The sequence below is a fragment of the Parasteatoda tepidariorum genome, chromosome 4 (genome assembly GCF_982258835.1).
Source record: "Parasteatoda tepidariorum strain Cologne lab strain chromosome 4, Ptep-v5.0, whole genome shotgun sequence".
In the NCBI taxonomy this organism is placed as follows: domain Eukaryota; kingdom Metazoa; phylum Arthropoda; class Arachnida; order Araneae; family Theridiidae; genus Parasteatoda; species Parasteatoda tepidariorum.
Window position 1 is genome coordinate 117,431,102 of NC_141758.1, and position 72,089 is coordinate 117,503,190.

Here is a 72,089-nt window from a genome sequence, read left to right on the forward strand (position 1 = left end):
CTCGGACTCATGATAATATTTTCATAAACTTTTATACTACTTGTAAACAAACATTTGGTTCAGTTCTTGAATATAAAAAAAGTAAAATTTATAAGGTATAAAAAAATTAGAGTTCTCGGTCAGGTTCGGAATCCCTTACGAAAAAAAAAGAAAATATTCTAGAGTGGGCTCGGACCTTCAAAAGCAAGATTGAACCCATCTGTAATGAGAGACCTTTTTCCTCGATTTCTTCTTTAAATGCCGCTCATCCCCCCCCCCGATCTGACATTTGGAACCGGGAATTTTCCAATCGGTCAGCAATTGAATTACACAGGTTTTGATTGAAATCTAAGAAGGAGTTGTTTCCCTTCTTTTTTAAAGCGTGAGGAACGGAGATCCCCCCTCCAACTCCACGATCCCCGAAGAAGATCAAAAAATTATTAATCTAAGGTTTCTAATTCATTGGCCCGTGCGTGTATGTAGAAGGTTGGCCTGACTCCCAGGAATGGTTCCTGAAATTTATCTTACTCTGATATCAGAATTTTTATAAGAATCGGTTTACTGAGAGCATTTCACATGAGAATTAACCTTATTCTAAAAATAATTTATAAATATTCAGATGTTTACTATTAAAAAGCCCGACTAATTAAAATCTTTTTCACCCCCAATTGTTAAATGAATTAACCTCACTGATTTATATTTGTATGCCTTGGTGGCTATGAGCTGTGAAGAATTACTGATTTTTCAAGAAAACATAACTCTAATTTATTTTAATTTGATGGTATGTGACAACAATCAGAAAATTATTCTGTCTGCTTTGTAATCTTATTTTATCATATCTGGCATTCTTATCAGTTTTGAAGTTTCGTTTGTTTATCAATATATTGATTTTCAATAAATGTCTAACAAGAAGGAAAGTCCTGGTTCTAAATATTGTCTGTTAATATTCTCAATTCTATTAAATTTTATGCATATGAAAACAAATTTAAAGTATATTACAATTGTCATTTTTTTTAGATATATTGGAGAAATAAAGTGAATGGAATGTTAACTGAACAATCATGCAGGAATGTATGAAAAGGCTCATTTCTCAAGGAGATGAAGAATCACTTGAATGCTTGCGTAAATTGCTGAAAACTAAGGGTAAAGAATTAGATGATCCAAATGTTGAAGGTTCAAAAGAAAGGGTAAGTGTTCTTTGTTTTCATTTTGATCTGTGCTTGTAGTGTATCTACCGTAATTCCAATTCACTAGTATATAAGACATGTTAACTTGATTTTATTGAGGGGTACCTTTTCATAGATGAAGGTTGACATTGTCGATAGCTACTATCCCCGTAGTTCTTTTACTTGTAATAAAATTGAGAGGAAAAGTTTTCGCGTAAATAATACAAGTTTTAAAAGACAGCTTATCTTCAATTCAAGTATTTTTTGTTTCTGTAAAAGCTTATTTAAACGCATACTTTCAGAATCATGGAACAATAAATCTTTATACAGATTAAAATCTTTAAGATTTTCTGATCCAATTTAGAGGGTTTTTTAATAATTAGTAGTGATTTTTAGATTTTAACAACATTTTTGTTATGGTTTGCATAAGTATTAATTTGCTATGCGCCTTAGTTTTTTTTTATTTCATTATTTGTGACGATTTTATAAATATAGATTCTGTTTAGTTGCAAGTATGGAAAATTATTATAATACTAGGAGGCTTCGCCCCCTGCTCGCTGGCGCTCTCCAACCCCCGGAACTGCTTTCGCCGCAGTTCATTTCGGATTGCTTCGCAATCCAATGCTCGCTTTGCTCGCTCATTGGATACATTCTTAACATCTAGCTTTTGTATACTTTTTTTAATACTGAAGTTCCGAAAACTTTTCACTGTAGAAAATTCTAAACCTGTACATTTCAATATTAATTTGAAATTGCAAACAGTTCACATATTTTTCTTAATCACACTATTTTAAATTTCAGTTGTTGAGAAAAGTAACTGCTGTAAGTTTTGTTTTAAAGTCGTTCCCACCAGAGGGCTAAAGCCATGTGTTGTAAAACAATATGAAATAGTAGTCTGCCACTAAACGCCGGATGTAAAGCATCGGCTTTGATGAAGATATTTTTGTATTTTTAATTCTCAGAAGGGCGCCACCCTAATAATATGGAATTTGTAAAATAAATGTATATATTTTTGATTGTTGATGAAGCCCATCATTTTGTGTTTTCATCTGTGTTCAGAAGCAGAACAACTATAAGTTTGTTATTTTATCACAAAAATATAAAATGTATAAGAAACAAAGAAAAGAGTAAGAAAATGAGTTTAGTCATAGAAAAAATTAAAATCATAATATAGTATTTGTCAGTTAAAATAAAACTTTTTGTTTAAGTCATTGCTAACAATTCAAATTTCTCCGAGGCAATTCTAAAGTATAAATTAAGGTAGTATTGTTAAGTTGAAACACAATATTTTTAGTTTTGATGTCAACAATACAATTCAATTTTTCACAAAAACGATTGTTTCCATTGTTAAATTCAATGTCAACAATTCAAATTTTTCTGAGGCAACTCTTAAACTCTAAAAATTAATTTTTTTATATACACATTTTTAAATGTCAGTATTCAACCACAAAACAACTTAAAGTCCTCAAATTTAGCATGAAGTTGTAAAATGTAATGAAAGAGGATCATAGCAATAATGAAAGTAGAAGTAAAGTTAGTACTGTAAAATTAAAACAATATTTTTAATCAATGAGCCAAGTTCTTCAAGAAGCAGTTGTAGAAGTAGGTTGTTTATTTTAAACTGTTTATAGAATTTCTTTAAAAACTCAACTGTTAATTTGGGCATTTGGCGATACAACACTTATAGAATTGAAGGATTTGTTACGTCAAGCGCTCAGGTATCATAATTTTGATCTAGTTGCGCTTCTATGTCATTTTGATTTATGTTGATAAGTTAACTTTCAAAAAATTCTATGGCTGGCAACAGCATTTTTATTTGTTAAATTGTTTATTTTTATTTCTTTTAGAATTCGTTATTTTTTTAGCGAAATGCTTTTTAACCTGACAGAATTCTTTGCCGACTGATATATTAAGAAAATAAAGTAAATATTTAAGTGTTGTGAAAATAATCTTATTTAGTTGTACAAAGTACTTCAGCCAAAATTTGGGAGCCACGTAAGAGAACTATATATATTAGATCAGAAACACATCATTAAAAGGCAGAATGCCTTGGTGTTTTCAAAACGTAAGCAAAACAAAGCAAATGTTGCCACCGGCGGAAAAGAAATACAGCCAAAATTTGGGAGCCACGTAAGAGAATTATATATAATAGATTACCACTATACACACAACATGTACATTCAACTCGGCTTCTAATAAATTTTAAAGAATTACTGCAGTACTTTTCTTCTGTAATCAATATAATTGTGACACGCCTTGTTAATAGTACTGAATTTCTATTTTATGTTTTTTTTAAAGTTTTTATAGTAAAATTCCGTTTCTTTTTATTGATAATGCAAATTTTACGTCACTATATTGTGACCTTGAACTAAATTACCTTATTTGAAAATCCAGATTGTTGAAAGGCATATATGTATGCAGTTGAATAACTTAACCATTATTATTAACCTTTCTGATGATCTTCTTAAAATAGTAATTATTTGTATTTTGGATGTTGCTATCTTATATTACTATATTTAATATGATGCTAAAAATATTACATATTACAATTCAAAAATTTATCCTATTAAGTTAAATTACCAACAATGAGTTGAAATTGTTTGCTTAAATTTTTACCAAAATGAATTTTAAAAAATGGTGTGTTTGATTTTCATAATCTGTTATTGATGTAATATTTATTGTAATTAACCATATTTTAGCTAACCATGTTTTCTCAAAATACTTTATTTTCTCTTATTTTGAACCCATATTTTGGCAATCTCTTTTTTTCAGATGGAAAGTTATTTTACACAAATGCAAAAGATAGTAGACAAACGTTTAATTAGCTCCGGGGTCCGGTTCATGTTGCAAGAAGTTATAGATTTAAAAGGGGTAAGTCATTAAATTCTTTATCAAATTATTACTATAAGTTTTGTTTTAGTTTAAAATTGAGTATTTAAATTTATTTTTGTCTTTTAGAATGATTGGGTTCCTAGAAGAGATGTCAATAATCCTAAAACCATTGATCAAATTCACAAGGAAACTGAATGTAAAGCACATGGACAACAACAGAATCTACAGAACATGTCCTTCCCAGAAAAAGTAAAAAGTTTATTGAACTTGAATTTCCCTTTTTTTAGGTATTCAAATAAATGCTGCAAAATTTTAGTCAATGTCTTAAGTTCAGAAGTATACAATTATGAATTTTAATTAAAAAAGAAGTGTTACACTTGTAAAGGAGTGTTTAAGGTAAGTCATTTCGTTAAAATGAATAATGCGAGTAGTTCTCAAAAAAGACAGTAGCAGTGTGAATTGATCGAACAAAAACATCAACTCTTCTTCTTTAAGACATAAAACAAGATGTAAAATTTAAAATATGCAAAGATACAATTCTAGTAATGTAGAGTAAAATATATGATTTTGGATCATTCTTTATTAAATCTATTCACATCCCCCCCTTTAAAAAAAAAGCAGTCTAAAATTATTTTTCCGAATAATACTTTGCTGAACATTAGGCCAACCGAATATTGAGCAAAAAGGCCGAATGCTGTATATCCTGAGGAAGAATCGAAGCTACACGGCGACATAGTAGCAGAACGTTACACAGTTCTTGCAGAATGATTTTTCTTTTGAAAAGAGAAAATAATTACTTTTCTTCAGAAGTTTACCCGTAATATTTGAATCATGCTTTCATGTTCCGATTTTATTTTATTTTATAACCGTCGTTGAACAGCCGACCCAATTTCATGGGTTTACGACTACTTACGTTCAACTCCGTAGCCTTGTAATTTTGAACCAATCCAGAAGACAAGGAAACTCCTGGATCAGTACCCCCAGAGGTATTGATTTGTTGTGGGAACATGGAGGACTTTGAGACTCGACAGATTTAACGTGCATCAGTCACCATTTACTACACGGGGAGTCTTCGGCCGGCGAGGATCGAACCCACGACCTCTTGGATATGGGCCCAGCGCCCTACCGACCAGGCTATCCCGGCCCTTCATGTTCCGATTGTATTTTTTGGTAGTTATTGATATTGATTTTCACATGGATTTAAAAAATCCCGATATATTTCAAACAATATGGAAAATTCGAATCGCGCATTTGAGTATATACTTTTTTAAGGCAATGATTCTATCGAATTTTGTGACCAATGATTGCTCTTTAATTTTTACCATGGTTTTTAAATCCGATAGTTTTTATACACTATTATTTATTACAACAACCTAATCTCGAAACGAAACGCATATTTGTGGAATCCGATTAGCGTGATTTCGTTGTCAATCTTTTTTTTCGGCAATTACCATTATGAATTTCATGATTTTTAATTATTTTGTCTTACTGTGATGATTCCTTACAAAATGCAAGTAGAGAAATAATTTGCGCACCCCCCCCCTCCCCAACAAAATGCGAGAACATGACCCATAATATTAGAATAAAAAATTTTTACATGCTCAATTAAAAAAAATTATACAGTTTTTCTTATTTTAAATATTCCTTTTATATATTCCTTTTAAATATTCAAGCGCTTTTATTATTTTAAATTTGTAACGTATGTGTTTGTTATTATTGAAAGTATCTTGTAGAAAGATGTTAGTGCTTGAGAGTTTTGTCGCAGATAGCTCGAAAATATTCTACCGCAGGGACTGTATAGTGACTAAATGTTCGTAACATCCTCTGAGACAACCATTTCCTTATAATAAAAAATATTTTGAATAAATTGCTAAATATTAACATTCTGAATAAAATTTCATTGTATGACGACATTTTGTGTATGAAAACTATTTTTTGTAGATTGACTTCACTTATTTAGTTAGTTAATAGTTTTTGAAGTAAACTATATACTATTGCAATCACACTATTTCCAACAATACCTCTGCATTGTACTAAAAAAAATATTTTTTCAAAGATTTTTTTATATTGTAAAACACTGTTTATTGTAGATTTTGCTGGGTTTTCAGGTGGTTTACTATACCTCGGTCAGACGTAAGTTTTCCGTTGTTGTTATTTATGCCACTTGCCAATACCAAGAATGGAAAACCAAACGAATTACAGTCTTGTTTTTCAGCGGTGCCATCTATGGCCAAGAGTAAGATTTCAGCTGTCACAGCCGTTTTTTTTTCAGGGAAGACCCATTCATACTCCATTCATTCATCCAAAGAGATACTGATTTGTTTTGGGGCATTCGAGGACATTGTGACCCTGGAAGATTTAAGGTGCACCAGCCACACAAGATTCTTCAGCCAACAGGATTCGATCTTACGGACAAAAGCCATACATCCTTCCAACCAGGCTATCTTGCTTTGTTTCCTTTTATATTTTATTTTTTGCGCTTAAGTTAAATCAAATATTTAGAATGAATGCAGTCCATTAAGCTCAATAATTATAATTAAACAATGTAATTTATGCAGCTGAAATAGCATTTAATTGCTTTCCTGTTATCACACATTAGATATCAGGAATTAGTATAAAGGTCAGATCATACTTATTAAGGTTGTATTTTTATGATTAGCGAATTACAAGTAAATCACAATATTTTAAAACAGCTGTAAATCCTACTGTATTTTACAATATTGTCAGTTCTTCCTGTATAGATTAATGTTTTAATGACTCCAGAAATGCTTTGGGAAAAATTAAGTGGTTTGATTATAAGATAGGATCTAAGCAGGCAAATTATCTAATTTAGTTACCTGAGTCTACTCGTAATTATGCTCTTACTTTTCTACTAAATTCATACTGTGGATTTCATCTGTTTTATTTTTTTTAACTTATTAAATACTAGCCGCCTAAGGCAGCCAGCTGTCCGCCACGCTAAAGGTTTCCACAAATAAAGTTTTTTAAAACATAGCAGGAAATCTGAAGATTAGTGGACAATTAAAGTGTTTCTGTCCTGCAATTTTGTCTTCATATCCAGTTCTGCTGCAGATGTGTTATAGCTCTTGAGGATGTTTGAAGATGTAACTTTGCTATGGTAACCTAACCTATAATATAACTATCAGGTGGAGACTTGTTTTTTTTTCTTAAAAAAAGACCTCAGAAATTGTAAAAGCATACAAAAGTTGCTTTAAATACATGAAAAGAACACGAAAACGAATTAATTTTTGGTAGACTATATTTGAGGGTGCCCCTTGATTCTCGCCAAGTTGTGATTGCGGTTGATCGCCAAGATGGGCGATGTTGAAACCCAATCGTGATTCTCAACGGTTTAAATTTTAGCTTTATTAATGTTCAACGGTATACGTAATTTCAGAGGTCCATTAGTTCTTCGTTAGATACCGGCTGGTAAGGTTACTTTTACTTCTGGTCAATAAGATCGAAGGTATGTAGGCAGTCATAAAAAGGGACTTTATAAAAAAATGTCATCACCAGTTTGGTACGGGAAAAATATACTTGAGGGTGCCCCTTGGCGAAATTGGCGACTTATGTTTGGCGCCATACTTTTTTGCCCGGAACGCCGTGGTAACCAACAAACAGGACATTTATATCAATTACTAATTAAACCTTCATTCATACACCAGTCAGTCACTGTTTTTTTTTTCATTGTTATTAAAATCGTACAGAAACTTAAGATTTATTTTATTGACAGTATTCATTTTCAGTACCAGAAGCAAAAATAACCTTACCAGCCAGTATCCAAAGTAGAACTAACGGATCTCTGAAATTACATTTAAAAATTCATTTAAAAACAACGCTAACTTCTAAACTAATCAGAATCACGATTAAAATCTAAACCTATCAGAATCACGATTGGTTTTCAACATCGGCCAGCTTGGCGATCAATCCCAATCACAACTTGGCGGGGGCACCCTCAAGTATAGTCTACCCGTTCGGTACCACAAACGCCATTTTCGATTCATATTTCGCCGAATTTATGTGACGATGGAGGTACACAGATTCTATTCACGATAAATTTAGACAGTATCTAACTGTTATTAGATAATTCTGTGCACCTAAATCAGAGTATATTCAAGCTTAATGAAGGAGTTGTTTTTTTTTTCCTTTTCTTTCTGCACCTACTCCATTAATTTTTGCTTCGATTCAAAATCCTTTTTATTGGATTTATTAATTTTGCTTATATTGGGTTCATTGCAAGCTTTATCCGATGTTTTGTTGAAATTTTCCAATGTTTTTTGAAATATCATTATGTTTTGGCCGTTATTTCTGTTACCACGGTGTTCCGCGCAAACAGGAATAGCGCCAAACATAAGTCACCAATTTCGCCAAGGGGCATCCTCAAGTATAATTTTCCCTTATCGTCTTCGCTTAAGAAAAAAAAAAGAGCGTGGAAAGAAGAAGAAAAACTTATTATAACAATTATGAACAGCAATAAATATATCAAAGCGTAGCGTTCTATTTACGTATCTAATATGTTGCCACATTTTTAGTACAAAAGTTAAAGTTTTATCCACTTTGATAAATGTAAACTAATGCGAACCTTACGATTAAATTATTAATTCCTTCGTATATTATTGGTTTAAGTTGTCGAAAATTAATATTTCAATTGTAAGGTTCGCATTAGCATACATTTATAAGAGTGTAGAAAAGTATATGCATTTTTTAATAGTTTCTTGAATATGGCTCTTTGAAGACGAAGAAGCATAGATTTTCTTACAAAATGACTGATAACTAAAAAACTAATCCAAATTTTTGAAAAAGAAAAAAAATACTTCTTCATTATGTCAAAACACAATTATGTGCCGAGTTTCGTGCCTGGCCGAGGCTTCTGGGGCGATATATTGTGATTACAGACACACACACAGCCGCGTTTATTATTATGTATAGATGTATAGATTTCTGTAGGTTTCAGTTTATTCTATCAAAGCTTTGATTAAGATTAATAATTTTGTTATACTGAGATTAAATTAGAATTATTGCATTTGATGAATCAAAAACTCACCTTACTAATGAAAATATGCGCTGCTGTTCTGTTTGTATGTTCTAATATTCAATTAGCAGATTCTGTTATAAATTTCTCTCCTTCCTTATCATTCATGTTGATTATAACTTCTCTGTGTTCGATCACATTTTTAAAAATTAATACACAAGTTAAGTCATACTTATAAGTTCGTTAAACCTTCATCCTAGAAGAATATATAACAGCTTTTTGTAATACAAATAATGGTAATAATTTTTTTACATTATTAATAGGAAAAAGAGGAACTTAGAAGAAGTGTCCAAGGAATCCTTAATAAACTCACACCACGGAAGTTTGAAACTCTATTGACTCAAATCTTAACATCGACACTAAAGAAAAACTGTGCGAAGTCATTGATTTAATATTTGAGGCAGCTGTGGCCGAGCCAAACTCCATCAGTGTCCCCTATGCAAACATGTGCAAGCATTTGGCATTGGTAAGTCAACTAATTTTAAATAAAATGATTGTAAAATGTGTTGAGGTGTATATTAATTTATCTGTTTTTTAAATAGATTAAAGTGCCCACTAAGAATAAGGACTATGTGAATTTCCGTAAAGTTCTCTTAACAAAGTGCCAGAAAGAATTCGAAGAGGATAGGAGTGATAAATTGAAGTACGAAAGGGTTAAAGCTCTGGAAGAAGCTGCTCCAGTGAGTTAAATTATTGTAATAAGCTAGAAAAACTGTCTTACCCAAGCAGTGGCGGATATTTTTAAGTAGTTTGCAATTAATATTTATGCTCATTTAAAATTTGTTCTGTTGTAGGAAGAAAAGAAAGAATTAGAGCAGGAAATGTATGATGAAGATAAAATGAGATATAGGCAGCTTGGCAATACAAGGTGATTATTTTATGCACTGAAAAAGTTATAACTTACGTATTTAGTGTATATTAAAATAGCCTTAAAAAATAACATATAAATCTGTAATAACTAAAACTATATATAACATTATTTTACATCTTACTAATTGCTGAAAATAAGAACAAATATTTGTGTTATTTTGTTTAAAAGATTCTATTCTTTTTTTTAATATTTGAATTACCATGACTGAAATGTTAAATTTAAATTGACTCATAGTGCTAAGAGAGTAACAAGAGGTTTCAATAATGTAGTTTTTTTTCTTATTGCAAATTTGATGATAACATAGTAAAATATTAAGATAATTTAAATTATTATCTAGTCTTCAGGTATAAATTTTAAGTAGCTATTAAGTAAAATATAGATCGAAGGCTGATACTGTGCTGTAAAGTCTCGATAATTCAGGGTGGGCGTCACCGAGCTTACCTCGCACTTTCGAAAACTTAAAATTTAGGAAATATTTAAATAAATGGAAATAAAGCAACTTTTGAATTTCAGTACTCAAGTGAACGATATATTTCAAAAAAATTTACTTTAGATGATCAGAGTACTTTTACTACATCACACCAAATTACAATATTCATTATATTACTGCATCAGGTTCATTGTGTTTAAAAATAACTGTCTAATGTTTTGTTTAAAAACATCGTTCATATGTTTCAGTGTTTATTAAACAAATTTGTTTTTCAAGATTCAGTTATTAGTCATCATTCCAAGTGCTGTTTGTGCGTTGGTCATTGTTTGGGAGCAAGACTTATTTAGCTCAGATTTATTTGCAACTCGAACAATCGAGACTTCTGTAATTGTAAATTTGTCTTGTTTTTTAAAGAAAATCATATTTTTTATGCTTTTTGAACACCTGAAAAATTGACAAATTTTAAATTATTTTGCAGTTTATTGAAAACAGTATAATTATTTATTATTTATAGTTTTGTGACTAAAATAAAACTCTATTTCCTACTTTTACTTTTGCAGAAATTTATTTCCTAAAGCAATTTGTCATAAAAATTTTTGAAAGAGAAATACTTCATATAAAAATGGATATAAAGGAAACATTCAGATGTTAAATATTAAGAAAAATTTATATAGTTCTTTTTCATCTTATGATTTTTTTAATCTGAAACCTAGCTGATTTTTAGTTATGTATATCGGTGTATCTAAATGATATTAAGCAAACACAGATTTCACATAAGAATTAACCATATGCTAAAAGTAATTTATGTTTCTTATAAGTATTCAGATTTTTGTATATTAAAAAGCCCTCACCCGCCATTGTTTAGTGAATCACCTCACTAATTATTATTTGTATGCATTGGTGGCTATGAGCTATGAAGAATTTTTAATTTTACTAGAAAACATAATGATAATTTATTTTAATTAAAAGATATTTAAGGACAAACAAAAAAATTTATCGGTCTGTTTTTATTTTTATTATGATAGTTTATCATAATGGCATTCTCATCAGTTTTGAAGTTTTGTTTGTTAATCAGTATATCTATTTTCAATAAAAGACAAGCAAGATCAAAAGTTCTGGTTTTAAATACTGACTGTTAATTTTCTCAATTCTATATAAATTTTATGTATATAAAAACAAACTTAAAGTACATTACAATTGTCTTTCTTTTTTTTTAGATTTATTGGTGAACTCTTTCGCCTTGGAATGATAACCGAACCTATCATGCATGAATTGTATAAAGAGGCTCATCTCCCAAGGAGATGAAGTATCACTTAAATGTTTGTGTCAATTGCTGAAAACGATAGGTAAAGAATTACATGATCGAAAAGTTAAAGGCTCAAAAAAAAGTGTAAATGTTCTTTGTTTTAATTTTGATCTGTGCTTTTACTTGTAATAAAATGTGAGAAAAAGTATAATATAAGTAAATGCAAATAATATAATTATAATAAAGTAATTGTAAATAATATAAGTTTAAAAAGACAACTTATCTTCAAGTTAAAAAAGCTTTTTTTGCTGAAAAAGCTTATTAAACACATTACTTTCTGATTCATAGAACAATAGACCTTTATACAGATTAGTTCTTGTCGATTCTGTATTCTTTGTCGAAAAAGTGCATGCATTGGTGTTATCTGATTTAAATGTGGAAAATATTAAAAAAAACTTAGATATGAGGAAGTAACTAGTAAGTCAGAATGAGATCTATCAAAACCACTTGAGATTGCCTAATCCTATTTGGAGGGTTTCCAATAATTAGTAGGGATTTATTGGATTTTAACTTTTTCGTTATCATCTACTTAAGTATTAATTTGCAATATGTATAATGTTTTTTTATTATTCATTATTTGTGAGGATTTCATAAATATAAGTTCTATATCGTTGTAAGTATGAAAAATTATTATAATATGAATTGCAACACAATATGCACATTCAAGTTTGCTTAAAATAAATTTTAAAGAATAATCGCCATGCTTTTCTACTGTAATCAATGCTATTGTGACATACCTTTCTAATAGTACCGAATTTCATATTGTATGTTTTTTAAGTTTTATGGTAATTTTCAGTTACTTTTTATTGATAATAAAAAATTTTGCTTCATAATATTGTTGCCTTGAATCTGCTGGCAGAGTTCAGTGCGTTGGGGAAAATGCTTAGTAAGCATACTGAAAAAGTCATCTTTTAACTAATCAGAAATTTTATTAAGTAAGAAAAATCATAACTTAACTTAAACATCCTAAAAGAAAAACTATCCTCTCCATAACATGAGGTAACGAATTCAATACATACAGTCATGAAAATCAAAAGAAACAAAACTCCAAATCCAATCTCGATTTGTTATATATATACAAAATAACAGTTGCATAATGAGGGTACTTACACACTCAAAATTAATATTATGCAAATTCTGTCTTTAAATTATTTTTAAATGTTCGAACTCCCTCTTTTAGAGGTTTTTCGAACTCGTGATCTCTGACTCTTACTCGAACCTTGTTCATTGAAATTCACAATCTAACAGAATCAAAGTATAGTATTTAAAAACTGAGATAAATGAAAGGTGATATTACTAGAGATAGCTGAGTGCTGCATTTTTAAAAGAAAACTTATTTTTTGTTTTTTAAAACGCTCGTGATTTTTTCATAAGGTGTTTGCAAAGTGCGATTTTTGTTATAAATCTCGCAAAAAGTGTGGTTTTTTCAATGTTTTATGCAGAATTTTCTTAAATCATTTGACCTTAATCCATTTCACCATATTGTCATCTGCATTGCACGAAAGCTCTACTCATTTTACATGTTGACTGAATTACTCGCAGGTCCACGCCGCATACTCATGATGCTGGATTAGGAAGTACTTTTCGCAATCACATAAAACCTACTGCATTTTGTAAGAAACTTTTGATTGCAGGCTTTTTCTGCGCTCTCGAATGGAATCAAAAATCGTTGAAATTTTTGTCTATCATGTGAGCCAACTAAACATTATGAATTTTTAACCTTAGTTCCTTGCCAAGAACTAGTTAATATACGTAGATAATGTTAACTCTTGGAAATTATTTTTTCATTTTGTTTATTTTTTGCATGCCTAAGAACTTTCGGCAAAAGAAATTTTTTTTTCTAATTCAGATTTTTTTAAGTACTAAAAATATTTTTTGGTTGTTAAAAGGTGAAAATTACAGCTTAATTTTAAAATATTTCAGTTTGAATTTTTTCTTACCTTATTCAACTTAATGTGGGTTTGAATAACTTTACAATTAATAAATATCTTTCTGATGATCTTCTTAAAATAGTAATTATTTATATTTTGTATTTTGCTACTATATATTACTATATTTAATATGATGCAAAAAATTTTACTCATTAGAATTCAAAAATTTATCCTGTTGATTTAAATTACCAACAATGAGTTGAAATTGCTTGCTTCAATTTTTACTAAAAGGAATTATATAAACTGGTGTGTTTGATTTTCATAATCTGTTATTGATGTAATATATATTGTAATTAAACATATTTCAGCGTATGTTCTCTTATTTTAAACCCATATTTTGGCAATCTCTCTTTTTCATATGGAAAATTATTTCTTACAAATGCAAAAGATAGTAGACAAACGTGTCATTAGCTCTAGGGTCAGGTTCATGTTGCAAGATGTTATAGATTTAAAAAGGGTAAGTCTTCAAATACTATACCCTATCAAATAACTATATACTTTAAGTTTTGTTTGAGGTTTAAAATTGAGCATTTTAATTTGTTTTTGTCTTTTAGAATGATTGGGTTCTACGGAACATGTACTTCCAAAACATTGTTCCTGATTACCGAGAGAGAAGAAAAAATTCTGGTGTGTATATGTGACCATTCCTTAATACATCAGATGTGGGGCCAAGCACAGTCTCGTTCTGTTTTATTTTAGTGTTATTATTTTTCAAATTTTGTGTGTTTTTTTAAGCAATTTATTTTAGCTAAATTATAGGCATTGTGACTGAAAAGCAATTTTCCTGTGCCTTATTTTCCGTCTTTTTTGTTTAGCTCGAAACATGGGAGCAACATGGGGGTGGATGTCTTCTACAAAAAGTAGTAAAGACAGCTATAGTCTTGTTGATCCTACTGAATTAAGACTGACTAAGGTATGTTTGCTTTCTTAATAGTACATCAGTTAATTGACAAATCAAGTGATAATGTTTTTACTTCCACTACCTATTCATGATGTCCTTGCTAAACTGGTAGTTTTCATATTTAGTTAATTCATGTTTTGTTACTTATTCTAAGAATCTAATGAATGTTTTTTTTCCTTCCATATTGTATCTGATTTGTAGTTGTGTGACAGCAGAAATAATTTTGTGATGTGCTGCTTTTAAGATGACGTTTATGTTTAATCTGCGAATAACTACATGGTTTTATATATATCTGTGAATTTCTATAATTTTTTTAAAATTTCTTTTTTCTGTAACGGCAAGTACTGAACTTTCATTCTTCACCTTGAAAGATGCCGGAAGTGTTGCTCATTTAATGTTACCCCAGTGGGCACCTGTGAACCTAAGTCAGGGAGGCGAGCAACATTATTATATATATATATATATATATATATATATATATATATATATATATATATATATATATATATATATATATATATATATATATATATATATATATATATATATATGTGTGTGTGTGTGTGTGTGTGTGTGTTTGTATGATACCGTTAAAGTATGAAATCCGTTATTTTATAGAATACCTAGTTATTCCATGAAATAACTGATCGTGTCCGTTAAAGTGTAAAACTCTCTTGTATTTCATGGTTTAACTAGTTATTTCATAGAATAACGATCTGCAGCCCGTTAAAGTGTAAAATAATCTAAATCATATGTCTCGCACGACAAATACCTTCCACCCCTAATTCTAGTTAAAAAATGTTCGTGTAAAACCCAGTGTGTCAACAAAAAATGTTTTTGTTTTAGAAATAATGTTCTTTGTAATTTCAAAAGTCATTTTAGTAATCCTTGTTGTAACAAATGTTTTCATGGTACGTTTCCATAAATACCATTTATACACTGCGTAAATTAGATATATTGCTTCTCTTTCATTTTAATTGTCTATCATTAGTTTATTTATAGAATACCTAGTTGTTTCGTTTTAGATAAATTGTTTATTTTACACTTTAATTGTCTATCATTAGTTAATTTATAGAATGCCTAGTTATTTCATAGAATAACTAGTTAAAGTATCAAATTAATAACATATTACACACTTTAACGGACATGATCAGTTACTTCATGGAATAACTAGGTATTCTATGAAATAACTGCATTATATACTTTAACGGTAACACACACACACACACACACACACACACACACACACACACACACACACACACACACACACACACACACGCACACACACACACACACACACACGCACACACACGCACACGCACACATATATTTCTTAGACCAGATATTTTTTTGTTATTTTTTATGGCATTGTGTATTTTTGAGAATCTTAATTTTCAGCTCAAAATGTCTCAATGAACATCATTTTCACAAAGTCTGTTAAATAGCTTGATTACAGGGTTGCCACTCCACAGGGAGAACAGGAAAAACCAGGAAAATACAGGGAATTTAAAAATCCCCTAAAATAACAGGGAATTTTGATTTTTTTCTTCACGAACTGGGAAAACACAGGGAATTTTATTTCTTATTCTTCTTTAAAAAAAAGGTGACAACTCAAAGCGTAATCAGTATATTCAGCAGTTTTTTCAGCAATTAAAACTAATAAATATAGTTAGTATTAATACAGCTCACACAAGAGCACATTGATAGTGAGTTTCCTCTTAATATATTGTGTATAATATGTACAGTCCGCAAAAAAAAAAACGAATCACCCTGAATAACTTTCGTTCTAATGATAGGATTTTCACGAACTAAGTGCCAATCTTAATGGTTCCTGGGGGTGACCTCAAATATGTTAATTAATTAGTGCTAACTATTAATTAAGTTACGAAATCAGACACAAAAACGTACTTTCTCTGAATAAACATATATTTTTTTTTACATATTTGAAATCTAGACCCTTGAATTAGTGGGGGTAGACAAAATTTTAAAAAAATTGGGTGGTAAATTGGGCCGCAATAAAGGTTTATATATTTGGCGATAGTCCAGAAAATCGCCAAAAAAAGTCGCCTGCGCAAATAAATATTTTAAGATAACCCATTGACTAATTCAAAAGAGGAGTGCTTAATTTTACTAGGTTGCTACGCAACCAAACTCTGATAGTAAAAAAATTGAAATAATGTTCAGTGATTGCTCGGAGGGGCTTAATTTATTGTTAATAGGAAATATCTCGAAGTTTCCAGGCTATAAACAATTTTTTTAGGGGATTTCTGTCCAAAAAGCAAAAAAAAGTATTATTTTAATCTCCTTTGAAAAGTAAATTTGAATCGATTTATAAATTATTTATGATAGTTTTTAGAATTTAAATACATGAACTTTTTATCTGATATTATTTAGATTACACTGTTTTTACTATATTTATTCGAGGATTTTATACTAAAATATAATGAGCATAACTTATTATAGCTATATACAAAATTTTAGGGATAATCATTTTTACAGTTTTAATCGAGTCTTCTAGGCAAGAAAGTTTGAAGAAAAAAAAAGTGCTTGAAAAATAAAATGTAGATTGTATAATAATTCTAATGCACAAGGCTTTCTATAATTTACGATATTTCTTTTTTCTATAACTCAAGGAATTGCTGAATGTTTAGTGGCATTTTAAAAAGATTAAAATATGTTATGCTTAAGAATAAGATATTGAAATAATATGTTGCAAATTGTAGGATTCATTGTTTAAAAAATCGCTTCATTCTACTTGATATTTAGGTTACATCGTTTCCTTTGGATAAAGATGATTAGCAAATAGCATCCTCATGTTTCGATACATTCTGAAACTTATACGTTCGCAAATTCACCATAAAATGTCGCACAGCATATTCTTCAATTACGATAAGCTACATTTACCACCAAATACTGCTAATATGGTTATTTTTGCTTTCTTATATATATCTGATGATCTCTTTTTAAACAGAGCTCGTAAGATCCTTAAGATACTGAAATGGGGGCACAAAACCTTAAGAGATAAAATATTTAATTTCATTAACTCAAAATATCTGGTGTCAAAATGTTAATTTTTAAGTTAAATATAACTTTTACAATATTGATGTTCTTACATTTTTAAAGATCACATGAATCCTGATAAAATATTAAAATGCATAAGTTTACTTTAACTAGTGTAAAATCCTTATCAAAATAATGATCAAGATCCAAATGTAAAACAGTATAATTGACGATAAAAACTCAACTGGATTCAAAACATATGAAGAGGGAAGTAAAAGTCGACATGTTTCGAGTTTTCAAATATAATCGCCCATTCTCAAGACTTGTCGGGCTTGGATAACTTGTGACTTTTATTATTGGGAGCTCAAAGCATGTCTATTTTTCTTATCATCTATTATTTTATAAATCAATGAAGTTTTTATATTTTCGATTCAGTTTCTTGGGATTATCCATTTAGTTACACAACATATTAAATTATTTCACTTGATATTAAAATAAGTTTTACATATGTTATAGGCACAGGTTCTTAGATTGAAAAAATAATAATTCACTACTTTGTAAAAAAATTAATGCAGTAAAAAAAATTTTTTTTTCTTTTGCTGCAAGCCTTAACATTTTAGTTTAAGGTCATAAAAAAATTCCGTTTACAATTGAAATTTCAAAAGTCGAATGTGAAAATGGAATGTCCCCTAGTACCAGGAATCGAAATTAAATAGTAACAAGGACAACTTTTTTAAACAAGTTAGCGTTTCCGTCCTACTCGAAGTTGTTTGAAAAGGTATTTTTTATATATCGATTCCAAAGTTTATTCTACATATATTTCAGGGTATACTTTCGGAGTATTTCGATCGAGTTTATTTTTACACCCTTATTTGCTTAAAATTATTAAATAATTTACTTAAAATAAATTATTCAAGCTACATGATTTAATGCATTTATAGTATAATAATAAACGGAGCTTCCGACGCATATCCTTAACCTTAATACCGCTATCATTAAATAAATGTAATAAGCTTAGATAAATAATAAAAGTTAATTTTTCCCTCGTGTAATTTTCAAGGAATAATATGTTTCGATCAAACAGATTTCATTCTGGAAATAGCGAAATAATTGAGTAGGTCCCTTGGAGCAATATCATTCTTATCCTCTTTTGACGAAATATAGGAAAAATTAGTTTTCACAGTTTCTGTAAAAAGTATGTTAGCCTACTTGCCACGTTTTTTTTTAAATTTTTTTTTATTAAAATAAGGTCGGAAATTGTGTATTGAGTGCACAGCTTCGGAATCCTTACAGATTTCAATTTTATTGTTTCCTGAATAACAAAATAAGGCATTTTCCTGATAACAAATTATACTACAATAATATCTTGGAAATCATGCTAAAGTAAAAAATTAAACTAAATAGTTTAGTATATTATCAGAAAAAAAAATCTACTTGGTATCATAAAGAGTAAAAGATATAATGAAATAATTAGTGAATCACACGTGGTCAGATAATTAAAAATTTAATTTCACAACTAAGATAGTAGGACGACATTTAAGATACTGAGATATTTTAAGACACTAAAAAAATTCGCTACGTATTCCACAGCTTTTTATGTTCGGTATCTTTATCCTCTTTGTAGTGACTTATAAAACATCAACACTGTTTTAGACAATCTAAGTTGAAGTCACAAGAAACAAAAAAAAAAAAGACAATCAATAATTTATATTCTTTTTTCAGAAAAAAAATAGTATGCTAAACAAATAATTAGCTGTTTTGCATTAAATAATTTTAAACAGCTGAATGTTTTTAATTTCTTAACAAGGTTTTATTCTTAGCTAGCAGACAATAATTCTTTAAAAAAAACTTGACTATAATTTGAAAAGGAAACCTAAATTAAGGAAAATCTAAATTAAAGTTCTAAAAAAATTATTAGTATATTAATGAAGAAATAATAAACGTAAAATGGAAAAGAATAAGAATTTTAAAATTTTATTAAATAGTTGGTAAAATAGTTCTGCGATACACTTCCGGAAATTTCTTTTAAGATTAGGATGATATAGGGTAAACCAACAAATGAAGGAGCATTTCATAGATATTTCTTAGAAATAAGATTTAAAACGTTTTAATTTAGATTGATTGGTAAGAGTAGCTTACTACCTAACAATAGGAAGTCCTCTAACAATGCATTTAGTTATCTGGTCTTTGAGTCTTTTCTGGAAAAAGTTTTGAATTTGTTAGTATCTGGTCAACGCCTTGTTTCTTCGACAAAATTATAAGGTCAGTGGTTGTTGTTATCCGTTTAAACTACAATTAATTGCATATAATAATGCTTTTTCTTTTCATTGTGAAAAAAAGAATTCAAAATATGGTCATTGAAGTTACGTTTTATTTATTTTAAGCATCATAACATAAGCAAGTACTGAGATTAGGGGGTGTTTATTAACTGGATTACAGAGCGATGAAAAACCAATGTATAAACAAGTGTTCCTTTACTGAGATTTTTTCAAGTTAATGAAAATGAAAGAAAAATTTTAATTTTCTTGTACCTTTTGTTATATTATAAATCAAAATTATGTTAAAAATAAAAAAAAACAACTTCTAACCAGTGAAGGAACAGGCATGTTCCTTCACTGAGAATAGATTTCCCAGTGAATGAATAGTATGAGTGAAATATGATTTTACTTTGATAATTAGTAGTTCAGCGACATAGAGGACTCCTAAAATTCAGTTAAATGTTGTATGAATAGTTCCTATAACTATTTCATTTAAATATGCAAATTTAATTGCTAAATTTCTTTAAAGAATTATAATAATAATTTATTTATTATTTATCTTCATAAATGTAGTGATTAGTTATTACATCATACCTTAGACTCCTTAATAAACTATGTTTATTAACTAAATATAACAACTAAATATAATAATAAAAGCTTGAATGGAATCTTTGCAGAATTTTGTGCCAATAATTAGCTAAATTATTATCCTATTGCCGTCTTTAATGTCCTAACGGAAACTGGTAGGAAAAATCCATTTAAAGACAATTATCTAGGTGAAAAATGGGTGAAGTTTTTTTAAGGTGACATCCACCGATAACTCAGTGCAATGCGAAGATAATTTCAAAAGGCAAAACTTCCCTTTGAGAATAATATTCGAAATACTGGTTCTTAGAACTTCAGAGAATCTTTAGGAGGGAAGTAGCCCTGGCATCTTTTTATAAAGTGATTGCATTTACAATGCGAATGAAACAAGAGTTGAATACTGCCCTTAAACGGGAAAAATCTGCGGCCTTAAAAATTATAAGGATTTATATTCTAAAGTACCTAGGAAAGAAAAAGTACCTCCATTGGTAGTTTTTCCTCACAGAAGAATTCATTGAGATATTACAGAATCAGTCCCTGCTACATATTTCATTGGAAAAAGCTATTCATGAAATGAAGCGATGACCACAGCAACATTTTACAAATATATTGCAAATGTTTCTACCCATGGCTAATTAAAAATGCAATCAAATTCCTAATTTTGCTTCTTCTGGATAGGTATAAATCTCATATCAATTTGAAACTGAGCAAGTTTTGTTCCTTAAAACATATTTTCTGGTTTAGTTTTCTACGTAATTCTTGGAAATCTCGTTAGATCTTGAAAACAAAAGAATTGTAAAACAATATGTCTAGAAAATTTTACATCCATTTTCAAATAAGATTTGAGGCATCAACTGATGAAGTTAAAATGCTTTTATGAAATGCGATATTTTTTCATTCGATGTAGAAAACGTTGACTGTAACAAATGCATGCAAAACAGACACCAAGAATTAATGAGCAAGACAACTTATCAACAAAACACATAATTCGAGAGTAACGATGCGCTATTTCTTCAGAAGCTTGAGAAGGAAATCTCACAAGTTATGTTGCAAATTTTTAAAGGAACATTGACAGAAAAGTTTAATCTCCCAAATATCCAATAGCCTGTGCTTTTCTCAATATTGAAGAATTTATTTCAAAAAGAACAATTGTATAATCAAATTTTGGCTCTGAAGCTGAGACAACTAACATTAATAATGAAAGTATCTTGAAAACTGATTTTGAGATATGTCCTCTTGAGGCATTGTTAGTTGCAAAAACGATTGGTTTCATAAGTAACTACTAGATATAAGTCAATGAGAGATGGGTTTTACTCAAACTTCGAAACTCCTTTTTCTCATTTATTATCCAGTGAGGAATTCTGGAAATGGAACTGGAAAATCAAAAGAAATTTCGAAGATACATTTACATTGGCCAAAAATTTGGAAAAAAGAGGAAGGTTAAATCAAAAGAAAAAGAAATAAATTACTCATGACGAAGAGAAAAAAAATACTGAAAAAGATTTTAAAAAAAAGCTTAAAAAATATGAGGAAAAGATTAAACAAAAAATGATCGAATTATAATAATAATAAAAACATCATCAGATTACACAATGATAAACATTCATAATTTAGAACGGACTATTAAACTGTGAGAAAAAAATTAAAAACATTTTTTTAAAATTATGTATTCAAACATATTTTACTTTCCATTCCATGACTGAAAAAAAAGTAACATTTTCCACATTAACTATGGTTATATGTCGTAATTCCAAGAAAAATCTTGTTTTTAGACATTTGTGTGGCCTATGGGTTCCTAACGAGCATCAAACATTATCAAAATTAAGTGCTCATTCTCTGGAAAATTTAGTGTTTATTCACTGGTAAGAACTGTTCCTTCACTTGGTCATCTTACTACTTATTATTTAAACCACCAAAAGCTTAAAACAATATTATGTAAGTTATCTAACTTTTTTTACATAATTTGCATTTAATAACAAATATGTCGACACCATCATTTAGCTAAAATTACAAATTTTGAAATTTTTATAAATTTTTTTTAAAGGCAAGCTAAGCTTAAGTGTTCCTTCATTGTTTAGTTTACCCTATAAGATGTTGAGAAATTTGCGATGCTGTGAGAGATGTTTAAAAATGTTGACTACGTATTTTTATTAATATTTATAAAATATATATTCAAGAAATTGATAAATATATTATTCCAAATCTATGCATACGTATGTATATTATTGAAATTGTATCAGTTATTGAAAAACAAAATAAAAAAAAAATAAAAAATAATCACATTAAATAAGCACAATCTGGTGTATTCTATCAGAAGCATGCTTTTTTAAAACTAGGCATTTGTTGAATAAAGTGTTTTTTATTCAAAATTCTCTACTAAATTGCAAATAAATTATTAAATGACTAAAAACGAAACATCGTATTTTATAGTGTGAAAGAAATAAAAATAAAAAGATTAGCAAACGATTCTTAGCGAAAAAAATATGAATGAAATTTTACGCTACGCGCGAGAAGTCAAGTTTCTCCCAAGTTTATCACATTTTAATATTAATCGCCCCAATTAGTTATTTCTTTATTGTCGCCAAATTATTTTTTTAAAAATAATTAATGTTAATTTTTCTCAGCTTCTAATAAATAAAAACAGTTGAAACTTTAGATTTTTCAATTGAAAAATATGTAAATTAATATGGTATAAAAAAATTCATACCTTATAATTCAATATTTTTTCATCCTCACTTTAATTAAATAATAAAAAATAATAAATAATTATTAAAAATTATTTTTTGCATGAAATTATCTTTGGGTAAATGAGTTTTATGAGTGGGTGCAATTTTTTTTGAATTGCTTCATTAGTTTTGAAAATATGACTGAAAACGCAAAAAGCGAAATTAACATTAAGGGGTACGAACTTTGAATCGCTCTCCTGACCAAACTATGGGGACCACATTTCCCAGATTGCGGCTACCCCCTATATTTTGAAGATAAGAAATCCAAATATGTAAAAAAAAATGCATGTTTATTCAGAGAAAGTACGTTTTTGTGTCTGATTTCGTAACTTAATTAATAGTTAGCACTAATTAATTAGCATATTTGAGGTCATCCCCAGGAACCATTAAGATTGACACTTAGTTCGTGAAAATCCGATCATTAGAACGAAAGTTATTCAGGGTGATTCGTTTTTTTTTTGCGGACTGTACAGGGAAAACACAGGGAATTTTTTTTTCTCCAGATTTGAGTGGTGACCTTGAAAAAGCTTTTTGTTTAATTATATACAGTTTTTGGTTTTATATATATATATATTGGACCAAATATTTTTTTGTAATTTTTTATGGCATTGCGTATTTTCTTTATCTAAATTTTCTCAATGAACATTATTTTCACAAAATCTGTTAAATAGCTTAATTATCTATTCTAACTCTCTTATCATACTCTAACTTCTTTTATATTAATAAGAGATTTTTCTGGAATATTTAATGTAGAAGTAAATTTAACGTTTCACTCTTACCCTTCAACTATCAAAGAATTTCAGTAGTTTCAGAAAATATTTTAGTTGTCGCAACAATTATATGTCAATGTATTTAATAAGTAAATGAACTTTGCCTACCATTATTTAAACTAATTTAATTAAAGTAAGTCAGATATACAAATATACACGTTAGTGAGTCACAATATCTTGGGGAATGGAAAATTTGCATTTTTCAGTGTGGCGAACTTAAATTTTGCACTTAACTTCACCATTTTATTTTTGATTTAATAAGGTGTATCTAAACAGTTAAATTAAATATAGAATATCTAATGATTGTGGTTTTGAAAGAATTTAGGTAACAAGAACTTAAAACAAAGTGAACTTGACTTCATTTTTATCACTTCCTGCACTAGTGACTATTTTTATTTCGTGTGCATTTGTTTTTAAAGAAGAATATTATTTTACTTAATTAATTTAATTGTCACATAATCAGAATTCCATGTCTTTAGTGAGAAGATCGAAAAACTTATGTTATTTTTTTTACTTATTGTAGCCTGATGAAGTAGATAGCATAAGGCTTGAACCAGGAAGAGTAATGCATAGTTGGCGTCGAAGTAGCAGTGGTGGTACCAAGACTCCTGCAGGTTCGTTCGATCCTGAGAAAACAGTTCTGACAAACAGGTAATTATTTTTATTTTCTATGTGTTAGTAAATTTTTATTTTCTGTGTTAGTAAATTTTTATTTTCTACATGTTTATAAATTTGAAAAGCAAAGCTGCCAACTTTTCCATGTTTTGCGAAAACTTTCGCTCATTTCTGCCCCGTTTTCGCCTTTCAGTGTCGGGACTGAAATATTCCGTATTTTCGAAATCAGTACGTGAAATTTTTATTTCCTGCATTGTGATAACTCAAATGTGTGCTTTTTATAGTGTATTAGAAAAATATCAAATCTATATTATATAAAACGCTAATACGTATGTATCAATAAAAACGATATTTCTTTTCTCGCGTTGGCAACAGTTTTCATTTTTAATGATAGGCTTCGGCGAGCAAGAGCACGTAGTGAGCATCATATGGCTAATCTATATTATATAAAGGGCTAATACGTTTTAATTGATAGGCTTCGGCGCGCAAGAGCACGTAGTGAGCATCATATGTCTAATCGGGTGAATTCTCACCGAATTATCAAAAAAATTCTCACAAAATTATCGTCATCGAAGCCGATGCTTTACATCCGGCGTTCAGTACTATTTCATATTGCTTTACAACACATGATTTTAGCCCTCTGGTGGGAAAGACTTTAAAACAAAACTTACAACAGTTACTTTTCTCAACAACTGAAATTTAGAATAGTGTGATTAAGAAAAATATGTGAACTGTTTGCAATTTCAAATTAATATTGAAATGCACAGGTTTAGAATTTTCTACAGCGAAACGTTTCGGAACTTCAGTGTTCAAAAAAGTATACAAAAGCTAGACGTTAAGAACGTATCCAATGAGCGAGCAAAGCGAGCATCGGATTGCGAAGCAATCCCAAACGAACTGCGAAAGCAGTTCCGGGGGTTGGCGAGCGCCAGCAAGCAGGGCACGAAGCCTCCTAGTTTAAAAGAAAAATATCTTGGTTTTTGAAGCCAGTGTACAAATTCAAAACAATGTCTTGTCGGAAAAACTGTCTGCAGGACCGCGTGGAATCTGAACAGATTATGCCTATAAAGACCTGCTATTCCAACATATTTCACATTGTCTTTTCATTTGGAAATTATTGCTGAAGTTTTCTACGTGTTTTTTTTTTCAATTCATTAATTTTTTTGTTTTATTTTATTATGATGCTATTTTATAAACGTATTTATTTGAATGAACTCTTTTGTATATTTGTTTTGTACCGCTGATTTCGCAGTAGCTTATTTCACATGGTTTTTTGTTTCGGGGCAGTTATTGTTGTGGATTTTTATATAATTTTTAATACTTTGTCATAATACACATGCAAATTTTAAATTGAGCAATCACTTCTTGACATGTTCGTCCTATTTATATTCAATGCTTTCTTGTTCCTGTTCTCTTTTTCGCCCTGTAATTAGCTCTACTGACAGGGTATCCACGCACTTGTAAAGTCCTTGAAAATCATGGAAATTCATTGATTTCGTCCTTGATTGAAAATTGTCGTGAAAACTCCCAGTTCGTCATCGATTTGGGGTATTTAAAAATTACACATCACTATTTTAATTTTTTGCATGAATTAAAAATCACACAGTGCAATCCGTAAGTGCAATTTAAAAACTTCTGTGCAATTTAAAAACTTCTGTGCTTCTTTTCCAGTGCAATTTAAAAACTTCTGCAACCAGATCCATTAGTGCAATTTTAAAATTACTAAACGCGAACTGTATTAATGTAATTTTGAAAAATAACTCATCGTAATCCGTATTAGTGCGATTTAAAAATCCCATAGTGCTATCTATGTGATTTTAAAAAATCACACATCGTGTTTTGTATTCACATGATTTAAAAATCACACACCACAATCCGCGTCGAGCAATTTAAAAAATAACACAACATGATCAGATTTTGTACGATTTAAAAATCACACATAGATATTTTTAATCAAAATATTTAAAAATCTTTTAACATGATTTATTTAGCATGATTTAAATATCAAACATCGCTATGTGATTTAAAAATCATTGTAATTAATTTCGTAAAAATCTCTCATCGTGATCTATTTTATGAACAATTTATTATTCTATGTGAACTTGAAATGTTTAAAATTGTAAAATTTTTGTTATACTAATTTTTGACAATTCTGGTTTTGGTTGAAAAATTTTTCAAGATAAGATTTTTTTCTGTTTAAGAGTTGTAAGATTCGAAATGTATTTGTAAAAATGTAATTTTGTTATTTATTTTGATTTCATTTGTCATAAGCATCTCTTTCTCACTATATATATATATATATATATATATATATATATATATATATATATATATATATATATATATATATATATATATATATATATATATATATATATATATATATATATATATATATATATATATATATATATATATATATATATATATATATATATATATCAAATATTTAACAGTTTTTTCATGATATAAACATAATGTTTGACAAGAAAAAAAACCTAAAAAATAAACGATAGATAGTTTGAAGTGTTTGTGCTTAATTATAAGAGTGTTCTTGTATCTAATACCTAACTTAATAAATATATATTTAATATATTTTTATTTTTCATATGTAGTTTAATTAAAGTTATATTTTTTATATTAAAACAAAACATTTATTAAGCAAAGTGTTTTAAGCCTCAATTGTACAAATGATTCCTGTTTGAAAAATAATATTTTTGTTTATGTTTGAAATGCTTTTTTTTTATTTAGTTTAAATTTCTCTCTTTATATATTTATTGTAATTTGATAGTACGTGAAATGATGTTGATATTTTTTTTTCCTTGAAATTAAATTAACACAATCCCTAGAATTGACCTTTTGAAAACGGCACATTTGAGTTTTATCAGATTAAACAATTTTAGCTTTGTAAATGTTCTTGTTGTTGTTGTTAATTTACGTTGCACTAGAGCTGCACAATGGGCTATTGGCAACGGTCTGGGAAACATCCCGAAGGATGATCCGAAGGCATGCCATCACAATTTTGATCCTCTGCGGAGGGGATGGCACCCCCGCTTCGGTAGCCCGACGACCTTAAATGTTCCTCAGAGGCATAATTAAATACTTTGAAAATATTGCCTGTTTGTTACCTTCAACTGCTGGTTTATTTTTTACTGTTATTGTGTATTCAGTTCTCTTTTTTTAATGCTTTTTGTTCAAATTGTTTTATTAAAATAATGTGTACCGCATTGGTCAGATAAAACAATATTATTTTTAAGGTAGAAAATTGCACTCATTACGATCTTCTTTTGACTATATTGTGTAATAAAGTATTAACCTGCTCAAGTCATGGAAAATGTTTGGTAGAAGTCATTTGAAAACTCCAGATTTAGCAGATACCCTGGCTGATTTCTACACGACTTTTAAAATTTCACATGCAAATTTCGCATAAACTCATTTTAGTATTTGATTTGCACTTTTTTGAGTTATTGCTAATAATTTCTACACTATTTTTGAAATCCTGCATTTTCTTAATTAGGTTTCCTAACAGCTGTGACTTGGTCTAAAATCCATATTAGTCTCCTCAATCTGTGCAGATTTTCTCATAATTCATTTTCCCAACAAAGAAGTGCCTTGGATTATTAGTGCACAGATTTTAAAGTCTGAATTTGTTTCCTTTAAAATACGATATATCGCTCATTCTTACCTAAAAAATTCTAGTCTCGAAGTGAAAAGATTAAAAAATAACAAAAATAGAAAGAGTTTGCGGCTGTAGAAATAAAATTTTTTATAATTTTTATAGCATGTTAAATATTCAATTTTTTTAAACAGATAATTTGCTTTGACTAAGCAAACTTCTAATCCTAGTTTTAATGAAGACAGAAGACGAACTTAATAGTTTACTAATCCTTTGCCTCGTGGTAGAATTGAAGTGATATTGTCGTTGAACGTTTTTGCCGAAAGGTTTTTCTTTTGAAAATTTATGAATCTTACTTTTCTTTTCTGCAGAAATTTGCGCGTAATAATTGATAATAATCATCCAATCATAATCATCATCATAATAATCATGCCGATAACATCGTAAATCAGTGTAATGTTTCTATTGTATTTTCAGCAGTTATTGATATTGATTTTCATGTGCTTTTTAAATTTCCCGATATATTTCAAACAATATGGAAAATTTTGGATCGTGCATTTGAGTATTTACTCTTTAAGGCAATAATTCTATCAAATTTTTGGCGGTTATTGCTATTGATTTCTCCATAGTTTTTAAATCCGATATTTTTTATACCGCGTTATTTATTACAACAATCTAATCTCGAAACGAAACACGCTTTTGAGGAGTTCGATTCGTGTGATTTTATCGTCGATCTTAATTTTTGGCAATTACTACTACGAATTTCATGATTTTTTATTATCTTTTTAAATTGTTATGATTATTTACAAAATTTGATAATTTGGAAAAACGTACAAGTAATTTGTACCCCCCCCCCTCCCTACTATATACGAGAATATCATCCGTAATGTTAAAATGAAAAATTATTTCACTTTCAATTAAAAAAATATACCGTTTCTATTGTAAACACAGCTCTTTTGTTACTCTAATATAATAACATATATATGTTTGTTATTAATGAAAGTATCTTGCAGAAATATAATAGTGCTAGAGAGTTTAGTTGCAGATAGCTCGAAAAAATTCTGCCTCAGGGATCTTTTGTAGCATTCGCATTTCATCATGTAACTTAAATTTGCCTTTTCTTTCCTATTAGATCTGCTGCATCAAGTCGTGAATCTAGTCATGGGCAAAATACGCAGTTGCCTCCTGTCATAAGGAAAACTCCTTCTAACTCTAAGGAAAAAGATAATGTGATAGAAGCAGTGAAAGGGTCCGTTGGAGATGGTACCTCTAGTGAGATTAAAGCCACTGAAATGAAAAAGAATCCTGAACCCCAACTCATTGGCAAAGGAACTGATTCAATGGGTTCGCTTATTTGCGATTTTTTTTTAAGTTAACTTTCAGTTATAATTTTGAAATATTATAGTTGAAATTTTTCATTATTTATTTGAAAGAATGCTTTGGGAAAGAATTTTCTCAGACAATTTAAATGTTAAGGACTTTTCCTAATTTTAATTGGTAGCTTTCTCATAATTAAATTAAATGTAAAAGTGCTGTTAAATGTGAAATACTCAATACAATAAAAAAACATAAACTTTATTTTTAAAATTTTTGTTTTCGGTGGAGAAATTAGTTATACATTTCAGGGTGCATAGCGTTTTTAAAAAGTGATTAATTTTCCCTTTTTCAAAATGAGATTTTTCCTTTAGCATGTTGATTTTCGCTACAAATTATGCAAACAGACACAGTTCACATTGTTCTATTCAATATTTTCACGATTAATTCAACCCCAATCTATTTCGGCGTATGGTCAGTCCGTAGCGTATAGAAATGCCATTCGTTTTACATGATTCAAAATTTCATGGTTTTTGACAATTTTTTTTTTTTGACATGACGGTTAAAACAAAATAAAACCGTCAGTTGTCAAAAACTTTCCAACCATGCCTAATCATATTTTTTTAAGTGCTTAAAAATATTTTTTGAGTGCTAGAAAAGTGCTTAAAAGGTGCTTATTTTTTGTAGAATAATTTGGCCACGCTCATTGCCTTTAATTTATATTGAATTGGGTTCCTATCCTCTTCATTTCTAATCCTTGAGAAAATATATTTATAAACCAGTCATTGTTTTTACCTTTTTTAGGAAGCAATCAGGTATGTCAAGGAGCTGGCTTCGCCTAGTACAATCCACTTGTTCATCAATGCTGAAATTAACAATGTCTTAGAGCTTTCTGTCGAAGCACGCCATTCCCTTGGCCAATTACTTTTTAACTTAGTCAAACAAAATATTATCACCTTCGATCATTATAAAAAAGGGTAGATTCAGAATTTTTTTATTTTCAGTTTATTTTTTATTGATAATCAAGTTGAGCATCAAAAAATTTTAAGACTAAAATTTTAATGTAATGCTTATGAAATATTTTTTACAGTATTGTCAAGTATTTCTATCTTAAATATTTTTTACTCAGAATTACAATTAGCTATTTTTTTAAATGCATCTTTTCAGGACTTACCAAGCTATTTCCCTTTAAAGGCAAGATGCACGCAGTTCTTATATACCTTTGAAACTATTTAAGAAGTACTTGAAACTACAAAAATTACAAAATATTGAGGTACTAAATATTTCTTAAAAACTCTTAGATTATCGTAATGCTAATGCCTAATACAGGAAGAGATTCCTTCGCTTTTCTGCTAAATTACGCCTGTTTAGTGCCAGGGTATCTGGGCCACCGTGAAAGTCATGAGAAATCATAGAAAGTCATGAATTTCAATGCTGAGCAAAATTTGGCATGAAATGTCATAATTTTAACTATTTTTTAAAAAAAAAAAAATTATGGAAAGTCATGGATTTAGGTCGCTGAAAAATCTAATTTTTAAAATGAAATTCCCCCTCCCAATTTAACGGCATTCCAAATATCTGAATTTGTAAGAAAATTCCCACTCACAGTCATATTTTGTTCAAATATGAAATGTTTTATTCATGTTCGTTAAAAATTATGGTGTTCTTTCAAAAAATGAAAGAAAAAACATAATTTCATTTGTTATTTTTTTATTTTTCATTTAATCAATTTAAAATTCTAATTGAAGCCAGTCACTGGCGAATTTTTATTCCTCAATGAGAACAGAAAAATCCTGAGTATTTCTTTCCTTTCCGATGAACAAGAAAAGTATCTCTAGAATATAATTCTGTAGAAAAAAATTATTTGCTTTTGTATTGTTTTCACTTACTTTATTGCTTAAACTCTTTCTTTACTCTGTTTTTTTTAAATTAAAAATCTATGAACATGCAGATGCAGAGTATAACAGTTTTGGTTATACCTATCATTTCAATTAATGTAACTATAATACTTTTTTAATTTATCGTCTTGTTTTTGTCGGGAGAAAATAGTAACTTTGTTAAGTTATGAAAACTCTTGGAATTAGTCATGAATTTGAAAATCTAAAATGTAGTAGATACCCTGTAGTGATTTTCACCTGACTTATTTATCCTCAATATTTATCCGTTTTCCATTTTTATATTGATAAAAAACTTGGAAATCATGGTCGCGAGATCCAGAGTTTGGTAATTAAGAGTCACAGTGGGAAAAATCATACACTTTTAAAGATTTGAGATGGAATTGTCATAACAAAAGTTTGTTATAAAGTGATTGTCCAAATTTAAAATTCTTGAATTATAACAGTATTCCTATAAATGGAAATCCGTATAACAATAGCTTTTAAAAGCAAAATGTGATCGACAAAACCTCGTAGACAACATAACTGGACCAAATTGAGTGCATCAAAAAATGATTCTTCAAATGCTAGTTTCAAAATCCCCCCTACAAGACAAAGTAGTACTTAAAAATCAAAATTAATTCAATAATAATCAAGAGTAATTTGGAGTAGCTGAAAAAATAGCCATCAACAAACCATGTCAAAAAAAGACTGCTTAAGTGCGTAACTCCAAATCAATGTACGTTATAATGTTGACATTTTAAAACCTATAATTCAATTTGTTTCAATTCAAAAATTTCATATTCGTTGGAAAAAATTGTTTAAGTTTAGAATATATCAAGAAATTGATGGTAGCTTAAGACCATACAGCATGCCCAGTACATTAAAGTAAAATTGCATAAATTAAAAGAAAATTTAATTTTTTTTTAAATAGTAAAACGGCCATGATAAATTAATTTTTGTTTGCTGCATGGTTGATTTTGTAACGACATTTTTTTAATAGTGTGTTTTATGCATGCAATAAAATGTTAAGAGTTAAGAACAAAACTTTGTTTAAATTTTATATAAAGTTAATATATAAACTTGTATTATATAGTAAGTGTATGCATAGCTGCTAACTCTACTGGTTAACTTAAAATTCTCCTGGTTTTTGTACATTTTAGAAAATTAACTAAAATTGAGTAAGTTTCCTTGAAAAACTCCCTATGGAAATAGAATTTGTGTACAGATTATTTCTTGAATATTTAAATAAGTATTACTAATACATAATAAAGTGAACCTCATTTATTATATATCAGTTCAAAACTTTTTTTATTCTAAAATGCTCAGAACTTTGTTTGTAAATTAATTTAAAAAAATCTAACTATCTTTGGTGAGTTAAATGCCTATTAATATTTGAAATTATGAGTAAACATAGTACATAACATTCCACATATGTTTAATGTCAATCATAACTGGAAAATATTGCAATTTTTCTATTTTGATGACTCCCTAAAATTCCCTATGTGTAAAATAGTTAGCACATAATTCAACAGTTATCATGAAATTTATTCTACATCGTAAAATCTACTAGATTTTGATGTATGATGTGTTCCATGTGTATATATTAATAGACTTAACATATAACTGACTTAGCATATATTATCTATTAAGTCTTCAATATCTTTGTATGGACACTGTTTAAAGGTGTGTTCAACTTTAAACTGTTTTAGGCCAATTATCTTTTTCCTTATTAATTACAGTGCCCTGTTTCACAATTTTTTTTTTAGGTTCGAAGTTGTGCTAGAGTCAATAGATGAGTTCACACTAGATATCCCCAGGATATGCGAGTACATTGGAGAGATCCTTGAACCTATTACAGAAGATAACAAATTTACCCTAGATGTTCTTAAAGATGTCCTAAATCCTTGTATTCCTTCCCAGACAGCTGGACTGTTGGTATCAGCATCCCTACATTGTGCAGCTAAAAGAAGAGTAAGCAATTTGTTTTTATTTTTTATTTTTATCCATCCTCATTTTTAACAAATTTTTTCTCTGTTTTACATAGTACCCGGTTACCTCAATAAGTTGTCAGGGTGAGTAGTGTTTTAAAGTGCTTATTTTTGATTTACGTTTTTTAAAAGCCCTTAAAGGCGTTTTTTTTTAAAGTCAGGTTCTGTAAAAAGTGAATTTTCCATCTTTTAAAAATATATTTTTTTTTTCTTTGCAGTGTCGATTGTCATTATAAATTACAAAAATGCATGACTTTCACAATTTTCTCTACGATATATAATAGAAACTAGTTATTTTATCACGTTTTTGTAAAGTTTTTGGAAATGTTAAGTTTAAATTTTTCTGTTTGTTAATTGCAATCCAAGTTGCTAAATTATTTAGCCAACTAATACAGCAGGCACACGTTTTTTCGTGAAATTTTGTAAATTCTAAGGCTGTTGGTTTACTGACTTATAGTTATGGCTGTTAGTTACTGACCTGCGGTTTATACACTTTAGATTTTGTTCCACAGTCCGATTCGTTACAAGAGAATTGCTAAAGAGATGTATCTTAGATTTCTCCCTTTTCGAGTAATGGTTTCAAAATTTCTGTATATTTTTATGGTGTTCTAAATGTGCATTTAAGTAATCGCTTATAGACACTCTGGATACACAAGAATTCCATTCTAAATCCATGTTGTGTTTTGATAGTTTAGTTAGCTGTTGCTACATATTTTATATGATTTCTAAAATTTTGTTATAAAAAAAATGAAATTTGAATTGCTCAAAATATCGCTTTAGAAAGATGGTGTTGAAGAAATGAAGTCTACTTTATTATAGAATAAAGCATGAACAATTGTGTCTTGAAAGTAAAGACTAGATCTTTGCTTTTAGAATGGTATAATGATTAAACTTCATAATATAATGCACACATATCACATTTAAATTTTGCATGGATATGGTCACATATAGGTGAATATTTAGGTATATGGAATATTACAGCATCTGATATGTTTTGTGGCTGACAGATTTTGTTTAAGAATTCCTGGAAGTGAGAAAAAGATTGAGACTTTCACTTATTTTCACTCTCTGAGTTTAGCTAAATTTTACTTGACAACAACATAAATTGATTAATAACAGTAAATTGTTATGACATATAAATTTGGTTTTGCTGGTTGTTACTTGAGATTTTATTGTAGTCCCAAGTAGCACCTAATATTAGATAACATCAGAAAATCGGCAAAATCTAAAGTTATCTTGCACAACTTCTAATATTAGAAAGATACAAGAGGTCGCTGTTTGCTCAGCCTTATATAATAATAGATTCTATGCAAACTAATATTATCTAGCATTCGCCAAAATATTATTTTGCATTAGTTTTGATGCTATATAATATTAGATTTTGTATTTTCTGATATTATCTCGCTGTGCTTTTTATTTTTTTGGAGTAAGCGAGAGGAAGATATGGATAGTAGTAGAATAATTCGGCGATATAATTTTACTTAATTTTCTGTATTGTTGTGAAACAATAAAACATAGAACAATAGTTTTATGTCATTCCATGCATTATTTACTTAGCAATACAGAAATACTAAATAAAATTATATTAGTGAATTCTGCTACCTTCCATTTTTCTCCTCCTTACTTCAAAGTATATCTTATGTACAGCTGAATTTTTTGAATATTTCAAACTTAATTAGGAAATAATATTTTATTGAAACTTTTATTGATATTTTTTTCTATTCATGCAATGGGTTTTCTGACAAATTTAATATCATTAATAATTTTCAAGTCTTTAATTTTAAAATGTACTCTTAATTTTTTTCTAAAAAACTGGGCTTATTTTATCAAAATCTCAATTTAATTTGTTAGTTCGTAATATATATATATATATATATATATTTATATATATTTTAAATGTGTAACTTAAGCCATTTGTATTGACAATAGATAAACCTCATTTATCATTTTCATCACAAAATTATTTTATTTATCACATATTTATATACTTTTAGTGAATTCTATCATTTAATAACAACAAATGTCATACTTTCTACTTTGATTGAATTCAAATGCTTCTGTAGACTGATTTGTTCGCAAGTAAGTGAAAATAAATAAGTATGCGAATAGCTTATTGTAATATTTATGATTTCTTGATATTAAATTTAATTTGGATATATCAATTACATTTTAAAAATATTTAATTTGCATTTTTAAATATATAAATTTATGTTTCATATAATATTTAAACATATATTTGTTGTTAAAAATGCATATAACATTCAAATTTGAAGCAATAAAATAATAATCTTTGCAACGGTACATTTACCGACGAAATAAAACTGGGCGGTGATACCCAACATTCATGTGAGCGGGGCACCCGAAATCCAATGTCTTGGTAAATTTGTAATTACGCGAACAATTTTTCACATATGAACTTGTTTCTTTGTGCAAATTTAACTTAAGACTACATAATTTAATACTGTATGTATAGAAAAAATTATTTTTTTAGTATTAAAATGAAGTTTAATCGAAACATTCAACCAATTTTTCTCAATTTCATGACTACTGTATTCAACATATTTTCAAAACTATTGTTTACCATGTTATCAGCTGCATAAATACTTGAAACTTTGAAAATAATCTTTTTTTAATATAACAGTTAATGTCCGATGGCCCATTGACATGCAAAAATATTCTATACATATGAAATTGAGAGTGGGCGGGGGTACCCGACACTCCCCTACTGAAATTTAAAAAGAAAAGAAATTAGATTTTGCAATGAAAAAAAAAATTAAAACTATTAAACATTGAATATTTATTTGAAACTTTAATTATTTAATTTGAAAATGTTTTTCAGAAGTTGTAATATCCTTTACAATGAATTAAATGGTTAAATTCCGGTATCGATACCAGCGTAAAAAAAATTTCATTAGTGTCACACAAAAAATAAAACAGTGGGAAGGAGATCAACTAAAAGAATTTAACTCATAAGCACTTCCAAACAAACCATCATATATTTTTAAAAAAAATAAATAATCAAATTGCAAAACCTTTCAACCTCTTTTATTAGACCAGAAAATAACTACTCGCTATGTGGCAAATTACCAAAAAGAGTGCCGAAAAATGTTAAATAAACAAATGCTTGTTTTAAAAATCGTATAAGTACATCAATGTAAAAAGATACTATAAGAATTCAAAATCATCAATTTATGGTTAAAAACACCATGTAGAAGGAGAATTCTTTAACAATTCACATATTTCAAAGTTGTAATATATATATTAATTATATTCTGCCCCTCCCCCAAATATGTTTACATAACATTCTTTAATAGTCAGTATGCATAACATTTATTTTTTATTATCTAATTAAATTTTTAGTCTCAGATTATATCTAATAGAAATTTATTTAAAAACTTTATTAAGCAATAATTATTTATTAGACTAATTATTATTATAATAATTATTCAATAAATATTTATTAAACTAAAAGAAACAATACAGAATAAGACAAACTCGAAAGGTATAACCCCGGGCAAACATATACATATTATTTTTAAAAAAAATTGCAAGTTTAAAATCTACTTGGCGATTGCAGTTGGCGGGACAAATAACGATACTGAAATATCCCCAAGAAATTAAAATAAAAATGGTTAATTATTTTTTTTTTTACAATATTTTAGACATGAAATTTTAATACGGTAACAGTATTGTTTGTATTGAACGTTAAACATTCTAGAATGTAATGGTTTAAACTGAGCTAAAAGTAGCAGATCATTAATTTTCTAATTGTTTTAACTTGGCCAATTTGTTTACAGACAATTATTTTTTTTTTCGTTGTTGCAGAAAAACTTTGTCACAGTCAAATTACTTAGCAAACGTTGTTTAACAAGCATATTTTGAACTAATTACATTACTTATTATTTATAGCTAGGCAATAAGTTAACAGAGAAGTCAACTACTATGTGCGAACAATAATGATCACAATTCATAATATTAACTGACTTAAGTCAGTTTCTTAAAAATGATGAGCTATATCTGCAATTGTAAAAGAAAATTAAATTTTACAATGAAAAAAACAATTTAAAATTGTTAAACAATATTTATTTGAAACTTAAATTATTTAATTTGAAAATTTTTTTAAAAAATTGTAATATTCTTTACATTGAAATTTAATGAGTAAAGTGCAGTAACGATACTTGCATCAAAAAATCTCGGTAGAGCCACACAAAAAGTAACATAGTGGAAAGGAGATTAACAAAAAGAGTTTAGCTCATAAACACTCCCAAGCTAATAAAAAAAAGAGTTCAAACTGCAAAAATCTTTGTGACAAGCCAACAAAAAAAGTGGCGAAAAGTGTTAAATAAACAATTGCTTATTTTCTCCCATTGCTTATTTTAAAATTTGATTAATGTAAAAGAACATCAATGTAACAAGATACTTTGAGAATTCAAAATCATCAATTCATGGTTGAAAAAATCATGTAGAAGGAGAATTCTCTAACAATTCACATATTTCAAAGTTGTAAATACATACTAAATATAGTTCGCCCCTCCCCCAAATATTTTGACATAGCATTCTTTAACAGACAGTATGCATACCCAACATTTGTCAAATAATTTTTTTCTTATAGTTTAACTAAATTCTTTCAGCATTAGATTGTTTCTAATAGGAATTTATTTAAAAAATATAATTTAATCAAAGCTCTACATTCACCATAATCACCATTTTGAATAGACCATATTATTGCTTACTTTTTAATCATTTACAAATTAATATAAATCATGATGCATCAAAAACTTACAGATTAGTCTATATTCAAATAAAAATTAGTCTATATTTAAATAAAAAAATTTAATTTATTCATTGTAGTACAATATTTCAAACATGAAATTTTAATATGCTATCAATATTGTTTGTATTAAACTTTAAACATTCTACAATATAATGATTTTAACTGCGCTATATATATATTTTGATTTAACACGGTTAATTTGTTTACAGACAATTACTTTTGTCTTTTTCATTTTTGCAGAAAAACAGTACTTATTACTTATAGTTAGACAATAAGTTTTAACAAAGAAGTCAACTACTACGAGTGAACAATAATGATCACAATACAAAATATTTACTGACTTTATTGGATACATGATCAGTAAATTAATTCTTAAATGTCTTAATTTAGTGGTCAAGTTTGTTATGGACACTGAATGTTTCTACAACATCTACAATCTCAAACACATCGTGCTTTAAATTACTTTTCTAGATAAACTTTAACTCAAGGAAAAAACATTACCTACGCTACTACTTTATCATGTAACTATCATTGAAATTTATAAAGTTTACAAAAAACTACTAAATTATAAATACCTGAAATAGTTGAAACAAAAACTGCTCAGCGGAAACAAGATTGCGAGTTCGTCTTGCAAACAAGCAGAAGGAGTTACAACTCAACATAAACAGTTGAAAAAGTTTTTCGAGTTCAATCGTTCGCAAACTACTACGAATATTATTTTTCGTTTTCTTTGCATTGGCTGAAAATGATATTTAAGTAATATTTAATTTATCGTTTTCTTTCATAAATAAATGCTTATTTATTAATAATATGAGATAACTTTTCGCAAAAATGTGGCACTGGACCAAAAGTAATGAAATAGGTGATAATTTTGAAAGTTCGAGTGTTAGATCGAATACTATTTAATTTTACATAATATGAGCTCTAATATTAGAAGATAGGATTCAAGAGTTTTGCGTTTTCTAGCAGGGCAGTATTATATTGCATCTTTCGAATATTAGATCACATCTTTTTGCTACCTGGGGTGTATATGAATGGTTTGTTAGATTGGGATGAAGAAAATTAACTAAACTTCACAATTCAATGTAAGAAATGTGTCCAAATTAGTTTTACGTTAATCATTGAAATTTCCTTTTTGATCAGAGAACTATCATCAAACTTGGAGAGCTGTGGCGAGAATCTAAGCTACAGTGGACTGACATTTTATGGAACGATGCTAAAGTAGACGAATTTATTCTAAAACAGGTAAGTAGTGTGGTTTTTATAAACAAGTGAGAAAGGAAAAAATTTGAAATTGCATTGTTATAATGTATTACTTTCTTTTAGAAATTGGAATTCACGATTTGTCCTACTAAAGTAAAGCCTACCAAACCAATGTCAATTGAAGAGATTAAAAAGAATCTCCTCGATTTGCCTCAAAAAACTGACGAAAGTGAAGAAATATTTGACTGGATAAATGTAAGTTCATGTATTTTATTTTTGAGTATAAAATTTGACAATAAAAGATTCATAATGCGTAAAGGAATAAATAAGTAAAGCTAAATGTGCAATTTTTTTAATTATTTATTCTTCGCGATATGTTGGTTAAAGTAATTAACTTTTTGAATAATAACAAAAAAAGTAGTGAAGTGTGATGAAACAATATTTACTATTCATTAATTAATTCAATTTTTAATCATGTACTTATTAATTGCAAGAGAAAGCTGAAATAAATAGCTTTATGTTTTGCAACTTTCTAAATAATATTTCATATTTTTTTTTTTAAAAAAAGGGTGAGAAACCTTCGTGTATTAATTAGTTATATAAAATTATGATTATGAAGTGTGCTAACAAAAATGTGTACTTTCATTGAAAATCATTGATAGTATAAAAGTCTAGAAATCTATTAAAAGGAGAATTTTAATGTTTTAACATATAATACGGAAAAATAAAAAGGTATTTATGTCATTCTCAGTAAATTTAAATATTGGTGATATTTTCATAAATTATCTCTCATGGCATAAAAATGATCTCTGTTTTTGGAAATGCTGAAATATATTTGAAATTTTTTTAAATTTTCTTTAATTTTTTTGCATTTATAAGTTATGTTTTTGTTTCAGAAAATAATAAAATATGTGCTATAATTTTTAATAACTTGAGTCTGAAATTGGTCATGTTTCTCCAATTTTTCCATCAATACTGTTTTTATGACTGAAGAAAAAGTATTAGAATATCTGATAAATAAGATTAAAAGAACTTTCAAAAATATGTTTTAAGCAAATTGGGTTTTATATTAAATCATTTGCTACCTAATACCAAAAAAATGCAGTTTTTATGTAGTCATATATTTTTCAGTATTCATTTGTGTCTTATGATTATTTTTTATACTTTCTATTGAATTTTCCGTCTGCAATATTATGCACTCTATTTTTAATATTACACTTTTTTTCCCGATAATCAAGCTCTGCTCATGCATTGACTTACTTTTTCTGCTTTTTTTCCTTCCTATAAATTTATAATTTCTTTTGGCATGCTCTAATGGTTTAATTTTTTTCAGGCCAATGTATCTGAATGTACAGAACCTAAATTTATCCGTGCCTTGGTGTCTGCTGTGCATGAAAATGCCAGAAAAGTTTTTTTTTATTGTACATATCCTTTCTATTCTATTCTTTTTCTTTTTGAAAACTTGTTTAAATAATTGTTTTTGTTATAGATACTACTTCTGGGTGGGAATTAGATGTTACGAAATTGAAAAAAAAGGATATCTATACTAACACGGCATATAGATAATAATGAAAATCTAGAACTTCAAGCTTTATATGCTATTCAGTCACTAATGAATCAACAAAATCAACCTAAAGGTAATTCATTCATTGATCCACTTACATGGCAATTTTATGACATACATCCTGTAATCTCATAATCCCTATAAAGTTTTACATTATCTCTGCCTTGCAAGATTTTGTATATTACAAATTATGTTCTGCATTTTTTTTTCCAATTTAATTTAAGACTAACTTTTATTATTGAATAAGATATTGTTTGGTATTTTTACAGTAAAATATTGCTTTGTATAATAATACCCAGTATGTAGCCTGATTTCAAGAATATCTTGTTTCAAAATAACTATAAAAATGCCATTTTTCATTCCATTAAAACTTTTCATTAGGCTAGGAAATTTTTTTAAATATTTTAAAACTGGAAATGAACCAGAAACAGAAAATTGTCATATGGCGTGACTTTTCTTAATACTGCAGTTGGCATTGCGTTTTTTTTTATTTTTCAAGGTCTTATGCAAAATATTATTTAATCTTTATTTATATATTTGCTTAGTTTGAACTTTGTTAAACCTTCTCCTAGTAAATATTTAAATCGAAAAAGATTTATTGAATAAAAATTCCGTCAGATGAAATACTTATTTTATTTCTAATGGTAGTGTGGATTGATTATGGATAGAAATAACAGAACTCAAGAGAACAAATATAAAAATAATTAAAAATAGTTATTTCCTCATTTGACACCTTGCTTCCCAGAATCGCTCAGCAATAGTTGCTTCACGAAGAGCACTGCAACGAAGAACGTGGTGGCAATCCATTACAAATTGTCCTCTACATATAAAGCAGTATGGATCAGAAGCCATCTTGAATCTGTATAAGTAAGCGACAAAGCCTGAACTGAGCCACCCTTCATCACTCGCCCAGTCTGTGATGCTATTTGGCACGAAAACCTTCCACGTTTTGTTGGAATTTCTTTGTATCAGTTGTTTCTACAAAATAGGTCAAAACTTTTCTTTTGGGAACTTGTTTAAAGGGTGAAAAGGGGGCCGGGATTATTATTGACTAAATCATTGGCCATTTCATTGCCTTTAATTCCACAGTGAGAAGGGATCCATTGCTGAGGACAGATTTTCCATCAATTAGGACAATTTAATCCATCACTAGAAGAGGGACTGTTCACAGATTTTATTGAATAAAGAGCTGCTAATGAGCTGGAAAAAATGGCAACATATGTGAGCTTGTCTAGAAAGCATACTAGAGTTGTTCCACGGTGGCACAGATCACAGTAATTTTATCGATGTAGGTTGTTCTTTTATTACCCACGAAAATTGCAAAACACTCCAGTCAAGGTGGGTTGACAACCTGCTGTCCGTGGGAGCTTCTGAACACAAAGAATTTTTATTCTTAAAAAATAAAATAAAAATTGAATTGCAAGTTTGAGTCATCACTTTTTAATGCCCTCAATTTGCCAAGATTCCATTGTACCTTTTCACCTTTTCAACGGTTACTTCCTACGAAATTCTCCTTGATATTTAATATATTAGTCTGCGTGAATTTCAAATTTGATTGGTCACTTTTCACAATATATATAAATATATATATATACATATTTGCTATATCAATTATTAATAAGAGGAAAAATATTTCTATAAAAAATGTTTTTTTAATGAAAAGGTATTTTGAATAAGTTCTATCAATTAAAAGTATTTAATTTTCTGCAAATACACAAATTTTTTTGCTGAAAAAATTTGATGCTAGAACACTAACATTTATATAAAAATTATCATACTTGCTACCAACTTGACTAAATGGATCATGGTATATGATAGTTAAGTCATTTAATAAAAATGTAGTTATATTATTGAATTTTTTTTCTTTATTTAGGCAATTTAATTTAATAGTTATTGACATCTATTTTCATGCTTTAGGCTACTGAAAACAACTATGTTCTTCATTTTTTGTGGCAACCCTTTGCTAGTATCGGAGATAGTCTCTTATTTTTTCTATCAATTTCTTATATTTTTAGGAATTCTAAGGCAGATTTTCGACATTTTCTACAACGATAACGTTATCACCGAAGAATCTTTTAAAAACTGGGAACAAAGTGATGATATAAACTAAGTGGAAGGCAAAGGTGTAGCATTACATTCTCTCAAATCTTTTTTCACTTGGCTAAAGGAAACAGATTCTGGTGATTCTGTGACTGATGAATGACGATTCTTGCGCTCTGAATTATTTTACTTAGATAAAGACTCGACAGCAGTTATTTTGTGTATGATACAAGCTTACTTAATGAATCCTGATGCGACTAATCAATCAGTTGGATCTCTATTCCGAGTTTACTATAGGAAAAATGAATTGTTTGTGCAATTTAAACAAAGTTATCCCCCGTTTTGTAAATTAGAGAAACATTTGCAGCTTCTGGTGCATTTTATAAAAAGAAAAATATTCCTTTTGTTATTGAATGATTGACTTGTGCATGTGTTTAAAAGGGTGCAAGTTTTATCTTGTTTACTTATATTTAATGTGAACAATTGCTTCTGATGTTTGGATGGTCGCGTGACTTTCTTCTTAAAAAACCATGACGGCTGTTTCATTGGTTTTGATTCATAATAAATGATGAGAATCACGGAAAGATAGAGACCCGATTATTTTAAAGACCTGAAAAGATTTTAGTTTTCTTTAAATTTTGTAAAATGACCCATTGTACCTAACTGCCAAAAAATAAGCTAATTTATGAATTGTTAATTTTTCTTAAAATTGCGTATGTTGTCTCAAGGTTGTGCCTTTAATTATTTTGTTCGGCCATTTTGCTCAAGTTAAGTATCTGTTTATTTCTGTAGCGGCTTAGAGGGGGGAAGTATACTTTGTAAAAAAAATATATATATAAAAGCAGTACTGTTCCTACAGGTGATTAATGAAATTTTTTTTTAAAGCAAAACAAAAAAGTGTATAATCATATACTTAACAGCATACTGTCACGATGAAATAATGAGAAGCTGATTTAATTTTAGATTAATTTAACATTTACAAATAATTTTTAAACATTTACGAATTAAAAACATTTACAAATAAATTAATTCTAGATTATGCCAAATGTATTTCCACTTCATATTGTGATATCAAAATGTAAAAAAAAGGACAGTAAATTAAATAGCTGCAATTTTGTGCAGAGTATTTTATTTTTAGATGATATTAGATTAAAAGTTTATACAAGTACTTCTGTGACATATTTAGAATCCAATATCGTGATTCTTGTTATAACTAAGTTTTTTTCTTAAATTAGTTGCTATAAAGGTGTGAAATTTTTCATTGGTAGGTAATTTAGTAATAAATCCTAATGTAAAAAATTATGTTAATCTTGTATATTTAAATCGCTATTCTTATAAGAACTAAGTTTTTTCTTAAATTAGTTGCTACAAAGGTGGGATATGTTTTCCGTGGTAGGAATTATAAATCTTAGTTTATAAAAATTAGAAATTGGTATCGTCATATCGAGTTTTTGCACAAAAGAATTTTCAGTGTTTTTAACTTTGCGTTAGAATGACCTCTGTGAAATATCGTTATTGGTGAAAAAAATGTTCTCTGCATTCCATGAATTGCATTAAATGCGATACTTTGTGATTTCTATTTAAACTAATCGAATAGTTTTTTCTTCTTGCCAAGGGCCCCACGGCGACATTGTCGCAGAACGATACCAAGTTCTTGCGGAAAGATTTTACCTTTGGGAAGTTTTGGTTTTCAGAAATTTTTCTAAGATTTTTCCTCTTTTCTTCAGAATTATATTCAAAAGATGCTTTTCTCACGCATAGAAGAGGGAAAAAATGCTTATGATTTCTCTATTCTCATTTGAGAATGATGAAAAATAAAGAATATTGAAGTAAAAAATTTGGTTTTCTTTTCTGCAGAAATTTTGGTTCTATTTTTTTATCCACTAATTACTATTGATTTCCACATAGTTTTTAAAATCCTTATATTTTTAATATGATATTATTTATTACAGCAACTAAATCTTAAAATCAAAACATGGATTTAGTATTGCATTTACTACATTTAGTATAATAACCATTACATTTAGTATTTAGTTAATTTAGTATAATTGAGAAATAACCCTTTTTTGAAGAGTCCGATTCACATGATTTCACCGTCGATCTTCTTTCTTTTTTTGTAATTGCAGCTACGGATTTCACGATTTTGTATAATTTTTGAATGTGATGAGGATATACAAAATGGGGAAAATGAAATAATTAGTGTGCTTCCCCCCTAACAAAATGCGAGAAGATCGCCCATAATATTAGAATTGAAAAAATATTACATATTTGATTAAAAAAATTATTTTATTTATCCGAAAGGCCTTTTTTAAGTTGACACTTCTGTTACTTTAAATCAGTAACATGTGTACTTGTTATTATTGATTAATGCATCTAGCAAGAAGATATTAGTACTGGAGAGGTATGTCGAAAAAAGCACGCAAAAATTCTGCAAAGGGTGTGCTATACATCTGGTTGGTATTTGGGTCCAAGATTTAAGTTTGGGAATAGTTTCTGTTTTGATGTTTAAAGTAATTTCCCCCCTTTTTTTTGGTGATTAAACTTGAAGTTTATCAACATTCAATCCATTACTTAATATAAAACTTATTAGTTAATGAACTTTAAATAGATTAATGATATTATTAATAAAGCTAGAATTTCTAATTAAGGTATTTTTATTTCTTCATAAGACTCATCTTTTTCTTTAAATAATTTTTCAGAATGTACGTATGTTATAAAACTTGTTTTATGTTGGTCATAGATGACGGTTGACACGGTCGATAACAACTCTTCCCATTCACTCGTCCACAGATTCTAATTTTGACCCGAATTTCCAATTCAGTACCCCCAGAAGTATGATTTGTTATGGGAACACAGAGGGCGTTGTGACCCGACAGATTTAACATACTTCAGACACCAGTTACTACATAGGAAGTCTTCAAAGGCGGGGATCAAACTCACGACCTCCTGGACATGCCAATATATCGCGCGCTCAGATTAAAATTCTTCCGGCTTCCCAATTCCTTCTTCTCCGCTGTGACGTTTAAAACCAAGAATTTTCGTATCAGTTAGCAATATGGACGTATATTACCTCTTCGGGAGGATGAGTACGGGATGATTTGGTAGCAATTCCCACCAAGAAAATGTAAAAAGCTCGCTTGAAATAGAGGCTTTTTTTTGTGGAATTCAGACATAAAAAATTATCTATTTTTTTAATTGTAAATTTAATTACTCAAATTTTCATTGAAAAAAAAAGAGTCCATTTATAAAATGTCAGGGGCTGAGATCCACTCTGCCCCTCTTCCAGTTCTGCGGTCCCTGAAAAAGATCCAAAAAATATTAAGCTGAGGTTTCGAATTCATTGCGTGTATGTAGAAGGTTGGCCCCCGACTCCCAGGAACGGTTCCTGAAATCTATCTTAGTCGAATATCTGAATTTTTATAAGAATCGGTTTACTGAGAGCATTAGAGTCAGTTTAAATTAATGTATGAGTATGCCATTAATATTAATAATACAAACTTTTCAGAATTTTTTTTTTTAATTTAAATATTTTTATTGAATACAGTTACCTGAAAAAAATATGACATTAAAAAGTTATATTAAGCAAACACATATTTCACATAAGAATTAACCATATGCTAAAAATAAGGTATTCAGATGTTTACAATTAAATAGCCCGACTGATTAAATTCTTTTTCACCCGAATTGTTTAATGAATTAACCTCACTGATTTATATTTGTATGCATTGGTGGCTATGATCTTTGAAGAATTAATAATTTTATAAGGAAATATAACGATAACTTATTTTAATTTAAAGTTACGTGACAACAATCTGAAAATTAATCAGACATGTCTGTTTTTATTTTTATCAACATAGTTTATCATATTTGGGATTCTTATCAGTTTTGTTTGTTTATCAGTGTATCGTTTTTTAATAAAAGACGGGGAAGATCAGAATTCCCAGTTATAAATATTTGCTGTTAATGTTCCTGACTCTAAATGGTAGATCAAAGGATAGATTTAAAGTTGTCTTTATAGGTTTATTGGTGAAGAACTTTTTAAATTTGGAATGTTAGCTGAACCAATCATGCATGAACGCATAATGAGGTTGCTCTCGCAGGGAGATGAAGAATCACTTGAGTGTTTGAGTAACTTACTGAAAACGGTAGGTAATGAACTAGACGATCAAAAAGTCAAACGTTCGAAATAAAGCGTAAGTGTTCTTTGTTTTCATTTTGAACAGTGCTTTTATTTGTCATAAAAAATGAGGAAAATTATTCTTGTTACTAACAGTAAGTTTGAAGCTTAAAAAGATAACCTATCTTAAATCTGAGTTATCCTACTGAAAAAGCTAGTCAAGCACCCACAGATATATTGAGCTACAAAAGATTATAGAGAGTGTTCCATAATGACCACCCTTAATCATGAAAATATCTTATCAAAAGAGTGTAAGCGCTAATAAAAATTTTCACGTTTATATTCCAGTGAAGAAAAAACATATACGATGCTGAAATATGGTAAATAACTATTGGCAGAATAAAAAGGCACCAAAACCAGTTTCATAGCCAGATATAACTTGAAGTAATTTAGAAATCAATTTAGTTCAGTTCATTCTATTCAATATATTGATTTGTTAGATTTCAGCAAACGTTATTGTTTCATTTATTAATGTGTACACCTTTTTGGCTTCATCCTTTTTGAGGATTTATAAATTAAGGACAGTCATCGATATGGAAAAAATTTTCTCTCACCCTTTATATATATATATGTTACGGTGAATGACCGAAATCTGGAGAACGTCGACTCTCACCGGTGAATGTCAACAATCACATAGTCTCTTAGGTGAATGTCCGAAATATTTGTTACATTCAATTTTATATTAATTTATTCGTTGATATTATTATATTTATTTGATATATTTATTCTATATTTTAATACTTACTGACGATAGATTAGAAGAAACATCAGTGTTTGGAGTATCGGGCAAATATATACCGAGTAATGGAGCTTGACCTTAAAAAAAACATCAGTGTAGGATATACCGGGCAGTGGCACTTAACCTTAAAAAAGCATCAGTGTAGGGTATACCGAGCAAATGTATACCGGTCAAATGTAAATGTATGGCCCGATACTCCAGAAACACTGATGTTTCTTCTGATCTATCGTCAGTAAGTATTAAAATATCGAATAAATGTAATTATATCCACGAATAAATTCATATCAAATCGAATGTAATAAATATTTCGGACATTCACCAAAGCGACCATGTGATTGTCAACATTCACCGGTGAAAGTCAACAACCACCGATTTCGGTCATTCACCGTAATATATATCATACCTGCCAACTCTTCCGGATTTTCCGGAAGATTTTATTTTCATATTTAAAGTGGTAGATACTCAGATTATTCCAATTAACTTTGTGAATTATAATGATAATTATAAATGAGTTTGACCACCACTAGATATAAATAATTACAATAAATATATAAAAACATAATAATCCATGCTCAAGCAAATTTCAACGGGATCAAAATATATTTCTGAATAAAAGTGATTTTCGTTGATTGTTTTACAACCACTCTGAAAATCCATTCTCGGAATGAGTGAAAGTTGGCAGGTATAATATATTAATAAATTATTGATTGTAATTGAATGTATTATAAACTTTGTTTTAGTGATTTTCGGTATTTTCCTTCTGCTTTAATGATAAGTTAAATTCACTTTACTTGGCTATAACAGCATTCAATTTGTATAGGATAATTGTATTAGGAAAACAAAGCGTGTTAAAATTGAGGAGTTTTTCTTGATATTTTTCTGCTTCAGGCTCAAGTTTGAAATATTTCAGCTCGTTATTACTCAAAAGTTTATGAAAGTGCATAAAAAAAGAAAAGATTGGAAGGTTTGTGTAATTATTTTGTTATCATGTTTACTATAAATGACAAAAAAAGAAGGAATATGTTGTTGTGCCGCGCTTCAAAAATTTTCAGAAATATTTTTTGGTAAGTGTTCCGCAATTTGGCGAAAGCTGCAATCATAGCCCACAATCCAATCCTATTTTTTTTTTTTAATTTTTACTTGATCATAAAAAAAAAATCAAGAAGGAAGTTTTTATTTAAGAAAATACCAAACAGGAGATCGGATCGCTTAAAGTCACTAAATCGGGAAATTCGCACATGAAACGAGCCTTTCTAACGGTTCAAGATCCTACGGACGTGATCTCGATTCGTATTGCATCTCGTACTAATACGTACTCTTTAGTATGTATACTCTTTAAACTTACAGTCCCCCAGAATCGCTTCTCCCACCATCCGTCAGTCCTGAGGGGGGAAGGAGGGGTTAATCTAAAACAGAATTCATTACCGTAGTTCACTTGTTTTAACCCTTCAAACTATTTATTTAAACCTCAATACTGAAGCATTTTTGTATTATTTTATAACAGTCGTTGAACAGCCGGCCCAATTTAGGGTTTACGACGACTAATGTTCAACTCCGTAGCCTTGTCATTTTGAACCCATTCCATAAGAAAATGGAACTCATGGATCAAGTATTTGGGGGGAAATTTAACTTCGTGGAGGACTTTTTGATGGAATTAACCCATATTTGCATTAAATGGAGAGGAAAACCAAGAAAATCTTCCGCGATTAGCTTGACAGCTAGGGTACTCTAACCCATGATCCGTCTACCACTGAGGATATTTTATGTCAGCACTGTGTTTGGTGCGAGCTGGGTGTGGAATTCGAATCGACCAGCTATCGCTGGGATCGAACCAGGGTCACCTCATTGGGAGACGAGCGCTCTATCCCCTGAGCCACCACTGCTCAATACTGAAGCAATAAAAATTAATTGAAATATAATTAGATATTTAGCATTTTACTAAAATGCAAATTCTTCGGAAAAATTGCTTGAACATTGCTTCGGAAAAATTGCATGCGTCGGCCATCATTTTTCTCATTCATTATCGCAATCATCTCATTAGGCTTGTAACTTATACCGATTACTTTTGCTATAATTGCATAAAATTTATAAACCTAGTTTAAATATTCGTGAAAATATGGACATTTTCATTAAAAAAAAACTATTTTTTTTGTTTTACGTCTGTTTTGCTATAACTTTAAAAATATTTCATAAAATTATACAAAATTTTCAGAGCAATTAAAAAATTGTTTTAAAACTTGAAAAAATTATTATTTTTTAAATTGAGCAAAATATGACTATTTAAAAAAGTTTTTTTTATACTGCGTATGCGCAGAAAAAAAAATTCAAATATTTTTTTATGATTCTTTAGTGTATCGTATTTGACAACAAATGAAAAAAGTCTGTTTTGAATATCTTAGAAATTTAAAAAGTTTCAAGCAATTCTCTAAGTAATTTTTGCGCTTTTTGAAAGAAAGCTTAAAATAATGAGGGGTTTTCCACAAATTTTACTTTGTATTATTAAACAAGATATATTAAAAATGTCACTTGCATTGTGGGGGATCATCCCTCATAAAAGAATATTTTCTTCTACCTGTTTTCCTTCCTTATACCATCACAGTTTGGTGACCGGATTATTATTGTAGGGTATTGAAATTTGTTACTAAATGTTGTCTTTTGGTACAAAATGGAATTTGTGGAACTTCCCTTAAGCCTTTTTTTCTTAAAAAAAAAAAAATATTCAAATCAGACTTTTTTATTAATTGCGAAATACAAGCCACTACAAAATTATGGGAAATTTTTTCGCGCATGAGCAGCATAGAACTACTTTAAATAGTCATATCTTGCTCAGTTTTTAAGGAATTTTTTTAAAATTTTGTAACAATAATTTTGCAATTAATATTTAATTAATCCAAAAGTATGTTTAATTTCATTAAGCATTTTATAAATATTAAATATTTTATTTTATTAAATATTTTATTAAGTTATAGCAAACAAAAAAAAATAATTTTTTATACAAATGTCCATATTACCATAAGTATTTAAGTTAGATTTATGAAATTTTATACAATTACTGCAAATAACAACCAAAGTAATCGATACATGTTAATTGCTTGATTTTTTTGACATAGGGTGTACAAAGATACTGTTTTCTTTCGTCATTTACTGTAGATCCTAGAAACCTATGAAAGTTTTAAAGCTCATTGCGAAGCATGAAAAATCACATGAATTAATTAGAGATTTGTTCTAATTTCAGGAGATTGTCGAAGAGTCAGTTTCAACTGCTCCAGAAGTCCCTCAAAGCCAAGCATGTGAGCAACCTCTATGTCCTTTACCTGCTGCAATTGTAGATAGTGAATTACTTAATACTGCCTGGAGAAATATTTTCTGACAATTCACCTAAGAGTGATATATCCCTAGTAGAACAGCAGAGTGATTCATCTTCAGTTTCACCTACAACTGAAAATGAAGACAAAGAAAATGTAGATGATCCAGCACAGAATAAAACTAAACAATCAAACAAACTAAAATATAGCTACAAAGAAGGAGTGTGTGTGATTCTTTTGATACTAATTGTCCATTGCAAATTGAAATCCTATGTTTAGAAACCATGTGTTTCATTATAGATCAATTGAGTCCTGTAAATATCGAGGAGAAAAAACAATATGATAGGGATTTTCTTCTTCAATTGCAATGCCAGCCAATGTCCTTAATAAAACCACAGAACTTGCCATATATAGGCTTCATTAAAGATAAAGTATATTGTTTATTTTGTTTTGCTTTAGTGTTTTTTTTCTACTAAAACAATTTTAATATTTTTGTTGTGTGGGCACAGGAATTTTGGAGCAAAAATTGCCATATCATTATATTTTTTACAGGGTTCCCACGGGTCAGGGAGAACAGGGAAAACCTGGAATTGTTAGGGAATTTTATTTCAACCCCAAAAATCAGGGAATAGTCAGGGAAAGATGCAATTTTTTTTACAAAAACCTGGAATATTCCTATATCATACCTGGAAAATAACCTGTCTTAAAATTGTCATTAACAGTAATCAGTTATTGTGATTCAACTTAAATAATTCTAATATCTATTGCAATTATTTGTTCTTAGAGGTTCTCATTTTAGTCAAACAGAAATGTTCTTTTCCCCATTTAATGTTATTTTACATAGAAAATCTAATATTTTACATTACAAATAAAAGAATCAAAGTTTCCTAATGAAAATATGGTCTCAATTTTCATTGAAATTTACCTGGAAAAGTAAGGGAATTTTTTTCTGAAATAGTGTGGGAACCCTGATTTTATAACATCATATTCTGTAAAGTTTTAAATATCCAGGCTAAGAAGAATATACAGGGTAACTGTGCACCTGGAAAGTCATGGATATCAGTATTGGACAAAATTCTTCATGATTTTACAACTCAAAAAAAAAAAAAAAAGAAATATGGAAAGTCGTAGGTTTGAGGCGCTGAAGAATCTAATTTTTAAAAGGGAATTTACTTCATCCCATTTCACAGTGCTCCGATGTTCTAAATTTGTAGCAAAATCTCAGCTATATTCTATTGAAATATGTTAACCACTCGAAGTCATATTTTATTAAAATATGAAAGGTTTTTATCCTGTTCTTTAAAAATTATGGTTTTCTTTCAAAAAATGAAAGAAAAACACGATTTCTAAGAGTTCTAGTTTAGGCTTTTTATATTACACTTATTTTAAAGAAGAAATAAAACAGCTTTAAATAACTACATATCTCTGACAGTATTTAGTTATTTGCTTTTTTATTTTTTTCCGCTATTTTATTGCTTCAACTCCTTCTTTACTCTGTTTTTTAAGTTTAAAATCAATAAATATGAAGATGCTGAGTGTAACAGTTATGGTTATACCTATCATTTCAATTAATGTTGTCATAATGCTTTTGTAAATTTATTGTTGTGTTTTTGTGAAGAAAACAATAACTTCAATAAGTCATGAAAAATTCTTGGAATTATTCATGGAAAGTCATGGATTTGAAAATCTAAAATGTAGCAGTGTTATTTAAATAGAAAATAGTTTTATCTTTTCCTCATAAAATTTCTAAATACTGTTTTTTTAAGTCATAGCCATTTTTTTTCTATGTGTCCATTGTATGGTCAAATAAAAGGAAAAGTTATGCACTTAATCGTGCACATTATTTAAATTTAGCTATTTAATTTTTCATTATAAATTTTGATACTCCATGTGTGTGTACATATGTTTATTATACAAAAGTAGGAATTAAAAAAATATTATTCCTCTAGTATTTAAGAAATATTTTTTGCCCTATGAAATATTTGATGCAGTAAATTTTATCCTTATATGTACTGCTTAGTTTTGCTCTTAAAGATTATAATTTAAAGTTATAAAGATTCTAATTTTTTCTACATATTTAAGGGACATAAATTTACAATAAGTAATATGTCTGTTAAACTCTTTATTGAAAAATTCTGCATTATTGACAATGCTGTTTTTAAGGAAGGATTTCAAGTACTTTTAATTGATATATTTTTTGTTTTATAGGATTATATACTAACTTCCGAGTTCACTTTTTGCCAACTTTCGCCCAAAGAGGAGTACCTAGAATGGTATGTTTTCAAATATATTTTGCTCATATTTCTGTTACTAATATTCTTGAAATCCTTTTTTAAAAAAAAAATTGAGTTTTTTTTAAATTTAAAAAATTAAGACAATTATACAAACACGGTTGAAAAATACTCTTTTTAAATTAAATTACTTTTTTCTTCGCATACATATTAAGCTATTATATTAACCCATATTTTACCACATTTAAAAAAAATTAATATTTTTTGATATAAAATTCTGTCACATACTAATGAAACATCAAGTAGAACATAACATTCAAAACAATGTCCAAAACTTTAATGCATAGCTGCCAACTCTACTGGATTTTCCAGTAGATTCCTGAATTTTGCCAGTTTCTCCTGGTCTACTGGTTTAATAAAAATTTTCTTGGTTTCTGTACATTTTAGAAAATTCCCTAAAATTGAATTTTCCTTAAAATATCACTATAGAAATAGAATTTTTGTGTTGATTGTTGCTTGCTTGAATATTTAATTAAGTGTCACTAATACATAATGAAGCGAGCATCATTTACAGAATTCACTTAACTATCTTTGATGAATTAAATGCATATTACTATTCAAAATTATGAATAAACATAATACATAACATTTCAAGTTCATTTAATGCGAAATCATAACTGGAAAATGTTGTAGTTTTTCTATTTTGATAACTATAAAATTCCCCCAAAATCCCTTTGCGTAAAATATTTAGTATATTTTGCAACAATTATCATGAAATTTATATTTGAAATGGCAGAAAATATTCAGCACAAAGTCCTAAATTACATTTTTGGCACACAGTTACAGGTTTTATTACTCTATTACCGCTGCAAGATTAGGTTTTATTACTCTATAGGTACTCTATTTCGGATGTTTCTAAAATAATTTTAAAGCAATACTAGTTGTGTCAATAGACAAAGCGCAATTTTCTCAAAATTGAAAATATGCATGCTAATGAATTTAGTTAATCATATTTGAAGTGTCTTTTAAATTGGTATTCACTGGTTTAAGAGTAAATCAAATGCGGGTAATTTCCATCAAAAAGTCCACCACGGTTGAAAATTTCTCACAATACTTGATCCAGGAGTTCCCTTGTCTTCTGGATTAGGTTCAAAATTACAGGGCTGCGGAGTTGAACATTAATAGTCTTAAACCAAAAAATTGGGTCGGCTGTTCAACAAAATAAATATCAAAAAAATATATATATAAAATTGTTTTGGGGGTTGAGCCGTGACGGCTCAGGGGATAGAGCGTTCGCCTTCCAATAAGGTAAACCTGGTTCGAATCTCAGCAATGGCTGGTCGATGCAAACTCTGCAGCAGCTTACACCGACCACAGTGCTGACTTAAAATATCCCCAGTGGTGGATGGATATTGGGTTAGAGACCCCTTGCTGTCAAGCTAACCGTAGGAGTTTTATGTGGTCTTTCTCTCCATGTAACATAAATGCGGGTCAGTTCCTTCAAAAAGTCTTCAAGAAAAGCAAATTTCTCCCAATACTTGATCCAGGAGTTCCTTTGTCTTCACATAACCTCATAGATAGAAATTGCAGGGTGTCAAGTCCGGAGATCCTGGTGGCCAAGAGCAGAAAATATCGTCGGCATCTCCACTTCGGCTGATTTAATGGTTTGGAAGATGTTGATTTAAACATGTGCGAACCATCGTACTGAAGTGTGAGGGTGCTCCATCTTGCTGCAAAATGTAATCCATTGAATCAGTATCCAGCCGTGCCATTAACCCTACCTTAAGCATGTCAAGATAAACATTTGACGAAACACTCACGGAAGGAAAAAGGACGGTGTGTTTATATGATGTGATCGCCCAGAACTTTTGCTGAATCACGTTCATGTTCATTAACAGTGGAAGCGTTCTCCATACCCCACATTCGAATCACTATATTTATTTCGAATTACCCTGTATTTGATTGACAAAACATGTCAAAATATAATTAATAAGTTAATTTTGTGATCGTAAATATTTTTTAAAAAATATATATATATGCAACTTTTAAAAACATTTTAGAACTCTTACAATTCAGGAAGATTTCGAATGTATTTACATTTTTTCTTTAATTCTTATAGTTACTTTTCGTTTTCTTAAAAAAGTATCCAACACCGTTGATTTATAAAAACCTTGTATTTAGATTTCTTTGGACTTTAGTAGCATGATTAATTTGCAAGCAGTTTCCAGAAGGAAAATTTGAAATTGTTTGTAAATTTGGTTCTACAAATATAACTATAGAAGTTTTATTTTAATGGCAATAACTAGGCCATTTTTAAAAGTAACCAAATTTAGTTTTAGCTCTAATAAAAGTCAGTTATTTATGTTGTATTTTCGGTAAAAGTTATTTCTTATAAAATCTTAATGCATTGTTGTAGATTTTTACAAAATGCCCTGTTTGTTTTCTTACCAAATCTGATATTTGTCACACATTTTATTTATTAAAAAATGGTATTTCATAACCAAGTTTAAAAAATGTGCCTATGAAGCATTCCTTTTTGTAGCTAAAATGTGTCGTTTGGAATAAATATTTTTCCAGAAGCGCCAGCAGAAGGGGAAGAGTTTTGAAATGGATTAATAAATGTATAGGGCTAAAAAGAACAAAAATTACCCTGAATAACTTTTTATCTAATTATTTAAAATATTTCCATTGAAAGATTCCATAATTTATTTTCAATTTCAATTTACAGGATATTACTTACCTCTTAATTAATAATCTGCTGTTTCAAATCATCCCCAGTGATCTTTTCCTTTTTTTTCTTGTGCTTTTTTTCAATGAGTTTAATTATTTTAACATGAAGTTAAAATACAGCAAAAATAGTATGTCCCTCAGAACATTATTTCTTATCACTAATAAGAATTTTCCTCCATATGTTGCTTTTACTTAATGTGGAAAAATGAATCTCAGTTCTCAAATACCAAAAGATAAAAACAATTTTAGCTGTACCAAATTTCATTCGAAAACTTAAGTTTATATATTTAGATACATCCTATATATACTAGGGAGCAAATTATACTAGAACAGTAATAATTTTTTTTCCAAGTTTCCCTCTGTGTATACTTACAATGTATCAGCATCAGTAAATTTTTTAATGCAATCTGTATCAATTATGAAAAACTTGAACATTTTATCCTACAATCTAATTTATCTACACAATTCGCATTGAGGAATATGATTAAAAAAATCTTCGCATTTATAAGTTTTGCATTGTTTACAAAGTAACATTTATAAGGTAGATGTTTGGATAATAAAGTGTTAATCCACATTCTTTTTTTATTTATTCCATAGCCTCATATACATGAGTTGGGCAGACTAGAGAGAATGCCTGTACAATCTGCCTACCGAGATCAGTTTTTGCCAACTCGGAGAGGTGTACCTAGAAAGGTATGTTCAAATATACTTTATGTATATAGATCCCATGATTTGTATGGCACATTAGAAATGCTGTATTGAAAATCAATTGACCTGTTTAGTAAATGTTGACTCTCTTCTTTTATGGTAACAATTTAGAAAGTTAGAGATAAATAAATAAGATAAAATATACAGTAAGAGACTCTAAATCAGGAAGACCTGAAATCCTGAACTACGTGAATTTCAAGATTCAACTAAAATAAAAAGAATTATTTTAAGGAGCAAAAACTTACTAATGTGTTCAAAAATAATCTTGATATTAATAGTGATTTTGGGATAATTAATACATTTTAATACAGGGGTGGGATAACCTTGGCTGATAGGACGTTAGGCTCATGTCCGAGCGGTCTCGAGTTCGATCTCTACTGGCTGAAGATTTTCCATGCTCAAAATGGTGACTGACGCATGCTAAATCTGCCGGGTCAAAAAGTCCAAGTTCCCTTTAAAAATCATACATCTATTGGTACTGGATTGGAGATTGATCGTGCTCTGGTTCAGATCAAAGTTACGATCTGCAGATGGATGAGTGTATGTATTGTCTCCGGATCAGCCTCAGGGATATTTCTCAGACCGTCGCCAAAACCCGACGTAAATAAAAGTTCCATGCCGTACCATTTTACTACTTTTGAACCTTGATTCATGATTTTCCCTTATGTATTGTCATTTTTCAGTTACTCTCACAAATGATATAGTTATAACGTTCATAATACCTGTTTAGAATGTTTCTGAAACTAAAAGATCCACGCGTCTATCGTAACAAAATTATTCCCAATACTTGACTTATTTCGCTTTAGTTTTTGAGAAAAAAAACATTTACTCTTGTTGGATTTGTTTCATTTTGGGAAAAACACCTCAAAGATCACGTTTGATATCTAATTCTTCAGTTGATAAAAATGCAGAAACTTGTGGTGGGATGTCAGTTGAAAAAAATGGTAGCAGAAACTTAAGAAGTGCAAATGATACAGATGAAACAGAATCAAAAACATTTCGGAGCCTTTGAAACATTAAGAAACTTTCAGTATTCACTCTAATCTACTGAATGTAGTCAAAATGCAAATTAATATAACTTCTAACATAACTAGAGAACAAAAGTGAGATAATAATCCAATAGAAGTATCATTAAATATGTATTTAAATCATAGTCTGGAGAGAAAAAAAGCATGAAATTAGATACATGAAAAAGTAATAACCAGTAAGCTTGAAAAAATACAGTACCTGGAAGAGGTGTTTCAGTAGTTGGCAAATTGAAAAGTTAAAAAAAATTTTGATTTTCAGATGATAACGAAGTACCAATACAAATGCTTTGATTCACAACCAGCTGAAATATATAATGTAAACCTCAATTAAAATTATACTTGAAATAATTAGATATAATTTAAAGAATTATTAAAATATAGTAATTTTTATCTATCACAAGTTTTTAAGACTACTGCAAAAATAGCCAGCAAAGCTATCTTTCAGATAGCTTTGCTACACAAACTATGATGAACTACACAAACAGTTACTAGGTTAGCAAGCAGTAGTAAATTTTAAAATTGTGATTTGTAAGAGCCTCCTTATTAATCATAAAATTTTTCTCTAACCTCTTAAAGATGATCTAGGATAATCTGAGAGTTTTAAACAGATAATTAAGTTTCTTTCTAGATTTCATTTACTTCTATTTTTTATAAAATTAAAAATATAAACAAACTGCAACAATGCTATTTTTGTAACAGTTGACTTAGAGATACTTAAAAATGAGTCTTTAAAAATTTTTTTTGCTACATTGCATACATACAACTCAAAACATGAAAATGAAAAATATGGCAAAACAAGTTACAAAGTAGAGCAAAATGTTGAAAATTAGTTCGGCCATTCAGAAGTTACTAAGCAAAGCTACAAGAAGCAAAAAAATTTTTAAAAGGAAATAATCAATATAAAACTGAAATTTTTAAATAAATTTTTAAAAATCTACAATTTTTATAATAGTAAGACAATACCATATCCAATTCTGCTCTATTGTGTTTCCTCTCCAGCGGTGCATCAGTTGGCAAAGCTTTCCACAATCTAGCTGTTGTATCGTGCCTTTGTTGCACTCGTGGAAATCGGGGAAAAATTTAATCGATGATGAAGAATTTAACACCCATATAAAATCTTGAAAATTAAAGTATAGTGAGCATAAAAACATAAAAATGAACTTACAATGCACAGATTAACTATTTAAAGCTTGGATGATACTTTCTTGTAGCCAGATTACAAACAAATCACAGCTTTAAAAAAGTGATTACCACTGATATCTATATAAACTTGGTACAAAAAAATAATTATAATTTAAAGTTACATTAGTCATATCTTTCCTAATAGGTTTTTCATTTTTTTTATTCATTGTTTCATCTATATATTGTTTCACCCATTCATGTTTTATTTATATTTTTTACACCATATATTTATTACACCATTTTTTTCCTAATTTCCTAACACATTTCAGACTTTCCAAATAAATATGTAAATTCCTTAAAATTTAAAAATAGGTTCACACAAGTGTTTAAATAACGGGTATGAAGCTGGAAAATACATTTCTTATGTTAATTCGCAAAAAAATTAAACCACAACTGAATTTAAAAAAATTGTGATAGTAACTGGGCAGCCACAATTTTTAAGGAAAATGCATTGGAACAATAATAATGAAGAAGTACTTTTTACAGCAGAAAATTATCTTAACAGTTTCCAGTTCTGATGCTAGTTTTAAATTAGTAGTTCTAAAAACAAATAGTATAATAGTACAGAAATAATTAAAACTTGCTCACTTATATCAAAGAATTGAAGATAGTAGTTGGGAGTTAAAGATATACTTGGGTAGAAGAAATGAATTGATCTGAATTGAATTCTTAAAAAAGCCAATAAATCTGGTCATTCTATAAGCTTTTCATAACTAAAAAATGCATTAATCTAATAGTAAAGTATAAGGAATTTTTTAAAAAAACTCAGGTTTTTAATTATATTAATTTCTATAAAATATGTTATTTAAAATTTAGATACAAATTTAACAAATTTGTTTCTAATCTTTAATCAGAGCGATACAAATTTAACCATCAAGTTTTATATATACATACACACATATGTATAACCATATTATTATCATCACATATAAGAGTATACAAATGTTGGTAGTTATTCAAGCTATTTTTTTATCTTAATATCTTTGATCAGAATTTATTAACCATCAAATTCACTAATGAAATCGATTTTCTTCATAAAACTTAAATTCAAGAGATTTTCAATTCTGAAGAGTATTTATTATTTTTCCTCGATTGAGCAAAAGTTTTAAGTATGAGACATTTTGCGTTAAAAACTTAACATTCATATATATCAAAATCGTTTAGTTTCGTTTAGTTGTATTCATTTTTAAAAAAATAATAATTTTTTTCATAAAAACATATAAAATATTTATTTGTCATGTTTATTTTATCAAAATCAAATTCTTGAAAATTTAAAAATTTAAAAAAAAAATTAATATTAAGTTATGTTTTCAAAAGAATAGGGTTTCATTAAATTAAAAATTAAAACATTAAGTTCAAAAAATTTGAACATTTATTGCAGCCAAAAAAAGTAGCATGAGTTTACAAACAATATTAAAATAATTAATGCTCACCTATTACAATGAATAACTGATGCGCAGAAAAAATACATGATGCAATGAAGCCAACAATGAATACAAAATATAAATGGGCAGCTACTTCCGTCTGCTGCCATAACATCAAACTGAAAGATTGAAAATCGCATGAATTAGCACATTTTAAACTAATAAATAAGTGTGCTTGTCAAAATTATAGCAATGTAATTCTTATTGCATTAAAATATTACTTTTTTTTCGTACTTTCACTGAGAAGTATAAAAATTAAACATTTGAAAATAAAAAATAGAAAATTATATAAACATGCTAAAAAATTACTTCACAATAACAAAATCACTGTACAAACACTGTTTGAAGTTCAAAATATATCACTTGTTATAATTAAATATCTGCAAGTAGAATTAAATGATTAAGGGAGCCCTAAACTTTACATATTCAATTTCAACAAACAATTTCAACAGAAAACACAGGTTTTTAGTGAAAATTTATTTTTTGATTAATGCATAAAATACGAAATTCAAATCTAGAACAAGTTTTAGGGCACCCTTTATAAAAATATAAATAATGGTAAATACTATTCAATAACATTCAGTGAAAAAATCTATTTTAGTAAGGAATTATTTCACTGTTTTACAAATTTAGATTAATATATTTTAAAATTATAATATATGACATCAGAATATTAATAATTAAAAATTCAATTGAAAATTTGGATTTTCATCTTACCAGAAATACAATTTATCAAGAAAAATTAAAATGAACTTTTTTTTTTTAAATTTTTTAAAACAGTAGTTAATAACACAGTTAATGCATATTTAAATCCCAGTTAAGCGAATTTACGTGCCAAACAAAATATTTTCAGTGAGAAAAAAAAATTAAAATTCTAATCACCCAAGACCTGAAACATTTTTCTGAACATAATATACATAAAATAAAATATATGTTCAAGCTTTATAAAATAAAATATATTAGATATTAAAATGGAATATCGTAGAAGTAGGGAGGAGTTATAAGTAAAACTTTTGATAGATATAATTTATAGAATTCTAAAAATGAAAAGAAAAAGATATGCTTACTTTTTGATCTTCGCTACACAATCAGTCATATGACCTAATTTATTCTGTAATGTACAAAATAATATAAATATTAATCGTAATTAACTATGATAGTAAAGAAAATGTGAGCAAATGTGCAGTCAACAAGCCTGTACTTTTCTAGCTACATGAAGAACCAGTTGAAACTTATCAGACACCTCCAAGTCTCTTTCCTAAAACAAATTATAAAATTAATTTTTCTTTAAAATTTCTCAAATAAGTAATTAAAGGAGACAATCATTTTAAAAGCAAAATTACATCTTTCTGGTAAAAAAACAAAATATTAAAAAAATAAAAAACTAATATTATCCATTTGTCATAATTCAAAACAATCTTTATAAATATAAATGATATGCTATGTAGTATGAAGTCACCTACAGTGACAGAAAATATTGAGTTATATTATGACTGTAATGAGCCATTATTTCATTCAAAATAGAAAACCAGGAAACAAATCCAAAATATAATTTTATTAAATGTAAATTTATTTAATATAAATTATTAATGATGCAATAAGAGTGCAATTTAAGGTCTTTCTAACTAAACAAACTTATCTTTTTACAGATTATTCATAATTGTAAACACATACACTACAGCAAAAGGTTTCCTAAAAGTCAAAACTTTAACTTCTAGAATTGGAAACCAAATTTTTATTTTTGACTTTCTCACAATATTTCCAAGTTTATGGAGATAATATATATATATATATATTTTAAGTTTAAAGAATATAGCTAAAGATCATAACAAAGCTGTCCTTCATGAAAAGCCTCAGAAACAATTTACAATAAATTCATTAAAAATGGGGCAAAATAACAAATATTTCCACAAAAGAATTTTTAGGCCCTCCAAAAATAGTATTTTTTATTGCTTAAAATTCATGAATGCAATAATTCAATTTGTTTCTACTCAGATTTTTTTCTTTAAAAAAATTAAATTTGGGACAGCCAATCTAAATGAAGAATTTATTACATTTTAATATGAAGGAATATAGTTTAATTGAAACTTCTACTTATTATTTTATTTTTGCCAAATTTTAACTTTTGTTTGTTCACTTAAAAATACTGCACTTTTATCTAAAAATAATATTTTAGGTATGCAAATTAATGAATGGGTCCACCTTAAAAACTAAATTTAGATTATTATGAGAACCTCATATGCATTAAGATAGCAAATTCACCCTCTCTTACTTTAATTATCAGAAAACTATAACCCTTCCCAATTCACAGTTTTATGGTTCCCCAATAATCAATCTCAAATTAGAGGTTCAAAAAAAATTTGTGATTATGCATTTAATTTGAAATAACCACAAAAAGTAAGGTATAAAAACTAGTACAAATTATAAAGATGTTAAAAGGGGAGAAACAATTTTGTAACTTTTTTGTGTGCATAAAACATCATTTTAGCATAAGAAAAATAAGTCATAGGTGTTGGTTATATGTTTTTCTACAACTTCTACAGCTACTATTGTTAAATGCTACTCATATTCATATAAACATTTGAATAAAATTTTAAACTATTTTTACCACATTCTACATGTTATCTTTGCCAAAGGCTCCATTGTAAATACTTTTTTTTATATTTCAATTTTATCAATATTTAATAGTAAAAATAAATATTAAACAAAAAATGAAACAAGCTTTACCTCATGATCCTGCTTCCTAGAAATATTCCGACTCAAAAACCATCCTCTGAAAAAGGATTCTAGCATTAAATTGGAAACAATATATCATAAGTAATTAATATGGAGTAACTAACAAATTAGAATTTATTAATTTAACAATTATTTAAAAAGTGTTTTTGATTAAACATAAATTCAAATAGAAGTAAAAATATTTTTGGAAAACATTACATATATACAGGAAAGACTTTACAAAATAAAGAAGAAAAATATAAAAAATATATTTTAAGGCAGTGGATTCTTAAACGTGCACCTAATAGTAGTACAAATGTAAAACATTTTGTAAAAATTTCACAAATTCAGCCTATTGAACAAATGAAAATTATTAAGGTTGCTGCACCATAAGAATATTCAATAGTTGTTCAGCATATTTTTACTTTATAACTTGTGCTGCATAGCCCACCCTGTTCTGAGTTTATGACTATCAATATTCAACTCCATAGCCTTGTAAGTTTGATCCCAATTCAGAAGACAAGGGAACTCCTAGATCAAGAACAGGGAGAACCTAGATTTCGTGAAGGACTTTTGGCTGGAACTAACTTGCATTTGTTGTTATTTTGCTGTACAGCCAATGATGAACACGATGTATTTTAGATGTTAATATAAACTACGAAGAAGTTAAGATAAGTTTTCTGCAGTCTCATGGACTCTCATTGTCATACTCGTACCCACGGAAGCCTTTGATACTGAAAGTAAATAAAACACAGATCATTTAGAAGGTTAAAGTACTAACAACAACAGGTCAAGATTTTTTCATACCGTCTAATGAGATAAAAATAATTAACACAAAAATAGCAGTACATCATTCCTAACTATTTTATAAAATTTTATAATGCTTATATGTTTAAATAATTACTAATTCTGTTCATAACATATTGTAACAGAGTTAATAATCTAATTTTTATTTTAATTTTATAAAATATTTTCTATGAAATAAATGTTATTCATATCTTGTAACTAGTTCACATATTTTTTGCATATCAAAAGGTAAACCATTTTTTAATAAGAAAACTATAATACACTTGCTAAAAATAAAATTGTTATTTTCGATACATTTTAGGAGCCAAAAGTAGTATGGGATAAATATTACTTTTGATATGAATGATCATTGATTTATATATTGGTTTAAGAATTTTAGGCTTTTTACTCAGTTTTCCACGTATATTGTATGAAATGACTTAAAGGGGAAAAAAGTTGTACAGCATACCACTTACAATTAATAAAAATTTTGGTTTGCAATAATTAATGTTTTTTTTTTAAAAATTTCTATTTCTATGCTAGAAATTTGAAAGGTGTAGAAGAAAGCTGCAGTAAAAAAAAAAATATTTTTTTCGTAATTCTTTGAGACTACATATTACAGGTCAAAGGCCAAATCAGGTTGCTTTGAAAGTTGACCTAGCCTCAGAAAGTCATATAAGGTATCAAATGAAAGGTCTATTGCAATGGTGTTTTGAATTTTTTTTTAAAACACCATTTACTTTTTTTTAAAGTAAAAAAAAAGTAACTTATAAAGTAAAGTTCTTAAAGTAACTTTTTTTAAGTAAAAAAAAAGTTGCAGCTATTTATATCTATGCAAGTTTGTGGTTTTTTCAATGAAAATTTTATTTTTTCAAGTGTCTATAACTTGGACAAATTTCAAATTAAAAACTGTTCGAATTGCTTACTTTATTATGTGTGCATGTTCCACCAAATTTCATTAAAAAAGTAGGGGAGGGGGAGGTCAGTTCAAAAGTGATTGATCTGTTGTGGAATGACTCATTATGAAATTTTTCTTTTGCTAATATTTCCTTCTACTTATTATATAAATATAATTCAAATTTTAAAGGATCTTTTTGATTGATAGTTTCTAAATCAAAAAATGAAGAATTTTACTCTTATCTGATTCAAATATAGATTTTTATATATTTATTATTTGATTGTTACAAAATTGTTTTTCTAATAAAGCAGTGGCAAGTTTAAAAAAAGCAACATTTTTATACTAGCCACTTGATGCCCATTTGACGTAACTATTAAAATAAACGGGAGTAAATAATATGTAATCAAAAATCTAATCTATCATCATAAAAGTAAGTAGTCAACTATTCGAAAATAAATTTCATGTAACATGAATTTTTTTCATTTTCAATATTGTTGTTATTTCCAAAGAATTTTTATCATTTCAATATTATTGTTTATCGTGATGTGCTTAGATTCACAAATATATTATTACTTTTCATTATTTCCAAATAAATAAATAATAATTGATAACCACATAAAAATTGTATCCATAATTTTTAACTCTTGCCATGGTTTTATTTTATTAAAACTGCGCGTTACAAATTCTTTTATAAAATGTTATAAGTAGAAACACTTTTAATGTCGAATAAACATAATATATAAACACTTAAACATCAATTTGAACTTTACTGCTGAATTATTTTCTATGTTACAATTACAATGCTTAATAATTAAGTACAAATGTTAGGAAGTATGCATAGGATGATTAGACATTACATGACATAATTATTATTTTAATTAAGATCTGAATTTTCTCTTCCTTCTAAGTAAGAAAATTATATAAATATTGCAGCTAAGCTTTTATAAGAGAATACTTAATTTAAAAGCATTTGTTCCGCAGTGGACTGATCGTTAAGACACGGTTCCCAGCAGATCACCGAAGTCAAGCATCACTGACTACGGTCAGTGTGCGGGTGGGTGACCACTTGGATCAGTCTGCGTAGGGACCGAGGGTGTGCGGTATTGGTCCTCGTTAAACTGTGCTACCGTAAAGTGCTCGACTTCGCGCGCAGATCGTCGGGCTACCGAAGCGGGGGTGCCATCCCCTCCGTTTCTGTTTTAATAACTGCCAAACTTAGCAGTTATTAAAACATCTTTCAATACACATCTGCCATTACCAGTTTAAAAGTTGTTGCAACATAGTGCTGTGTAATTCTAAACTCTTTCAATTATTACTTTATTTAACTAAATTTAAATACATACTAAGCAGAGTTGGTGGTGGTCAAGCATTTTGAGTAATATTATGACTTTACATGAAACTTGGTCAAATTAATTTATTTTGCAAGTGCGTATGAGCCTTGCAGGCCTAAAATTGAACTAAATTAGAGTAAACTAGTTTATATAGTTATATATATATATTATAAAAATCTAAAATATTTCATTATTAATCTAGGATTTGAATGTACGTGTTAAAATGAAAACAAACGCGATCATGAGAAATCTGGAAAGAAGTTTAGACATGGATTTGACTAGGGATGATTTTATCTTCAAATTAGAACGTTTCGAGGAATCTATGAGATTTCAAGTTCTGTTCAATGTCAATAGAGCGTCTCTAATTTTTAATTTTGAGCCTTGTCTCTTATCATTCCATGAAGTAAGTAAAAATATAAAAGATTTAAAGTATTTTTTATGAATTTCTTTCTTTTAATGTGGTTCTTACTTGAAAAGATGCCCGGTGGCTGAGTCGTAGCACTTCACGTTTCCGTGCCACAGGTCCTGGGTTCGATCCTCGGGTCGGGCAAGGTGGGCATTCTGGACAATGCTGCACTCCCAACTTTATGGCAATATTTCAGCCCACTTCTCTTCCAGCACGGCTCTAATCACACATCGAGGCTTGCAAAGACGTGGTTTGACAAAATGGGTGCTCAAAAACTGGACTGGTCTTCTCAGAGTCCCGATCCCATCAACTATGGGACGAATTAGAGCGCAGATGACGTAGCCAAATCCTCACTGCAAGCACTCACTTCAGCTGTGATTGGAAGTCAATTCCTATCAAAAACTGGAGGAAAGTCTTCCATGGCGTGTGCAAGCAGTCATGGATGCAAAAGTGGGACCAATATCATATTAATATGTGCTTCAGGACGCTCTAAGTTCATACCACTAAGTGACTGGATACTTTAGGCCAGAGTCCATACCACTAAGTGTCCGGATGCTTTAGGCCAGAGTCCATTTCACAAAGTGACTGGATACTTTTGACCAGAGTCCATACAACTAAGTGTCCGGATACTTTTGGCAAGATAGTGTATTAACACACTTTGTAGTCATAGTTGCAATGTGAGTTTTATAAAATTGGATATGTTTTTACGTCTTTTTTTTCTGTGAGTACTAAGCGGTTTCGGATCTTATTAGAAAAGTTAAATGAAATAAAAAGTGCTTTATAATTAAAAAATCTATGTTTGACCCAATGGACAGCTCTAATAGAATCGCTCGAGGTAATTCGGTCATCTTATGAAATGTGTGTAAGCACTCTATAACTCATTGCAAAAGAAAAAGGGAAATTTGACCCAAAAACGTGCATATTCTTTACAAAGAAAAATCATGGCATTTGATTTCATAGTTGGCATTATGTTTATGAAAAATTTAATGGTTGAAATTAAATTGCTGACCCGAAACTTAAAAAACTAAGTATCCCGAACACTATTGATATAGCTGCCATGATAAAGAGCACAATCAACACCTTAAAAATATTAAATACAAATACGTGATATAGGTTTATGGATCATTGCAGGAAAATTTATTGAAATTTTCTTAATAAATTAAAAAAAAAAATCATACATTTTTCTCTGTTGGAAAATTTTAATAATCAATGTTATTTTTCAAATGAGCCTTTGTGCAAAAATATATCTTTCAGAATGAGCTTCTTGGTAAAAACACAAGTTTTGTTGAGATTTTTAAAGCAAGAAACCGAAATAAATCATATTCAACTATTTCTTATTGTCTGGTGTGTTTTTGACACCCCTCTATTATTATTTTATCTAAAAACACTCATTTAGAAAACAAGCAGTAAAAGATTTTCTTCTTCCCCGTGATATGATTCATATTTTTCACTGACATTGAAAATAAAATTAAGGAGAATAAAAATACATTATTATTAAAAGAGAAAAAACAAAAATACTACATTTAATTATCAAAATAGATTAAGGAATTGTAAATTATGATCATGGGTGTCCCTCTTCAGTCCTGGGGACTGAAATCAGTGTTGAGAAAAAATCATGAGACTGAACTTCATCAATTAAACTCTTTTTCCATTTGTTCTATAAATTAAAGTATCCTTTTTACCTTAAAAATGATACAAGCATTTTCTATTTATTTTTGTAGTTAATTTTATTCAAATATTACATTTTAATGAAAACATTGTTATTTTTTCATATTTATTTCGAAGGGATCTAGTAATAATGTTGCATCGCAATGAAAGGATGGAATTGATTGAACTTTAGTGCCTGCTTGCTTAAACGAAATTTGTACTATTGTTGTATCTAGATTTGCTTTAAGTTTTCATTTTCCCCTAACGTTTTAGTTAATGACCAAGGTTAGGATTATTTAAGAGAAAATTATAGGGATAAGGCAGGAAATAAATAATGATGAAGCAAAAAAAAAGAGTAGATATATAAACAGCTTCATGCAAAAATTAGTGGTTTATTATCCAGTGATTGGTGCCAAAAGATCTACTAGGTTAACTATTATTTTTATCTTGTTTACTGTGAAAAAATGAATTAACAAAATGTAAAAAAAAAAAATCAAATTATTGATTTAATATTTGTGCCATTATTATGGAAAGATACATTTTGGAGTCAGTGAGCTATGAATTTATGAAAATTCTGGTAAACAGCGCTAGATTGTGTTAAATGGTCAAAAAATAAGTTTAGTCTTGAAATTTTTTTAGAGTGGCTCCCATGATTATGCTGGAACAGTAACACCTTTTATGTATAAAAATTATATTGAATTATTCAGTAATATTTATAAATATATGTTGCAGTTTAAGAATATTATGATGGAAATTAAGTGTTATTGGTTGTTACAATTGAAGTAGATTTTGTTGATTTTAAAATGAAACAAAATTAAAAGTAAATGATACTTTGCCTTCGTAATTCAGGATTTTATAAGTGAATGATGCTTCTAATTATAATTATAGATGAATTATGTTGAAAATAAAATATTATTGAAAGAGTAGGATATTAATCAGAATAAAAAATTAATGTTTCGTAAAATGTTAACGTAAAGCCCAAATTGCCAGATTAAGGAATATTTTATCTATGTAATTTGTAATATTTTAAGTAAAATAATAAATTTTAGATATCTTTCTGAGTATGTGGCTGTAAGTGCTAAGCCCCACAAGACATCTCTGACCATTGAAAAATCCATAATGCATACCTGCCAAGTCTCCTGAATTGTACGACTATATATTCTCAAATTCTTGTATTTTATGACCGTATATTCTCAAATTTCTCCGTATTTGTTGAAGAAATTTAAAAAAAAGAAATTGGCAATAAAATATCTGCTGATGTCACAAATACTTCTCTTATTCCTTAACAGATACTTTAACAGATGGTGCTATTGCCAGTAATGTAGTATGTTGAGTGTTTATAGTTTAATTATAAATAATGGTTTTTAAAAAAATCTTCTTTAGATTAAGTTTTATATACATATTTTTTACTTCGCGAAATTTAAGTGCTTATATTATTTCCAATTTTGAATTTCTCCTTTTAACTTACATGATTATGTTTGATGTATCAGAACTTCACTCGTAGGCTAAAAAATGTCGCTAGTAAAATCTCCGTTATTTTATTTCTCCAATGTTGGCAGGTATGAATGCAAGTAGTTATGAGAATCTTCACCAAGAAATGGTCAAGGAATCATGCATTGGTTATTAATTGTTTTAAACTATTACCAAGGTTCATTTCTTAACCTTACACATTCAAGTATGTTGTCGGAAAAGAAAGTGAGGACAAAACATTTCAGCAACCGTGTAATGGTTTTGAATTCTATGTAAATGTGTTTACCAAGTGTCTTTTAAAATGTATTGATTCTGCAAGGTTCCGTAATAAAAAGATGATTAATTTATATTAATAATTTTTATTTATTGAGAAAAGGATTAAATAAATAATTTTGTTTTTTAACGACTGATGATATATTATGCGTATTTTTTGCATAACAGTTATTTATTTATATATATTTATTTAATAAACATTGATAAACAAACAGAATCAGTAAATTTTAAAAACAATGTGTTGTTATATTGTACAATTAATGATGTTGGTGATTTAAATCGTGCAACCCAAAATATTTCTATACAATTCGCTTTAACCAGTACATATTAATGTATTTTTGTAATTTATAAGTTTCGAACTCTAAAGAAGTATGAAAGAATGATAAATATGCATTATCAAAAAGTCTTGTTTCTTTCATTATTATTACTTCCTTATGAATTCAATATTTATGTGTAAATGTATTGTAAAAATATACATATATTTGATGATTAAAACAAAACAAAAAATTTTTTGTAGCTAAGAACGCACATTCTAGTGCCTACTCTTTTCCATGCTTTGTTAACTTATCAGGAAAACATTGCTTTAAAGAAAAGACTTAGCCAATGGGAAAGCAAACAGAATCTTGAATCAGTATCTAAATCTAAAGGTTAGTTGCTGCTATTTTTTTATTCTTTTGTTTTTAGAACTTCTATTATTCCTTACAAGTGTTTTTTAAAATTATTATAGTTTTATGTTTTTCTTTCAGAAACTATTTACCTTTAAAAACTTTCTTTATAGAAAATTTTAAATGCTTACATACCTTAAAAACCAATCTTTCAAAATATTTTTGCCATTTTGAAAATAAACCTGAAATGGACATTTCTCCAGTTGTTTTATAGAACAGTGTTTTCCCACTCAATTAACTCAAACGACCAGTTAAATATTTTAGTGTTTTATGGCAGATGGGTTAGGACTATTGGCATAATTTTTACGTTAACAAAATTGTGGCACTCAAAAATTCTTTGATCAGTTTATTTCTGATCATTCACTCATTCTCTACAATGAAAAAGGTTTAAAGCCTAAACTTACATAAATATAAATTAGATTTTGTATAGTATAAACAAGAGATCCAGATCTTTGTCAGTAGACTGAGCTAAACTGTTATTTTATGCTAAAACATGCATTTGTTGACAAATATTTTATTGACCATGCACAACAATGATCATAATCATTCAAAACCAATATAAATAATCACACAATTCTTATTTGTATAATTATTTTTAAATAATATCTATTTGGATTTTTTTTCAATATAAAGCATACAGGTTTTACGAAGAAAAAAAAATAATCCCAAGTCTTTTTTTTTTCTTCCAAAGAAACTGATTCTAACCATTATTTTTAAGGCAGTGACTCAGTATTTCACAATCATTCAAACTCAATATAAATAATTACTCAATTCTTGTTTGTGTAATTATTTTTAAATAGCATCTATTTGGGTTTTCTTTTTTTACTGTTTTTTATTACATTTAAACACAACAAAATGGATGTTCAGAAAACTTAATTAAAATAATAAGAGAATGTAAAAAAATAGTTGAATTTACTTGCACCCAGTTAACCAAAAAGGACATATAAAAAATTTATATATTTACTAAAAAAGCAAAATTAATGGATTATTGGTACTAGTTCATTTAGAAGGAAAGTAAAAAATTGCCTTATAATTTTTGCTTCCAATAATGGTCGCTTAATTTTGGTAATACTTACTAGTTAAAATTTAAAAAAAATAAACTAAGTACTCTATAAACCAAAATTAATGAAAAATGGCACTAATTTGTTAAGGAGAAACATATTGAGGCTAATGTTGCTTAATTAATTTTGGTAATAGGTACCACTGCTGTTGTATTCATTGGAGTAGTTTGAATAGGTACCAAAGATACTAATATAGATGCAATGTACAGGGTGGTTAAAATTAAACGCACAGTACTCAGAAGCTCATAGCTCCGGTTCTACTGGACTGGTTCTTCTTTTAGAACATGCGCTTGAGGTTTTTGCAATAAAAAAAGTTTAAATTTTCGATAAAAGTTCGACGAAATTTTCGGCAAAAATTTCAACTTTTTTTTATTGCAAAAACCTCGAGCGCATGTTCTACATAACGTATATTTTAAATTTCATTCGGATCTGTCCAGTAGAACCAGAGCTATGAGCCTCTGAGTACTGTGCGTTTAATTTTAACCACCCTGTATTATATTAGTGCATTTGGTGCCTATTAAAACTGCATCAA

At 28.5% G+C, this 72,089-nt stretch overlaps 1 protein-coding gene, 1 long non-coding RNA gene and 1 pseudogene across 4 annotated transcripts in view; all 3 read left to right on the plus strand.

Annotated features, from left to right (window-relative positions):
• The first annotated feature begins 881 nt into the window (after nt 1-881).
• On the plus strand, nt 882-53,280 carry LOC122272838 (eukaryotic translation initiation factor 4 gamma 3-like; annotated as a pseudogene). Its single transcript, XR_015433422.1, has 21 exons — nt 882-1,166; nt 3,918-4,016; nt 4,104-4,226; nt 9,273-9,475; nt 9,552-9,689; nt 9,804-9,877; nt 11,528-11,730; nt 13,879-14,004; nt 14,102-14,174; nt 14,363-14,460; nt 24,314-24,441; nt 29,154-29,392; nt 38,365-38,423; nt 39,118-39,219; nt 39,301-39,432; nt 40,511-40,584; nt 40,665-40,814; nt 42,757-42,864; nt 46,800-46,926; nt 51,303-51,433; nt 53,211-53,280. The product of XR_015433422.1 is annotated as a eukaryotic translation initiation factor 4 gamma 3-like (transcript).
• Nucleotides 29,425-33,113, plus strand: LOC147812634 (uncharacterized). The gene is made up of 3 exons (XR_015433334.1): nt 29,425-30,312; nt 30,503-30,608; nt 32,979-33,113. It is a non-coding gene; the product is annotated as an uncharacterized LOC147812634 (long non-coding RNA).
• Nucleotides 53,281-69,399: 16,119 nt separating the features above from the next.
• Nucleotides 69,400-72,089, plus strand: part of LOC147812635 (uncharacterized) — an 11,697-nt gene continuing 9,007 nt past the window's right edge. The window contains exons 1-2 of one of the 2 annotated variants that reach the window (XM_087161960.1): nt 69,400-69,659; nt 70,349-70,478. In XM_087161960.1, coding sequence (XP_087018086.1) covers nt 69,654-69,659; nt 70,349-70,478 — 136 coding nt within the window. In that variant the 5' untranslated portion in view covers nt 69,400-69,653. The remainder of the gene's footprint in view (nt 69,660-70,348; nt 70,479-72,089) is intronic. The other variant, XM_087161959.1, reaches the window with a different exon arrangement.